Source organism: Hibiscus syriacus, unplaced genomic scaffold (genome assembly GCF_006381635.1).
Source record: "Hibiscus syriacus cultivar Baekdansim isolate YM2019G1 unplaced genomic scaffold, ASM638163v2 tig00003721_pilon, whole genome shotgun sequence".
Classification (NCBI taxonomy): Eukaryota; Viridiplantae; Streptophyta; class Magnoliopsida; order Malvales; family Malvaceae; genus Hibiscus; species Hibiscus syriacus.
Window position 1 is genome coordinate 1,551,535 of NW_024061981.1, and position 72,089 is coordinate 1,623,623.

General features: G+C 33.1%; 3 protein-coding genes across 3 annotated transcripts; 2 read left to right on the forward strand and 1 right to left on the reverse strand.

Annotated features, from left to right (window-relative positions):
* Nucleotides 1-15,263: 15,263 nt before the first annotated feature.
* Nucleotides 15,264-15,713, reverse strand: LOC120181616. The gene has a single exon (XM_039186708.1). The coding sequence runs from the start codon at nt 15,667-15,669 to the stop codon at nt 15,268-15,270; it is 402 nt and encodes a 133-aa protein (XP_039042639.1). The 5' UTR covers nt 15,670-15,713; the 3' UTR covers nt 15,264-15,267.
* A 15,839-nt stretch (nt 15,714-31,552) lies between these two features.
* On the forward strand, nt 31,553-36,814 carry LOC120181869 (pyruvate kinase 1, cytosolic-like). The gene is made up of 16 exons (XM_039186911.1): nt 31,553-31,660; nt 31,772-31,868; nt 31,957-32,054; nt 32,415-32,570; nt 32,876-32,953; nt 33,136-33,267; nt 33,385-33,465; nt 33,545-33,616; nt 33,709-33,798; nt 34,108-34,252; nt 34,514-34,602; nt 35,184-35,279; nt 35,426-35,493; nt 35,628-35,727; nt 36,283-36,342; nt 36,437-36,814. The coding sequence occupies exons 1-16, from the start codon at nt 31,592-31,594 to the stop codon at nt 36,587-36,589; spliced, it is 1,584 nt and encodes a 527-aa protein (XP_039042842.1). The 5' UTR covers nt 31,553-31,591; the 3' UTR covers nt 36,590-36,814.
* An 11,943-nt stretch (nt 36,815-48,757) lies between these two features.
* On the forward strand, nt 48,758-51,939 carry LOC120181880 (F-box protein PP2-A15). The gene is made up of 3 exons (XM_039186916.1): nt 48,758-49,199; nt 49,612-49,730; nt 51,240-51,939. Exons 1-3 carry the CDS (start codon nt 48,888-48,890, stop codon nt 51,700-51,702), a joined length of 894 nt encoding a protein of 297 aa, XP_039042847.1. The 5' UTR covers nt 48,758-48,887; the 3' UTR covers nt 51,703-51,939.
* The last annotated feature ends 20,150 nt before the right edge of the window (nt 51,940-72,089 follow it).

Sequence of the window (72,089 nt, forward strand, 5' to 3'; positions counted from 1 at the left end):
TAAGGAAGCATTTGGGACCGATTGCAGGTAGAAATAGATATTCAAGGAAAACGATAAATGTCGATACTTTTTTAATATTATAGGTAGAAAATGATATTATAGGTTGTATAAATGTGCCGACACATTTTGGTGTGGCCATTCAAATTCTTTTGAAGAAAACCGTTTTACCACAAGAGTAGTTATCTATATTTGTATATTGAAAAGTGTATGTAACAAAATAATTTGATTTGCGTAAACTGATATATGAAGGAAAAATGGAGTCAATGGGTTGGAAAATTGTTGGTGGAGCAGATGACTTTGAAATTGAGGCCGAGACTCGAAAGCAACCAAAGGGTGGATATATGTACTTCTAGTAAGTATCAATGTCTTTTTGTTATTATTGTTGAAATGGTAATTGGATTAAAGTATCGATAACTTTAAATTGATTACAAATTTTAAATGTTAACAGTATGGCCGAATGCAAAAGGATGAAGGGAGATGGCACACAGAGCGGTTCGGTATGTAAATGAAATTGACATTGAGTAGTATTAGTATTTAGTGTTAATGTATTGATTAAGAAACGTTTATGTTTAATATTAGGTGAAAAAAGATGTGAGGTCCAAATGGAATTCAATGAGTGATGCTGAAAAGGAACCTTACATCACACAGTCAAGGAATGATAGTAAAGAATACAAAGAACGGAGGAAAGCACATGAAAATAAGGTATTCATTAAACTTGTAAATACGTTGATACAAAATATATAAGAACTATAACATTATATATTGTTAAAAATGTAGGAAGTTTCGACAAGATGCAGCATTAAAAGGGTGAATTTATTAATTAAACACCTTAAGGAGAAGGGTCAGTTGAATGTGCTGGGAGAAATAGGTTTTGGATCGTTGATCGGAGTAAGGGATCGACCTATTCGGAGGGAATTGTGTCGATCCTTGATGGCACAATTTGACGTCAGTCAATGTATGGCTAAGTATGGTGATTATTCATTCCCTCTGGGGGTATCGACTGCTGCAGCCGTATTGGGGGTACAAAACAAAGGCAAAAGTGTTATAGAAGTCTGTAGGAGTAAGAACTGGAAAGCACTTGCCTCCAAATATGGTTTGAATCATAAGGTGACATATACTGAAGTTGAAGAGGATATCAAAAGTGGATCTTACTTGGGGGATGAGCTGAAGGCCCGAGTTCTATTGTACCTTGTCGGTATATTTCTTTGTCCAACGGGTGATACGTCAACGAACAAGGAATATATGAAGCTCATTTGCGATGAAGGCTTGAAGGGTGAATTCAATTGGGCTGAATATATCCATTCGAGATTGATTGAATCAATTATCACCTTTAAAAAGGGCAGCCAGAGATACCTCAAAGGGTGCATAGCAATCTTAGAGGTAAATGAGTTGAATCACTTTTTTGTGTTTTTATATAAAAATTCTAATTTTATTATAAATGCAGGTTGCACTGTTCGATTTTTGGTCGGGCTGTGAGGTGGCACGCATCCGTGCATGGGGGAAGGAAGAGGTGGTTAGAGTGATGGTGAAGTTGAAGTTGGATAGAGGGAAGAAGCAAGAAATGGTAATAAATGTAATTAAATAATATTAAGAATATAATCAATGTCTTAATATTGTAATTTAATTTTTTGAAGGTTATTGGCAAGGATGTAGAGGAGGCAGTGGAGGCAGAGGAGAAGAAAGGAGGGATGGTTGTATTGGGGGATGAAGGTGAGTGGGACGACGGTGAAGCAAAACAGAGTAACTTCGACATTTTGATGTCTGAATTGGCTGATATCAAAAAAATCCAATTTGAAATCATGCAAAGACAATCAAGAGTCGAAGAGAAACTTGATCAAGTCGTAGAGAAACTCGAGAGGCATAAGGGGGTAGTGGAAGGAAAAATAGATGGAGTGGTGAAAGAAGTAGAGGTGTTGAGGGGTGAAGTGGTGAAAGAAGTTTCGGTGTTAAGGGGTGATATTAAGATGGTGACGGGAGAAAAATTTGAGGGAGTGGTGAAGGAGGTTGTTGATTTGAGGAGTGAACTTACGGGGGTGAAGGGGGTGGTTGATAAATACTCGGATGAAGGAGCTCAATTGAAGGGTGAAATAAAAGATATGAAGAGCTATGTAGAAAAAAAAGTACGATGAACTGAAAAATATGAAGAAGAAAAGAGGGAGGAGGAAGAAGAAGAGATGGAAGAAATGAGGAGGAAGGAGAGGCCCAATGTGCTTTATACACCGGAGAGTGTCATAGCAGCAGTTTTGGATTCGGAATGTCCTGCACCCCAGAAGAAGAAGCAGAAGGTAAGTTTAATAAAAGAATACTTAATTTGATTTTTATTATGTTGTTGTGACAAAATTTGTATGCAAAATTGTAGGTTGAAAAAGCGGACATTCCAACCGGAATTGATGACATCGAAGCTGCAATTTGTGATTATTTATGGAATAGCGAGTTAGAATCGGGGTAAGTGAAATATATTGTTTTGTGAGTGATATTTAAATATTTCATGACAAGATATTAATCCTAATGATTCATACAGATATTCTGTAATATCAATGGGAAATCAATTCGCTACTGTATACGACGTTGCAACGTTGAAGCCTACAGAATGGGTTGGCGGTGTGGTAAGTAGAAAGTAGAAAATAAATAAAACTTATTGAATATGTTCTGATTGTGTAATTAATTTTGTTAGGTTATCGATTTGCTCGCCTGGACCATATGCTACGATTCTCAAAAGTCACACCGGAGGATTGGCTACCTTCCATACCTCTTAGTGGTGAGTTAAATTAATAATATTGAAAAGTAGTGTTATAGACGGTAATTAATAATGTTTGTTGCGTAATTACAGCAACAGGCGTTGGAAGCCAACAATAAAGAAAGTGTTGAGAATATTTCTACCTTCTGGGGTGTCATATTGGATAACTATGTGAAATTCACCGACTGTGAGAAGGTAAGACACCATACCAATTGCAAATGATGTTTTCGGATATAGAATGTTGAATTTTGTCAAATTGGGTGTGAAATTTGTTGCAGATAATGATCACAATAAACTACCATAATTCACACTGGTATCTGTTGGTGTTGGATATGGTAGATCATGTTGTAACATATATGATAGTATGTTTACAACTGAAGCAGCTAAACAGAGAGTGAAGGATGCTAAGAGATTGGTATGTATGTATGTATGAAAGGACATTATGTAAATTATAATGCATAATTTTTTTGGTGCATAACTTCTTCTATTTTAATGCAGATTAAAATATTAGATTCTTATAATAAGAAACGCATTTGGGTTGAGTCATGTGGATCTCTAGGAAAGTATCCCTTGAAAAACTTCAATTTGTGGAGCATAAGAAGAATAAGCAATTGAATGGGTATGAGATGTTATCACAAATAGAAAGCTTAATTTATGCAGTATTCATCATAATTGACATGTGTGGTTTTCAAATTTTGTAACAGATATGATTGCGGCATGTATGTGATGATGTGGATGGAATCGATCGGTTCTACAGGGGCAACTGGTGATTTTGTAAGTGGATAGAAAAATTGTTTGTGGTAAAATTGTTAAAAGTCGTAGATTGAATGCTGTAGTTGACAATACTTAACGTTCTGACAATTTGAATATAGGTTGTTGGAGACTGGGATCGATCGCGAGTATTAAATGATCTCGTAAGCCACAATCAAAATGAACGAAGACAGGAGATAACAAAAGCCGTAATATTACATAAGAATAACAAAAGGATGCAATGATGTAAATGTCGAGTTAATTTTGTATAAGATTTATAATTTGTATACGATTTATATTTTTTTATGTGAATATAATTATGAATGAGATGAGAAAAGTTAGCAGTATGTTGTTGTACATGTTTCTTATACACATTAAGGGTCATGTCGATACTAATATAGTTTGTGTCGATATTTTTTTTTCCAGAATGAATTAAAAACAAGGTGCATCAATAAAGTGTCGATCCATATAAAAAAGTGTCGATCCCAAAATCATCGAACCCAAAAGTATAATGTAATATGTAATTTTTAATCTAACTGGTACAATTATACCGGTTTTATGAGAGAATAAGTCTAAATAATGTGTCGACACTAATATAGTTTGTGTCGATATTTTTTTTCCAGAATGAATTAAAAACAAGGTGCATCAATAAAGTGTCGATCCATATATAAAAAGTGTCGATCCCAAAATCATCGAACCCAAAAGTATAATGTAATATGTAATTTTTAATCTAACCGGTACAATTATACCGGTTTTATAAGAGAATAAGTCTAAATAATGTGTCGACACTACTATAGTTTGTGTCGATATTTTTTTCCCAGAATGAATAAAAAACAAGGTGCACCCATAAAGTGTCGATCCATATATAAAAAGTGTCGATCCCAAAATCATCGAACCCAAAAGTATAATGTAATATGTAATTTTTCAATCTAACCGGTACAATTATACCGGTTTTATGAGAGAATAAGTCTAAATAATGTGTCGACACTAATATAGTTTGTGTCGATATTTTTTTTCCAGAATGAATTAAAAACAAGGTGCATCAATAAAGTGTCGATCCATATATAAAAGTGTCGATCCCAAAATCATCGAACCCAAAAGTATAATGTAATATGTAATTTTTCAATCTAACCGGTACAATTATACCGGTTTTATGAGAGAATAAGTCTAAATAATGTGTCGACACTAATATAGTTTGTGTCGATATTTTTTTCCCAGAATGAATTAAAAACAAGGTGCACCCATAAAGTGTCGATCCATATATAAAAAAGTGTCGATCCCAAAATCATCGAACCCAAAAGTATAATGTAATATGTAATTTTTTAATCTAACCGGTACAATTATACCGGTTTTATGAGAGAATAAGTCTAAATAATGTGTCGACACTAATATAGTTTGTGTCGATATTTTTTTTCCAGAATGAATTAAAAACAAGGTGCATCAATAAAGTGTCGATCCATATATAAAAAGTGTCGATCCCAAAATCATCGAACCCAAAAGTATAATGTAATATGTAATTTTTTAATCTAACCGGTACAATTATACCGTTTTATGAGAGAATAAGTCTAAATAATGTGTCGACACTAATATAGTTTGTGTCGATATTTTTTTCCAGAATGAATTAAAAACAAGGTGCATCAATAAGTGTCGATCCATATATAAAAAGTGTCGATCCCAAAATCATCGAACCCAAAAGTATAATGTAATATGTAATTTTTTAATCTAACCGGTACAATTATACCGGTTTTATAAGAGAATAAGTCTAAATAATGTGTCGACACTACTATAGTTTGTGTCGATATTTTTTTCCCAGAATGAATAAAAAACAAGGTGCACCCATAAAGTGTCGATCCATATATAAAAAGTGTCGATCCCAAAATCATCGAACCCAAAAGTATAATGTAATATGTAATTTTTCAATCTAACCGGTACAATTATACCGGTTTTATGAGAGAATATGTCTAAATAATGTGTCGACACTAATATAGTTTGTGTCGATATTTTTTTCCCAGAATGAATTAAAAACAAGGTGCACCCATAAAGTGTCGATCCATATATAAAACGTGTCGATCCCAAAATCATCGAACCCAAAAGTATAATGTAATATGTAATTTTTCAATCTAACCGGTACAATTATACCGGTTTTATGAGAGAATAAGTCTAAATAATGTGTCGACACTAATATAGTTTGTGTCGATATTTTTTTCCCAGAATGAATTAAAAACAAGGTGCACCCATAAAGTGTCGATCCATATAAAAAAGTGTCGATCCCAAAATCATCGAACCCAAAAGTATAATGTAATATGTAATTTTTTAATCTAACCGGTACAATTATACCGGTTTTATGAGAGAATAAGTCTAAATAATGTGTCGACACTAATATAGTTTGTGTCGATATTTTTTTCCAGAATGAATTAAAAACAAGGTGCATCAATAAAGTGTCGATCCATATATAAAAGTGTCGATCCCAAAATCATCGAACCCAAAAGTATAATGTAATATGTAATTTTTTAATCTAACCGGTACAATTATACCGGTTTTATGAGAGAATAAGTCTAAATAATGTGTCGACACTAATATAGTTTGTGTCGATATTTTTTTTCCAGAATGAATTAAAAACAAGGTGCATCAATAAAGTGTCGATCCATATATAAAAAGTGTCGATCCCAAAATCATCGAACCCAAAAGTATAATGTAATATGTAATTTTTTAATCTAACCGGTACAATTATACCGGTTTTATAAGAGAATAAGTCTAAATAATGTGTCGACACTACTATAGTTTGTGTCGATATTTTTTTCCCAAAATGAATAAAAACAAGGTGCACCCATAAGTGTCGATCCATATATAAAAAGTGTCGATCCCAAAATCATCGAACCCAAAAGTATAATGTAATATGTAATTTTTCAATCTAACCGGTACAATTATACCGGTTTTATGAGAGAATATGTCTAAATAATGTGTCGACACTAATATAGTTTGTGTCGATATTTTTTTCCCAGAATGAATTAAAAACAAGGTGCACCCATAAAGTGTCGATCCATATATAAAACGTGTCGATCCCAAAATCATCGAACCCAAAAGTATAATGTAATATGTAATTTTTCAATCTAACCGGTACAATAATACCGGTTTTATGAGAGAATATGTCTAAATAATGTGTCGACAATAATATATTTTGTCTCGATACTAATTTAAATATCAAGTGTTTTCCACCGTTATATAGTACTCTTAATCGAGAAACCCTAAACATAAATGCAAGCAGGCAGATCTTCCTCTCCTCTTTCTTCCTTCTACCGTTATCATAAGTGACGATCATATTCAGGTAAATTTATCGATATTTTATGGGTTTGATTGATTTCTATATTGGAGTTTTTATCCTGAATGTGTTTGTGTTCCATTGTAATAGGGGTAGCATCCAACCAAAATGGCTCCAAAACGTCAGCGTCAGAAGCGAGGTCTTTCTCAAAGCTCTTCTCAACCCAGTTCTTCTCAACCACCTCCTTCTGTAACAAACGATTCTTCTGAGGAAATCAGGTCCTTCGAAACTCTGAACTTTAGATCCGACATGGAGAAACAAAGATGGCAGACGAGTTTTAAAGTAAGGAAGATTCGTCCCGAACGTGTCATTGACCTGGGTTTCTTGTTTGATGATAAATATGCATTTAGTTTTAAATCCACATTTACATCTTGGGGTTGGCTTGAATTCCTTGGTGTAGAACCAAGATATTATCCCAACCTAGTTAGAGTCTTCTACAACAATGCTTCCTTACAGCACGAGCCTAATAAGACTAATATAATAGGAATTAATACACATGTCATGGGGAAGGATATATATCTCCAGAAACTATTGCGGAGGGTTTAGGTGTAGCGAATACAGGGGATTCAGATGAAAATGGTGTAGATTGGTCTACAATTAAACGGGTTACTAGAAATAGCCCAATTCACCTCGATGTAGAGTCGAGAGTGTTTCACAAAATGCTCACATGGTATATCCGGCCTAGTGGGGGAAAACATTCAACGCTTCGAGACAGCGATTATTGGTGGATAGCAAAGTATAAATCCAAAACGGCTCCAAACATTGCAAAACTCATATTTAATACAATTGTATATATGGTCACAAAGGGAGCAACAATTTCAACTACACTACCATATGGATGTGTCATCACCCATCTGTTGAAGAAGAAGGAAGTTGATTTTTCGCATGACGCCCCTGTTCGATTAACCCGCAAGATTGACATGGTATTATTAAAAAAGCGGGATATGATTTTGTTGAAAAACTCGGTTGGAAGCGTGTCAAGGAGGTCGGATTAGATCAAGAGAGGGAGGAAATGGACCCCGTTGGCCATGAAGAAGATCAACCAAGTGGAGACGCAATGATGGAAGAAGCAACAGTTGCAGAGGATGTCACAATTAAGACCGTGATGGAATACATGGTCAATTTTCGGGAGCATTTGATTCCCTTGTGAGTGGAATGCGATCCGATATTTCATCATTGCAACGTGAAGTCTCCATGTTGCGTAACGAATTACGTCAACGACATCAAACGAGTTAGGTAATTCATTATCTATGTTTCTTAACATTTACACGTTCTGAACTTTATTTTATTTTCTTTTAACAGATGTGGACAACCAATCGGTCGCAGAAGATGAAGCTGACGATGAAGATGACGATGATGATGATGATGACGATGAAGCTGGCGATGAAGATGATGACGATGATGATGATGATGAAGATGATGATCCAAACAAGTATCGTGTCTGCAACGCCGCCTTCAAGAAAACTTTTAATTTTTGATCTCAATGGTGTCCTTGCCTACATCCCAAGACTGCCGGCAGGTTTTAATTCTATTCTTTTGTATCCATTATTTTAACATATAAGCGTAGAACTTTAATCTCATTTTCTTCATGTTGTAGATGTTGTCCTCAGAAGAGGATTATTTGAATTTATGCAATTTTGTGTCGACAATTTTGTTGTTGCCCTTTGGTCTTCAAAGATGAGGTTAGAACATGTTTGAGGCAATTGAATTACTGTAGTCAAAATCGTTAATATACATTTGAATGTTAACATTCAAACTTGATTACAATCTCAGGCATAACGTCGACCGTGTACTTGAGAAACTACCTGTATTTTCCGAGCATTTTCTATTCGTGTGGGTAAGATGAATGTCATTACAGTTTGCTGACTTTTCCTTGTCTATGATTCCTACATATTTATGTTCGACTGTTTGTGAACAGGATCAAAAAAAATGCAAAACATACGATTCTGTTACCTATTGTAAAGATCTCAATGATGTTTGGAACGCGTGTCCAGATTTTAACGAGCTAAATACACTTTTGGTCGATGATTCAGCGGAAAAAATGATTTATAATCCGGTAGGTTGCATTTATGCAATATGTTTCTGATCAGTTGAACAGGTGTTCAGACATTGATTATTTTAACAACTTATGTGTTTATATAGAAATACAATTACATATGTCCACATACCTTTGACGCTGCTTCCCATTCGAACGACAAAGCTCTAGGTATGACACAAATTTATTCATGCTTATGCGAATTTAATTTATTGTTAGTAAAATTGCACCTCATTAGTTTGATAATTGAAATTATTTATGTATGTCCTCAGAAAAAGGCGGAAACATACGAGAGTATTTGGAAATTTGTTGAAGGCCTCTAATGTTCCGGACTTCGTTAGAAACAACCCTTTTTCATCGGATTAATTTTGTTTGTCGGTACATTATTTGAACATTCTTGTGTATTTAAATTTTGGTGTGATTATATTGTATGTATATTTTCATTAATTATTCCATATTTGCTTCTATGTGTACATATACATTTGAGTGAGTTTTAAGATATTAATTTAGTAATTATAGGCGTCTAATGATTAATTTTTTACGTTACGGTATATATTATTGTTAAATTAAAAATTCTTAATATTATTTTATAAAATATCAACACAATCAACTAATTTTTTGTGCAAATGAAATTATTAAATTAATATTGTAGGTGGAAAACATGAAACATACTTAAAAAATATTGAAACATAAATTACATATCTTTAAAAAAAGTTTCGATCCTTTTTATAAAAAGTATGGACACTTTCAACATATTATATAAAATAGATAATTTTGTAATATAACCGTATAAATATACCGGTCTTATGCGCGAATAGGTCTACAACCTATATCGACACTTTTTAATATTGTGTCGGTACTTTATGTCCATATTGGAAGAAAAATGTGTCGATACGATTTAAAAAAGTGTCGACATTTTACACATCGGAACCCATAATTATAATGTAATAGATAATTTTGTAATATAACCGGTATAAATATACCGGTCTTATGCGCGAATAGGTCTACAACCTATATCGACACTTTTTAATATTGTGTCGGTACTTTATGTCCATATTGGAAGAAAAATGTGTCGATACGATTTAAAAAAGTGTCGACATTTTACACATCGGAACCCATAATTATAATGTAATAGATAATTTTGTAATATAACCGGTATAAATATACCGGTCTTATGCGCGAATAGGTCTACAACCTATATCGACACTTTTTAATATTGTGTCGGTACTTTATGTCCATATTGGAAGAAAATGTGTCGATACGATTTAAAAAAGTGTCGACATTTTACACATCGGAACCCATAATTATAATGTAATAGATAATTTTGTAATATAACCGGTATAAATATACCGGTCTTATGCGCGAATAGGTCTACAACCTATATCGACACTTTTTAATATTGTGTCGGTACTTTATGTCCATATTGGAAGAAAAATGTGTCGATACAATTTAAAAAAGTGTCGACATTTTACACATCGTAACCCATAATTATAATGTAATAGATAATTTTGTAATATAACCGGTATAAATATACCGGTCTTATGCGCGAATAGGTCTACAACCTATATCGACACTTTTTAATATTGTGTCGGTACTTTATGTCCATATTGGAAGAAAATGTGTCGATACGATTTAAAAAAGTGTCGACATTTTACACATCGGAACCCATAATTATAATGTAATAGATAATTTTGTAATATAACCGGTATAAATATACCGGTTTTATGAGCGAATAGGTCTACAACCTATATCGACACTTTATAATATTGTGTCGGTACTTTATGTCCATACCATTTAAAAAAGTGTCGGTAATTTGAAGTAACGCGGTTTTTCTTCCTTCATTCAAAATATTTATATGTACATACAATAGGAGTGATGTTGATACTTACGATATATTATATGGAGATCGTTGTCATTCCATTCCGTCTTCGAAAAAATCAGTTGATGTAGGCTGTGTGCTTGTACTCAAACTAAGCTTGACTTGAGGACATGTTAGTTTGTTATGCCCCTCACCGTTGCAGTACCCACATCGCCTAATTTACTTCTCGACCTTGTTCTTCGGCACTTCTTTTCGCTTGCGTTGTTTTCGTTGAGGGTCACGAACATTGTTTACTACAATGCTCTGGTTGACTGAATGATTCAAACCAAACGAGTTTTCTAATTCTTCTATTAGTTTTTTCATCTCATCTCTTGCGGTTTTGAAAGACTCGTCTGTCTTTGATGCAATGTAGCATAACCTACTTGACGTTGAACGTAGAGCAGCGAACCTTGCCATTTGCATCACTTCTGGAGACACATTCAAATCAACATAGCTGGGTGCAGAAGCCTTCGCATCATTAGTCCACCTACTTTGAATCAAAGTCCCGGGCAAATATGTGTAGTCCAATTGCTTCAAAATGTGAAGTTGATGGCGACACGGAAGTCCAACGGTCTCGAATTTTTTGCAGGAGCAAATTAGAGTTTTCGTACGAGAATCAAAACTAATTTCAAATTTCCTATTTTTTTCTGCGTACTTTGACAAAATATAATGTTGACATTCATCTGATAAGGACTTAATCTCTGCCTCAATCCGGTACAATGTCTCCCGTGTAAGTTCATCTTGGAACACACGAAAAGATTCGCGGGTAAAAATCGCAGCGGCATGGCTTTCAAGGTCGACCAGTTTTGTGATCTGGAAGGGCTTCGTATGGGAACTTAAGTAATCCGCTTTCAACTCGTTCATACGCATTCTACTAATTCCATCTTCAATTGCACGAACAACATCTAAATATGTCTTCTTGTGTTTCAGTGCAATAGCTAGTGAAGCATTCATAGACTCGCACCTTTGTGTTGAGCGAATATTGGCAAAGAAATGACCGGTTAGATATGCTTGTGCCCATAAGTGTCGTGTATTTCCCTTCTCAATCACCCATGGATGCTTTTGGACGTTGAATTCTGAAACAATCGAACGCCATTGAATATCAAATTCCTTGGTTGTCCACCAGGAAGCCATGCATTTTGAGAATGCTGCTGTAAACTTTGGGTCACCAATGTTAGCTTGTGCATTGCGAGAAAGATGCCAAGAACATAATCTGCTTAGCATAAGGGATAACAGATTTGATAGCCCTCTGCATTGCCCTATCCCCATCGGTTACAACAGAAATAGGTGATTTATTCATCATGGCTTCTAAAAAATTCTGTAGCACCCACTCGAAAGATTGAGACGTTTCGTCAGCGATTATGGCAGTGGCAAACACAATTGTGTTATGGTGATGATTGACACCAACAATAGGCATAATTGGTCGACCATACAAATTATCTTTGTACGTTGTGTCGAACGCAATTACATCACCGAAGCATGTGTAATCCGATCTCGATGTAGAATCCGACCAAATAAGATTATACAATGCCCCCGATTCGTCTACCGAGTATGTCATAAAAAACCCGGGATCATCATGTTTCTTATAATCAAAGTAGGCAATAAGCGCATTCACATCCCCATCGACGATTTCCTTTGCTTTACCTCTTTGAAGTGCATTGTAGAGGTCTTTATGTGTAAATCCAACATTATGATAGCCCCCTGCCTGCTGCGTTAAATAGTTCATTACTTGTGACGTGCCAACACCGACCTCTTTCAATGTTGTTGCCTCATCGATATCAGCCTTACTTACAGCTCGATTAGAACGCATAAATGGTGTCATAGCAGATGTGCACAATGCATGATTATGTTTCTGATCAGACTTACTTATAACCCACTGATCGTTTGTATTTGTTGCTGTAACTACGACTCTAGCCTTACATCCTGTTCTTGTGACTGGCGTATGAGCACGTTGACGATCAACAGTATTGACTTTTGATACTCGAAACCCTTCTTTGGAACAACAAAATTCTTGTGTCTTCACATTCCCTTCCACGTCAAGCCGTGTTGTTCCCTTACGTGCACTAAACCCATGTTCCCGTGCGAATCCCTTGTAAAAGTGCCAAGCTTGATCACGTGAACAGAAGAGCTGACCAACCAATCTGTCAGATTCATCAACATTATGTACTTCATGGCATTCCTCGGTTGGCTTAACATTGTCTACATCAGTATTATCCATGGCAAAAATTTTGTTGTGCAAGTTCAGTGCTCCAGGAGTTGATGGATATGTAAACGAAGGTTCATTTTGAACATGTTTCTGTAGTTAAAGGGTGGGTACAACATTAAATTCGCAGTACATATTTAGGTATGTACAATAACTACAAGTATATTATCATTTTAAATTCGCAGTACACTGTTAAAAAAATTGAAACATAAATTACATAAGTTTTAAAAAAAGTATCGATCCTTTTTATAAAAAGTATGGACACTTTCAATATAATAGGTAAACATATGATGTAATAGGTAGCCCTTATATAATGTAATAGGTATCGTTTATATAATGTAATAGGTAATGGTTATATTGTAAAGTATCTATCCTTTTTATAAAAGTGTCCATACTTTTTTCACTGTGGAAAACATTAATTTAAGGTTATCTTTTGAGTGAGTTTTAAGATATTAATTTAGTAATTATAGGCGTCTAATGATTTATTTTTTACGTTACGGTATATTTATTATTAAATTAAAAATTCTAAATAATATTTTAAAATATAAAACAATCAAATAATTTTTGTGCAAATGAAATTATTAAATCAATATTGTAGGTGGAAAACATGAAACACTGTTAAAAAATTGAAACATAAATTACATAAGTTTTAAAAAAAGTATCGATCCTTTTTATAAAAAGTATGGACACTTTCAATATATAGGTAAACATATGATGTAATAGGTAGCCCTTATATAATGTAATAGGTATCGTTTATATAATGTAATAGGTAATGGTTATATTGTAAAGTGTCTATCCTTTTTATAAAAGTGTCCATACTTTTTTCACTGTGGAAAACATTAATTTAAGGTTATCTTTTGAGTGAGTTTTAAGATATTAATTTAGTAATTATAGGCGTCTAATGATTTATTTTTTACGTTACGGTATATATTATTATTAAATTAAAAATTCTAAATAATATTTTATAAAATATAAAAACAATCAAATAATTTTTTGTGCAAATGAAATTATTAAATCAATATTGTAGGTGGAAAACATGAAACACTGTTAAAAAAATTGAAACATAAATTACATAAGTTTTAAAAAAAGTATCGATCCTTTTTATAAAAAGTATGGACACTTTCAATATAATAGGTAAACATATGATGTAATAGGTAGCCCTTATATAATGTAATAGGTATCGTTTATATAATGTAATAGGTATCTATCTCGCATGTGAGTACTTTATTCCAACCATGTGACAAGTGTGACAACTCCATCAACTCACAACTCAGCTTTGAACTCAATCAATATTGTCTTTTAGCTTGATGGTTCATAAAGCATGTTACTTGAACAGTATGAAACAATTATGCAATTTTCATGTTCAATTTAACACTGCATTTCAAATTCATTTCATATGTAATTGGAGTTTGAATTTAAATTTCAATTTGAGTTTGAATTTCAATATATATTTCGGCTCCACTATAAATATTAGCCCAAGCCAATATGCATGTTATCATTGATTATTCCTAATTTCCATTGTTTTTTTTCCAACGTATAAACGCGAGGGAAATCCCGACCATTTTATTTTTTGGTCAACTTTAAAGCGTCAGAAACGTTTCGGGCGTATGATCTGGGTGGTATACAAGAAATGTAACAAATAGCAACTAAAATCATAAGTTGAGTACCACCCAAATCATAAACAAGGAAATACTTCCGATGCTCATCAAAATCCAAAGCTCATTTGGTGCCAAGCAAAAGGAAATCAAAATCCAAATCTCATATGATGCCAAGCAATAGGTAGTGGTTATATTGTAAAGTGTCTATCCTTTTTATAAAAGTGTCCATACTTTTTTCACTGTGGAAAACATTAATTTAAGGTTATCTTTTGAGTGAGTTTTAAGATATTAATTTAGTAATTATAGGCGTCTAATGATTTATTTTTACGTTACGGTATATTATTATTAAATTAAAAATTCTAAATAATATTTTATAAAATATCAAAACAATCAAATAATTTTTTGTGCAAATGAAATTATTAAATCAATATTGTAGGTGGAAAACATGAAACACTGTTAAAGTATCGATCCTTTTTATAAAAAGTATGGACACTTTCAATATAATATAATGTAATAGGTAAATTTGCAATGCTATCGGTATAAATATACTGGTTTACTTATAAAATAGGTAAATATAAGCGCTACCTATTACATTATATAAGCGCTACCTAGTATGTTATTGTACTTTATAATATTTCCGGTTAAATAATATAACATAACCGGTCTAAATTTTAACCGGTCACTTGTTTAACCGGTCACGCCGTATATTAGCCGTTTTTTAGGCGCCGCACCGCAGAACGACCCAAAGCACACATAATCATATCAAATCAAATTAAATAAACCTCGAGGTGAGGATCCACCTCAACTCTAGCAACCCCTTTTCGATCCTCAGCAGCCTTTGCAACGTCCACCTCTCCGACCACAAGCTCACCCGCGTCGCTCACAACCTTCTCTTCTTCCTCCTCGTCCACGTAGTTAGGGTTCTTGTCGTCTATGGCTGGTGGCACCGCCGTCAGCTCGTTCTTCGCCGCCCCATTTGGTCCTTCCCACGTGTACTTTCCTCCGTGACCCGACTTCGGAGGTGGCCGGCCGATCCCTATACCGTCAGCCGGATGCCTTTCCCTCCTTTGTATCCCTTTGTCCTCCAACTTCCTCTCCAAGTACTTACGGGTGTCTAGGTTCCGAGATGTCATTTCTGCCCTTCCCGCTTTCTTGTCTACTGGTTGCATTTCTTCCCTTTTCTTATCTGAAATATATATCTTGGTTTTTCTTATGTTTCTCCCGCGATACATGAGCTTGGATTGGAGTTGAGAATTTATATAGAGAAAGCGAAAGTGCTAGAAAGTGGATATTGTTCGAATACAGACAGACATTAGAATCAGATACTAGAAAGTACTTGAAAGAAGAATCGAGACGTGGTGCTGGAAGGTTCTTGTCTGCCACGTTGTTATTCTGGGTTTTTGCCACCTGGCGTTGCAAAGTTTCAAACTTTTGGCTCCAATATCTTCGAAGTTTTTGATAACGGGCTGAGATGGAATATGCCAAAAATAATTGCAGAAAACTTTGCTTCTCACTTGGATCAAATTGTTATAAGTAAGTTTATAAATGTTGTATTATGGGCTTTGACACATAATTATTCAATACCCAAACGATGAAAATATCATATTCATTTCTCTATTTATAGTTGTAAAATTGTGATATGAACATATCATATCATATTCATTCGAATTTGACTGGACTTTTTTTTTGGTCTACCACCGAAAATAACTTAAGAACTCTGTTTTTCTCTCTATCTTAGACCGATAAATTTAACTATCTTTCAAGTTTAAGACCGTAAATTCCAATAAAAAATTATAAGGGTCACATTTGCTTGAATTTGTTTCTTTTTCTAAGAAATGTATGGCCATGGAGTTCATTGAAACTGGACGGATCGATTTCCAATGCTTAAGGAAAAGCATATGCTCTTCAAAAAATGCTCACTTGAGATTAACTTGAAACAAACCACATAATGGAATGAAGCGATCCTCCAATGGCTTTAATTTATGCATCAAATATCCTCCTTGATATCCACCAACATAAACCCAAAACTATCCTCACTTTACCTTTCCATTTTTAGCTTCGGTTCCACCGATTTCAAGTTTTTTTTGTCTCTTCCTTTGTCTTTTTCACGCTTATAACTTTTGAGAAATTAAGAAATAAGGAAACAACTATAACTTCATTTTCATTTTCAAGTTTGCTGAGTTACATTGCTTTTATAGCACATAATTGCTGAGTCAAGAAGTATTTGAAAAGTTGTTAGATCTAACAGTCTTAACCGCTTTGAGATAACAACCTAACAACCCTAGGTTTAGCTCATCTACAACACAACACACCCTAGAGAACGTGTGTCTGCTTGAGTCTGTACCATGCACGCCATGCATACACTTAGTCTTCCAACATTCTCCCTGCTTCTTCTTCTTCTCTTTGCTTCAGCAAACACACACACTTTCTCACGAAACATTGTGAAAGCTTCTTTGGACAATGGCTTTGTGAGCCTATTTTCAAGTTGATGAGCAGCAGGAACATAGCTAACACATAACTGATTCCCAGCTATTTTCTCCATCACAAAATGAACATCTAAGTCCACATGTTTGGATTGAGCATGATGAACAGGATTTGCACTCAAAGATATTGCACTGTTATTATCACACCAGATTATGGGTTTTTCCTGTCTAACCACTACAAGATCAGTTAGCAGAGCATCAATCCAAGCAACTTCTGCAGCAACATCAGCTAGATTGTGATATTCTGCTTCCATGGTAGATCTTGAAACAACCTTCTGCTTCTTTGTACTCCATGACACCATATTACCACCAACTAGCACACAATGACCTGACATCGATCTTCGATCATCCACACAGCCACCCCAATCAACATCAGCAAATGCCACCACACGTAGTGCTTCCTTAGATGGTTTAAAAAATAATACATACTCCACTGTTCCAGCTAGGTATCGCAAGATACGTTTGGCAGCCAACAAGTGACTCTCGCGTGGCTTATGCATAAATTGAGCTACCCTGCTCACACTGTACATAATGTATGGTCTCGTGTGACAGATATACATCAACGCTCCAACCATGATTCTAAATTCACGAGCATTTTCAAGCAGTTCTCTGGTATCTCGTTGGAGCTTTTTAGAGAGAATCATAGGAGTGCTAATAAGTGTAGCTTTTGACAAGCCAGTCTTCTCTAACAACTCTAAAAAAAACTTCTTCTATGACAAGACTAAAGCTTTATCACTGTGTTGAACCTCAATTCCCAAAAAATAATACAAATCACCAAGGTCCTTCAATGAAAAATTACCATGAAGTGAATAAACCACTCGTTCATTTACAATAACTGACTGGCCAGTAACAACAATGTCATCTACATAGTCAAGTATATATGTAACTTCCCCATGAATAAGAGAAACAAACAGTGATGTATCAGCCTTTGATGCACAAAACCCCATTTGCACGAGGCTATCTTTCAGCTTGGTATGCCAATTCCTGGGCGCTTGACGCAACCCATATAGAGCTTTGTGAAGCTTATATACGAGCTTGGTGCCATCCTCAACAATTTTTTCAAAACCAGGTTGTTGTTGCATGAATACTTCCTCATTCAAATCACCATGTAGGAAGGCGTTGTTAACATCCACATATAGTAGTGGCCATTTGTTTATTACAGTAAGAGATAAAACAACATTCAAGGTTGGAAACTTAACCACTGGATAAAAGTTTCTTTGAAATCTTTTCCAGGCACTTGCAGAAAACCCTTGGCAACAAGATGAGCTTTGTAAAGGTGAACTGTGCCATCGGGATTATGCTTCAGCTTGAATAACCATTTGCAATCAACTGTTTTTCTCCTAACTGGCAATGGAACTAATTACCATGTCCCATTTTGTTGCAGAGCAACTAATTCATCCTGAACAGTAGCTGCCCAATGATTAGTCTGCATAGCCTGATGAATATCAGTAGGTATAGTAGAGTCTATTTCAGCAAGAAACATCATTGGTTTGAAAATGCCATGCTTACTTCTAGTAACAATGGGATGAGTATTAACTACAAGTAACTAACCATTATCACTAATGTCTTCAAGAAGAGTGTAACGTCCCAAAATTAGGGTTAGTGACTAAAATAGAAGTTTTAAAACTTTGAGGTCTGATTTTGAAATATTGAAAAGTTTAGGGACTAAATTGAGAATATTTTATGAAGAACTATTAAGTAAATATTTAATGAATTAAGGGTATAATGGTCATTTCATAAGAAATATTTTTATTTTTCCCTTTATAAGGACATAACCACGTGGAGATGTGGGGAAAAGGAAAAGAAAAATCGGGAGAGCTTCAACTAGTTTCTTCTTCTTCTTCCTGTGAGCTCATTTAAAAGATGAGTTTCTTACAAGTTGATTATTCCTTAATTTTATGATGGGTTTTGATTTTTGGGATAGTAAGAAAACTTAAGGAAGTTTAAAGATAAGTAAAAACTCAAAGATGAACAAGTTATGAGAGATTAAGTAAAATGAGTTTTTAAGTGAATTATTGAAAAAGAAGGAGTAGATGGATTTGGAAGTTAAATTTGACTTGTCATAAGTTGAAATAAGAAATTCAAAGTGTTAGAAATGAGTTTGGAACATATTGATTTATTGGCTTGATTGTTGAATTCAAGTATGTAGATGGAATATTGGATATTAGGATGAGTTAAAGTGATCTAAGTTGGTTATAATAAGTGTAGTTAAGCTTAAAGGACTAAATGAGGTTATGGTAGAAGAATTAAGTAAGTTTGGTAAGAATTTTGGGTAAGATAAATGAATTATAGGCAGGGGGTATCGGTACTGTTCATCAAGTACCGATACTTCAAAGAGAAAATGAGTTATAATTGGTGCTTGGGTATCGATACTGGTTGAATGAGTATCGATACCATAAGTCATAAATTCATATAATTGTTCATAGAGTATCGATACCAAAGGAGCAGTATCGATACTGAGGCTAACGATACCATCTAGCAAGTATCGGTACCATTTTGAAATAAGGATGATATAATCGAATTGAGGTATCGATACCGTGGAAGGGTATCGATACTACAAACATAAGGGTATCAGTACTATGCTTGTAGTACTGATATTACTTGAGCTGGAAATTCGAGATTAGTGATGTGATTAGATTGCAATAGTAAGAACCTTTGCGAGTAATTTGAATTATGATATTTATTGGATTGTATATTCGTGTAGATAACGATCGAGAGCAAAGTCCAGACAAGTCGACCAAGTAGTAGTCATCGAGAAAGAGATAAGAGATTGGTATTGACTAGTGAGGTCAGGTGAGTGCTTACTATTAGGTATATGAAGTTTTATAGAAATAAGACTTGAGATGAGTCTATTTCCATATTAAAGTGTATGAATTCATGAATACAAGCATGTGTTTGTTATGATTTGTATGTGTTCATGAGTATATGTGTTGACATGTTATTGTATGAGTTGTGTGATCGATGTTCTACATGAGATATTTGATCATATGAGAACAAAATATAAACCATATGATAATGAATTATGAGACTATGTGAATACATGTATATGAGACAAAGTATGTAATAATATGAGAATATGATAAAAGTGAGTTAATGAGAAATGATATGAGCTAGGTAAGCATGTGTAAAGGTTATATAAATAATAGGAACATGAGTTAGGCAAGTACATGGTTGTGTAATCATTTATGTACACTAGTATAATAGAATTATATGATTAAATGAGAAGTGAAATAAACTAAATAAGAGTGACCTATAGGAAAATATGATAATAGTATATCAATTAGGAGAATTGAACATAAGTGATTATACGAACATATAAGATAAGCTATATTGGGAAAATTCATGTGCTTAATAAAATTGTGACATATGGGTTAAATTATATATATATATATAGAGAGAGAGAGAGAGAGAGAGAGAGAGAGAGAGCCATATGAGAAGGTTATAGGAACTATATGGAATTGAATAAAATAAATAGATTGAATTAGCCTATAAATGAAATAATAGAAGTAATATATGTGCATAAGTATTACATAGGTTATGTGATTTATGTGAATATAAGAGAGTGAAAGATAAACTATAGTATATGATATAAGTTATTATATACATTTATGATATATTTTATTAAACCGGACATATGTGATTATGAAAAGAAGAATATAAACTATGTGAATACAAGTATATGTAATAGATATATAACTATGAGATAGGAGAATGTTATATGATCTACACAAGGAGAAGTTATGAGACTACATGTGAAATGAAATAAGTATATATATGTGTGTGATGAATTCGTTGATTATATGAACATGTGAATATATGTACAAGACATAAGAATAAGATATAAGCAATGTGACAAGAAGTATGGAATGACATGAGAAGTTTATATAAGTTATGCGAAAAGTTATCTACGTGGTTATATGTATATGATATGTGATACAAGTTATGTGACAAGTATAAATGATAATGTCCATGTTATGTGTCATGAGAGCTAGAGATATAGTTGGCATGCTAAGAGTCGAGGGTTACATAGGTCCTTCGGGGCATAGTAACACAGGTCCTTCAGGACATATACAGAGGTCATTCGGGACAAATTTCACATGCCACTCAGTGGACCCTTATACGAGTTGTGGTGACTTCATATGTGCACAACCTCTATGTACTCAAATATCTTTAGTTCTCACATGTGTACATGGGCTAATAAAGGGATAATAATAAATACCATCTATGTGATGTATATGCTTTGTGATATGAAATGTGTTGTTTGGTCAAATATATCATATGATAGTGAAGAATGTTAAGTATAAGAATAAATAACTAAAAGATATGAATGAATATAATATTGATGATGAAATGAGGTTATTGATGATATTGACAAGATATGTATATGTGTGCATTTGATTACATGTAATGTTATATTGTTTTGGGTGATAGAATTGTATGACATGTTCATGCATGATTAAGTAGTTAGAATTAGCTTTATAAGTTTAATGCCTCACTAAGTCATCGACTTAGTGTGTGAGTGTTTCACACGTAGGTTCCATGAAGCAAAAAGAGGGAGCAAAGTAATTATAGGCAAGGCAAGGTAGGTCAGCTTCTCCTTTCTAAAGATCATATCAGAAAAGTATATGAATAATATGTATTTTGTTATAAAGAAAGTAGTTGGCATGTAGATAAAATGTTTAAATTGTATAAACTCTGATAAGCTGTAAACTTTTTTTTATCTATATGGTATAAATTATGCATTTTGTTTTAATAAAAGTTAGAAATTTTATTCTTTTGTAAAAGTAAATGTTTTGAAAAGTCAATGTGACATCTCGGACTTGTATCCGGGTCGGATACGGGTTAGGGGTGTTACAAAGAGGTTAATATATTTTCATGAGCGTTAGCATCACTGGTGACTGGAGCACTACAGTGAAATAGAACATCAGTCGATTGATCAGGAAGCTCAACTTCAATACCCAATTCAAAACCACGACCAACTTCACCCACAATATCAACTAACTGAGATGATTTATTAGTAGAACCCTGCGACAGTGCCACCACTTGAGGAAACTCATTGCGTTGTTCAGTAATAATCTCAAGTTCTGCTAATCGTGGGGAGCATAAAACCCGATGATTTATACCATGTTTATCCACTGCAAAAGGAAAAACGAGTTTATCAAACTTGACATGACTGCTAATAAAAAACACTACCATTTGAGTCAAGACATTGAAACCCTCGATGATGAGAGCTATATCCCAAAAATATGCACACTTTAGATCGTGGCATCAACTTGTGAGGTTGAAATGCTCCAAGGTGTGGGAAACATCTACAGCCAAACACTTGCTTGGCTTTGTAGTCAGGTTTTTTTGCAAACAGTTTCTCAAAGAGAAACATCATCCAAGACTTTGGTTGGCAATATGTTCACAAGATACGTAGCTGTAGTAACTGCATAGAACCAAAACCAGATTGGAAGAGATGCTTGTGCCAACAACACTAGTGCTAACTCAATCAAATGTCGATGCTTACGCTCAACGGCCGCATTATGTGCATAAGTATGAGGACAAGTAACCCTATGCAAGACACATGCCTGAGCTAAGTCATTGGACCAATTTATGTATTCTCCACCCCAATCACTTTGTACTGCTTTGATTGGTAAAGAAAACTGAGTCTGAACCATTCTTTGTAACAACCGAAAAGCAATTATGGCTTGTGACTTGTCCTTCAACAAATAAACCCATGTATGTCTAGTGCAAGCATCCACAAAGGAAATGTAATAACGAAAACTAGTCGAGGGTTCAGGTGAAGGGCCCCAAAGATCAGTAAAGACAAGCTGAAAAGGTTTATCATAGACTGTAGTGGAATCAATAAAAGGCAATATGTGACTTTTACCTAAACAACAAGCAACACAAGTTTGATTTGCATTATTTGGAATGTTAACATCAATGGACTTACAAACCAATTTCAAGGTAGAAAAAGATGGATGTTCTAATCTTTTATGCCAGAGTTCAAGTGAATTACAAGAACCATTCACTGAAAAAACCTCTACATTATTACAAGTAGTTGGTTGACTGTCCAAAGTAAAAGTATAAAGACCCCCTTGCTGCTTTCCTCGAAGCAGAACTTTGCCCGTCACTTCATCATGAACACAACAACATCAGTATGAAACTCAAAAAAGATGTGATTATCCCTAGCGAGCTTCGACACCGAGAGAAGATGTTTAGTGATTTTAGGCACATGTAACAAATCGGTTAGTAACAAAGCTTGAGAAGATGAGCGAAAGACAAATTGACCAATCAACTTTACATTAAGTAAAGTTATATTCCCAACCAAGAGATTATATGGACCATTAAGATCAGTTTGGTGAGCAATATGAGAAGCATCAAGAGTGACATGATGCGTAGCACCCGAGTCAATAACCAGATCCAGTGGAGTCGGTGTGCACTTGTGCCTAAACCACATTGGCACTCATAGGAAAATTCTCAGGCTAAGAATCAAAACCAGCTAGTTATCTCTCCTCATCAATCAATATGAAGTAAATCCGATCAAGATGGAGTGTATATGGGCTAAACATGATCACAACCATAAATGATTGATACTCTCTCGGTAAACCCTTCAAAATACTAACAACGTGCTCCACTTGTGAAACTAGACTGCCATATGACGCAAGGGCATCACAAACCTCCTTAATACGAGTGAGATATACACACATATAATCATCACCTTTCCTCAATGATTGAAGCTTGTAGTGTATATTCATCACCTTTGTCGTGGATTTGTTGGCAAAGAATTGAATAAATGTGCTCCAAACAGCCGTCGTAGACACAACACCAACAAACTGAGGGAAGAGAGAAGCCCTAATCGTCGACAGAAGCTATGAGACAAGAGCACTATCTTATGCCATGAAATTTTAAAAGTCCTCGTTAACAACAGATGCACCATTAACATCAACAACAAATTCAAGTGGAATCGGCATCATACCATTGAGAAGTCGCTCCAAACGATGACTACGCATCGTAAGAAGAAGCTACTATTTCCAAAGAAGGAAGTTTGTCTCGTCCAAGATAACGTTGACCTTCTTATTTGTAAACATAAGGATTGACGATGAGGAACTTCCGACCACCGAGAGAACTACAAACCTTTCAAGGAAGACGCAACAAGAAAACAAAAACCCCAGGACCCTTAGCGAAAGATACCATATTGAGAAAGTAAGAAATAAATAAACAATTATAATTTTATTTTCATATTCAAGTTTGTTGAGTTATATTGCTTTTATAGCACACAATTGTTGAATCAAGAAGTATTTGAAAAGCTGTTAGATCTAACAGTCTTAACCGTGCTGAGCTAATAACCTAAAAACCCTATGTTTAGCTCACCCTAGAGAATGTGAGTCTGCTTGAGTCCGTACCATGCACGCCATGCACACACTTAGTTGAAAGCCATGTACACACTTAGTCTTCCAACAGTAACCATGCATTCTTCTTTGCTAAACTTCATTAGTCGCATCTTTTCTATGTGTGAAACCAAACCAAATTGTTCTTCTTCACTTAATTGTTGCTTCAAAGGGATGTAACCTTTCTTTTTTGCTTTTTTACACCTGTAAGTTTATATGCCTTTTAATTTGAGGTGTAACCTTTTTACTGCTATACTTATTGCATTGATGTTTTCTTTTTGCTGACAAATTGTTTTATGTTAAGGGACAAACTTATTGGTGATGAGCTTGTGATTTGGTGGTTTATGGTTGAATCCAAGGAAGAATAGTTCAGAGGTGGTTGGAATCTTGGCATTTGAAGTTACTAGTTTGATGTCAAAGGTAGTGAGTTTGTGGCATTTTTTGGATGATGGGGAGATCTCCAAGTTAAGGAAACAGATCACAAACTCAGTAGGAATCCGAATAATTGTATCCGATGACGAAAATAACCTTATGGATCTTGCACTGAATGAGATCATAGACAATTTCAGCACTCTGGAAACATCCTTAGCCAGGCTCGAGCGAACTTTTAGAATGATGCAGAGAAATGTTGAGTGTGACCGGGATAAATTACTTAAGTGTCGAAGGAAAGTAATGTTGCAGCGGTGAGAAGTAAAACAACTACGGGAGATGTCTCCATGGATTTAAACATATGATTATGTTGTCTGGATTCTGTTGAGATCACTTTTGACAATACTCGAGATGATAAAAAATGTCTTTCAAACTAATAAATCGGTGTCTTTATATGGAAATAATAGTCCCTATCTCTCGCTCAGGGCCAAAGATTCATTTTCGACTCTAATACCATGTTCATATCCTTTTAAAAGATGTGTGTCGATCGGAAGTAATTCTCCAAATTCTGACAACAGCAAGATGATCAACACTGGATCTTTAAGGTTTATCGGTGCTTACACCACAAAGATAGAGTCATTATTTAGTAACTATAAAATTTATTCTAAACTATATGTTTTCAATACCAAGCACTTGTTGGATGCGCCTCACATGATCGGCCTCAATTTAAGAGACGCTCTGTACAATATGTTACCTCAGAGTATGAGAAATGTTGTGCGTGCAAAACTGAAGTCTAGTGCAAAGACTCTGGCTTCATTCATCATCTCTACTTCCTTTGCTGCAGAGTGGAGATTGGTAATATTTCAGATATTGGTATGGTTGGCTCTTCTTGCTCACAACATGATTAGGTGGCAGTTTCGAGGAACAAATTATGGTTTCCCGATCTAATGTCCTCTTGGTACAAACGCTCCACTTTGTAAATCGAGCAAAAACAGAAGCAGCTATTATCGACATTCTTTTCGGTCTTAATTATGTCAGTAGGATTGAGAGAGTGTAACAATTCTCATGTAATTTAGATATTTTTTGTATTTTTATATCCATTTTTAATTTTACAACTTTTGAAATTTTGTAATTTCGAACACATAAATTTCTGTTATAATTTTATATTTTTGGTATAAAATTTTCTGTATGTTCCTAATTGAACTGACTGATATATGTCGTAATTGACAAATAAAATTCATTATTCTCAAATAAAATAAATAAAAATGAAATTAAATATAGTAAAGAAAAGAAGAGTCAATTCACAGGGACTAAGGAGCTTCTGATGTTGAATTGTTTCGATCATGTTGAAACAAAAAAAAGAAAAGAAAGGGGGTTGTGAAATTAAAAGAAAAGAAACCAGGATTTGAAAGAAAAGTAAAACAAGATAAATATTTTAAAAAATCAAATAAATGTAAATAGTCTCAAGTTTTGCTTTGCCTCAGTTTAATTCGATCATCAAAAGAGAATTTACTTTGGGATTCATGCCGATTACAGTCTATAAGGTCCAACCCTTGGAACTTATTTTTCTATATGGTAAACTGATATTCCCAAGTCAATATTTGAAATCCAGTCCTTGTTTGGACTAACTATGACGATCTCCGTTAGCACCAAATTAGTTTAAAGCGTTGGAAGTGATCGACTAATATTATGTTGTCTCATTGAGAATCGAATTCGATCTTAATTTCCCTCATAGGAAGTCGAATGTGTTATAAGCCAATCATCCATCTCAACTTCAAATCAAAACAACATCTAGACCAACAAACTCTTTTTGAAATGAAAGTGTTAAGATTTTTAAAGGAAATATCGATTGCCAATCTAAATTTGCAAAAAATTGATAATGTAATACGAAGATATTAAGTGTTTTTCAATTAGCTAAGCATGATAGAAATTGAATGAATACTTTAAAAGCGAAAAAAAACATTTATAAAAATAAAATGAAACTAAAAACAAATCTATTTCAAGTGTATTTCAAGCTTTACCTAAATGAGTATTTATAACTTTCTAAAACCCTAAAGATAACATAAAAATTCAAAGACAAATTACCCTAAACATTAAAAGATAAATCCCAAGTGTTTTTGAATTCAAAATTAAATTTAAATTTCTAAAGATTTCGTTCATACTCTCCTCTTATAATGTTGATTGGACTGCTTCTAGTAACTATTGTTGCTGACTGGATCTTCTGGAAGCTACCATGTCAGACTATGTCGTGCCCTAGATCGTTCCCATGTTTCTAACCACGATCAGATAATAAAAGATACAGAATGTGCCTATCTTATTGCTGGTTCTGGAAAATAGATTCCTGCACACAAATAAGTGAAACAGAACCAAATCAGTATAAATAAATCGACAATATGGGAAAATTAACAAGTAAATGTATACAATTTAAAACACTCATTAAATTTCCCCTCACTCTCATGCTTCTCCTCAAGCATGCTTCAATCAAACAAGTCCAAACTCCATTTATCTTTCTTCATCAAGTCTCACATCATAGAAAGACATGCAAGTCAAGTTCACAACAATCATCCAAGTTAAGATATCAATCAATTGGAAAGCACAAGTTGGATCAAGTTACACAAAATTATGGCATCCATTAATCTCAATGCAACCAAACTCAATACCTCTCAAAGATTCACTCAAATCACTCAATGTGTTTTGAATGTAAAAATGCTCAAAGTCGGAACCAAGCATGATATAATCATAAGCCTGTAAGAAAATCAAATCTTCACTACTAGTTAGAACAAGATGCAATAATCAAAGGGTTTTGAATATGTTGTAACAAGGCTTAGGTAAAGGTGAGGACAAAGTCCAGGAAATAAACAAAGTCAAGTAAAGTAAAATAATGCAAAAATATGAAACAAACATCAAACAACTTTTCTTTCTTTCTTTTCGTTTTGTTTTTTTTCTATTTTCTCTATTTTTTGAATACTTTTTTTTGCATCTGTTTTTTTAACTTTGTGTGTGTAGACCATTATCATACAACGATTAATTTGTTCTATTGTCCTGACAATAGTAGAAAGGAGGGATAGATAAAAATGTCCGAGTTTAAAAATGTAGTAAAAACAAAGAAAAGGAATAGGCTCAAACATAGTTAACTAATGAGAATAAAGGGGTAGGTAATTTGGGAATAAAAAGTGGGTAAATCCTAAGTGCCCTAATCACTTTAAAACATAAAGTTCATATGTAATCTCGACATCCATTTAAGTACATGTTCTAGAATATGATGTCTAGTTCGACACACTCAATCAAACAAGAATAAGAGTATGAACGTAAAGAATATGCTCACAAAAGCTCAAATCTAACCGAAGTGTATACATGCATTGAGTCAATCACATTTCAACTAACAAATTCATGAAATATCACACAAAAAATTCAACCAAATCGCTACGCATTCCGCTATCATGTATATCTATATTCAAACAATAGTGTGTTCTATAGCAAGCATTACATACCAAAACATTCGATAAAGATAAGAGTTTCAACATAAATTCCCACAAATTCAACCAAAGCATACTAGAGTTAAGGCATAAAGATAAGTAAGAGGAAATTCAACTAACACTCTACCTCCTCACTTAAAGCGTATTGTCCCAATACGTAAAGTTAAAATGCAAGAAAAAGAATAGAGATACTCTCCGTGTTTAATGTCGACCGTGATGGTGGAGAGATGCTCAATTGGATTCAATTGCTTAAAAGAGAAGCTGTCGAGGTATGAATCAATGCTAAAGTTTCCTATAAAGCCAGAGAGTAGTACATCAATAATTGGGTAATAAAACTAAGATCGTTATTTACCTCAAAAAGTTTTTTTGGCAATAGGCATTAGAAATGACTGAACAATAGATAACAATATCGAATTATTGATTTCTTGTTTGAACCATGGTAGTAACGGAGTACGATTTACCGGAGCAGCAACAAGCGGCAAATGGTGCGACGGTGAGCGACGAGTGGGTGATGAGTTTTGGGCGGCAATTGGTTTATTTAAAGGCTCGATTTGAAAAAGAAAGAAGGAAGAAGAATGGCTATCGAGCGGCTGGAAAAACAAAAAGGGGTTTTAAGATATTAGTCACGTGGGGTTTTGGTTAAAATAGAGAGAAAAAATTAATTAGAATGGGATAGGTTTAATTTTTAAAATCGTGTGGGGTCCCTGACTTCATAGAATTGACGTGGGAAAGGTGAAAATGGAAGGGGACGGTAAAATAAAATGGTGAAAGTGGGCAGCAAATTGAATTAAAAAGGGGTTTTACATTTTGCTAACATGCATCTTTAATGGTAAAAGGTTTTTCTAATTTGCGCCGCCAATAAAAGAAGGGTAGGAATGGGTTTAATGAAACGGTGCGCATGCGGTAGAGGATTGTTTTTTTTCTTCTGCTCGCCTGAATTGCTGCTTCCATAAATGAAATTGTGCACTGTTCGATCAAAAATATCATATCCGTTTCCCTTTAAGTTTAATCAAAAATATTTGAGGTACCTGGAAATTCAAGGAAAAATAAAATGAATATATAAAAATAAAATTAAAAGTAAAGAAAAATTAAGCAAATGAAAAGTAAAAAATGAGTTGTCTCCTATTAAAGCGCTTTATTTAACGTCGTTTAATTCGACGATCTGATTCAGACTACATGTTATATGAGAGACATTTTCAATTTATATGTTTTTTCTAACTAAGAATTTTTTTATAAGAAATTCTACGATCATAGAGTTATTTCATTTTGTCTTTGTAGATTCGAACATTATCATAAACATTTATTAAGATATTTTCAGTTTTAGAAGCTTGTTCGAAATAGTGGTCGGTAACACGTCGTCATTTCCAAAAAAATAAGTTCTTCAAATGTTTCGACAATGGTTTCAACTTTATTTTTAGCGCCTGCAAAATAGAAGATAATGTTAGGTATGACTCATAAATATACCGGTAAAGTGGACAGAGGATAGAGCGGAGTGAGCGAAGCGAACATCATCTGTCCTTACAAAGAAAGTCTCGTAGTGGGGGTTACGATTATGTGGATTGAGGGTGCGGGACTATGGCCCCGCGGTATGGGACATTGTTATTTTTGTAAATATGTACCAGGGTTTATCATCGCTCGCTAAGCGCCGCCGCCATTTCCTCCCAATCCTTGCCTCTCAGATTCCCTCTGTTCAGTTTCGTCAACTTCTCCATATACACCTCCAACAAACATCCAATCGCGGCGTCGCTCCATTCTTCTCTTTCTTTCCGATACTCCGTCGTCGATTGCCTCTATCATTTCAGCGCGCCATCATTTATCTCCTCTCGGTCTTTTCTCTTCTCGATCCGTAAATCTGACGACATAGAGTTATCGCAGAAGCTGGCGCTGCGGAAGGATAAACCGGAATCATTATCGGCGTCATCGTTGTCAGGTTGAGGCGCGTGGATGGGTTGTGGTGATGGAGGACGTGATGGTGGTTTGGGCTACTTTGGTGGTCGTCGAGGAGAGATAAATCGTCGTCAATGGAAGACGCCATAAGGGACGTTAGGATTAGGGTTAGTTTTTGGAGGAAAGTGGAACGGAACACGTTAGGGTAGGAAGGAGAGGCGTTGAGGAGAGTGTGGGAGGGTGGTGTGACGGATAGAGACGGTTCCATTAAGTAGGGAATGAAAGTTGGGAAATGAATTTGGCACGTGTGTCGGACCCGCTTGGGTGATAGTCGGCATCTGGCCCAAAACAACATTTTATTGAAAAACTTTGGAAAAATTGTAAAATATTCTACGGGAGATATAAACTAAGGTCTTTGCGATGGAAATTAAGCATCGAACTACTAAATCCACTTAAGACCTTGTTAACATTCTTCATGTGGAAAAGGACTGGTCCTAACCCATAGCTTAAATTTAACGGAGTACCATTCAAATTGGAGTGTATAAAACAATTCCTTGAGTTCGATTTTGTTTAGAGCTGATTCTTATCACTATTTATAATATAACGTTTAAATCATTTAAAAAGAATTACTTATTACTTGGACTGACAGAGAAACATTCTTCATGTGGTCAGGGTGTTGAATCTAGTTGGAATGGGAATTTCTTTTTGTTATAAACAGCCCATCCTTCACCATTCACTCTCATTTGCCCAAACACTGTAACGAAAAGAAAAGCCAAGCCCATAGGATTTGCCATTGTACTTTCCTTGTGCGGACCTACCTTTCTACCATTGTCTGCTCCCCTAAACCACGTGCCTGCCACTCTTTCGTTAAAACCCTTTCGTTAAAAATCACGCGCTATGGGCTCCACTCCAACCGACCCTGTTCGCCAAGAAACTGTACGCCCCATGCTTTAGTAAATACTGTAAATTACATATCCAGTCACTTACCTGTTTTCGACATTCCATTTTGATTATTTTTCTTTAAAATTATATATAGTTACATGTTTTGATTTTTTTTGCCACTCTTTGTTAAAAATAAATAGAATTGTTGATGTGATTTTCTCAATATTGATATAACATTATTTTATGATGATATGTTAATATCACTATTAAAATTTTAACGATGAACGATCAAAATAAAATCAAAATGTAACGTTAGATATGACTAAAATAAAATTGTGATAATAAGTGATTGACTAAATAGGTAGATGATCCAAGTAAATATTTAATAATAATAATAATTGAAAATATTAACCAATGCGCTGCTGGAAGGAACCAGGTTTCCTTCCATTAAAAGGAGGTTCTTTTTTTACTCGGGGCAAGAGTTTTTTCTTCGGTTCAAGGTTTTGCGAAGCCAATACTGAAATAAATATATAAACCCTTCCTTCTCTTTAAGCCAAAACTCTAGAAGGGAAAAGTATTTTCTTTTTGTTTTCGTCGGCACCAAAAAAAAAAGAAAAAAGAATGCAGTCGAGTCATTTGCTTCTTGAAGAGCCAATAAGGATGGTTTCAATCCTGGAGCCATCTAAGGCTGTAAGTTTCCCTTTTGTTTTTCAAGTTAACCTGTTTAGGGTTTTCGGTTTTCCAGGGAATATGATCGGATCCTGGTAGATTTGGAAACTGATTCGTTCGTATTCTTTACAGAGTTTTTTCCCGGCAATGACCAAGATAGTGGGAACTTTAGGCCCAAGGTCTCGATCTGTTGATGTTATTTCTGCTTGTCTTAAAGCTGGAATGTCTGGTACTGTATTTTCGAACTCACTTCTTTGTAGTTACTACTGTGTTACTGGAAGCAATATTTATTTATTCGTTTGTTTTTTTTTCTGCAGTGGCTAGGTTCGATTTCTCGTGGCATGATCCGGAGTATCATCAGGAAACTTTAGAAAATTTAAAGGCCGCTGTTAAGCTAACTAAAAAGCTTTGTGCCGTAGGTTATTTATATTTGGATTGATTTTTGTTCGTTTTTTAACTTATGTTTGTTTCCTTGAAAATTTGATCTGTCTGAATGTATTCTCCGTGCTCAGAAAAACACAATACTTTGTAGTGTTTTTCTTTTAAAAGGTGTTTTTTGATGTTATATTAACCCATTTTTTGTCTTACTTTTGAAGTAAATTCTTACTTGAGATGAAGGAAGTTGCTTTTTTTTTCTCTTCTTGAATTTTGAGTGTGGCAAACAATGGGTAGTTGTTTGTTTGTTACTGTTGCAAAGATTGTTCTTAGATTGCTTTGATGGGGATGGTGACATTTAAGACCATAAAGTGATTTGTATTTTGTTTTTGCCTTTCAGGTTATGTTGGATACAGTGGGCCCTGAGTTGCAGGTTGTTAATAAAAACGAGAAAGTGATTTCACTTGAGGCTGATGCTACTGTTATTTTGACACCAGATGAAGGACAAGAAGCATCTTCAAACATACTGCCAATCAATTTTGATGGGCTTTCAAAGGTTAAATGCAAATCCCCTTACCCCACATTGCATTTTGTGTATCCAATTCGGTGGTTGGCTCCAAGAAGTATTTACGAGCCCTGTTTTCTTGCCCTTTGGTTCTGAAGTCTAAAAGCATAATGTGTTCATAGATTCTTGATTAGAAGTTGGGCCGCTTATATTGGCTAGTGTAATGCTAATAGGTTCTTGATATTGATAATCTAGTTTCATTTATTTTAGATTTAGCTCAAAAAAATTTAAATTTGTGGTGTTGTCCTTTCGTCTATGCAAACATTCTGAGAAGCCTGGCAATCTGGTTTTTGCAGGCAGTGAAGAAGGGAGACACTATTTTTATTGGTCAGTACCTGTTTACTGGGAGTGAAACCACATCAGTATGGCTAGAGGTAAGGAAACATGAACTAATAATATGACTATACGAATATTATCTTTCTGTTTGCAGTTATTTTACGCTCTTTTGCTGTTATTGTACGATCTATTAGTTGTTTGGTGGTTTAGGGAATTTGAAGATTACAATTAGAATTCCTGTACATTGTCAATTGCCTGAATCGTGAATGAAATTGTGCAGGTTAGTGAGGTACAAGGAAATGATGTGGTTTGTGTGATAAAGAATACTGCAACGTTAACTGGTGCGTTGTTTACTCTGCATGCCTCTCAAATTCGTATTGTGTTGCCTACACTCTCTGATAAAGACAAGGAGGTAAGATGCCCTTGATATTATTTACATATCACAAGTAATGGAGAAAGAAGTTAGTCTTATAGCAAGTTGTGGGTTGTTGCATGAGCCCCTTTTCTGATATGGTGATACCCACTTCAGGTTATAAGCTCTTGGGGAGTTCAAAACAAAATCGACTTCCTTTCTCTATCTTACACACGCCATGCAGAAGATGTTCGTCACGTAAGTATAACTTTTTCATATCCTTTGGGTATTTTGAATGTTTTGCAGTTCTCTGATTGCTCTTGTATGCTCTTTGTAGGCTCGTGAGTTTCTTTCAAAGCTAGGTGACCTCTCTCAAACACAAATTTTTGCTAAGATTGAGAACATAGAGGTGCATTTCATGTGTTTACTGAGAGCAAGGGATATATAGGTTTTGGTTACAGAATTTGTGAATAAGAATGTGACATTATTTTAAAATTTTAGGGCCTAAACCATTTTGATGAGATCCTGCAAGAAGCAGATGGTATCATCCTTTCTCGTGGAAATTTGGGCATTGATCTCCCACCTGAGAAGGTCTGTTTCTTAAATTGAACTATCAATGATTTCCCACTCTTATATAAAGTATGCAAGTCATCTATATAAATAGCAGAAATCCAATCTGCAAAGGGGATATGATGTGTTAGTTTTTCTGCAAAAATGTTTGTCATTGAATAGAATGTATAGTCTGTTCTATCATGTATAACTTAAGTTCATAAATGCTTATTAGCGGCCTTGAATTCTTGGTCCTAGCTTTAAATGTGTAATTTGCTTTGATATGTGAGTATGTGCCTTTATGGATATTTCTTTAAGCTTCTGGCTAATGGGCCTCTTTTTTCCTTGCAGGTGTTCTTATTTCAAAAGGCTGCCCTTTATAAGTGTAACATGGCCGGAAAGCCTGCAGTGGTCACTCGTGTTGTGGACAGTATGACTGACAACTTAAGGCCAACTCGTGCTGAGGCAACTGATGTTGCCAACGCTGTTCTTGATGGTATATTACTTACCATGCTTGGTTGTTGGCATTTGCTGTTTTAGACTTTTTTGGTTGGTATATTTTTCAGAGTATTTATGATTGCTTGCTATATGTGATGGTCTTTTATGTACAAAAATTCTCTTATATTTTGTTTGTTGAATTTCGAATTGACGAATTGTTTCCATCGAGGCATATATCTGTTTCTCTTATTTAATGGTAAGCCCGCTCCCTGTACAAGTTGCAATGTTGTTTTTAAGTGACTCATTTTCTTTGCTGCAGGAAGTGATGCTATTCTTCTTGGTGCTGAGACCCTTCGTGGATTGTACCCTGTTGAAACCATTTCTACTGTTGGCAGAATTTGTGCAGAGGTAAATTCTCTTTATATACCGTAAATGTGCACGGTTGAATCTTTTGTCATGAGGAGCTCCCACTTAGGAGATCAGTGTCCTTGGTGCCCTTCTAGAGACTCTATATAGACTTGATATGATTTTGACACACGAGAGCCACTAATGAGACTGTTTTTCACTTACTGCTACCTCATTTGGGCTTATAGAACCTTCTTTCTTTGCATGAGAGTATTCCTTATCTGTTCTGAACTTGTTTGGTTTTTCTTGCCTTTTCAACTAAGAAAGACCCAAAATGACATCATTTTCTAAACATTCTACAATTTAACTTCTTATCTTAGTAAACAAAATCCTCTGCACTGGATGTAACTTTTATGCAAAAATGCGTTATTTATGTGTTAACTATTCTTTTGGATTTGGAGGCTTTATTTTTGTTGTTGCTAATTGCATCAAGTATCCATTAACTTGCCATGCATGTCAATGAAATGGATCTCTTATTGTTCATGAAATATTTAATTTAAAAAGTAATAATATGAATATTTCTTACTGTTCCACTTTCTAAGCATTTTCGATCTGAGGTCTCATTTTTATTATAAATTTAACAGGCAGAGAAGGTATTCAACCAAGACTTGTATTTCAAGAAAACAGTCAAATATGTTGGAGAGCCAATGACCCACTTGGAATCCATTGCTTCCTCTGCGGTAGTTATTCTTCCTATTTATGCTGTTATGAATTATGATTGCATGATTTTATCTTTGTAATGTAGTGGCCTTTACCAACTCTAATTATTGGCAAATCAAGTATGCATCTGCATGTGTGTTTCTGATCCCTTTAATTTCCTGTTTAGGTTCGAGCAGCAATTAAGGTAAAGGCGTCTGTTATTATATGTTTCACATCCTCAGGTAGAGCTGCAAGGTATAGCATTTTTATACAATCAATTGAATTGCATTCGAGTGGTTCTTTTATTTTCTTTTCTCACCTGTCAAGATTTACAGTCCTTGATTTATTTATGCGGTTTCTGAATGTATTTCCTTTGCATGTTGTACCAGATTGATTGCAAAGTACAGGCCAATAATGCCAGTTCTCTCAGTTGTCATCCCTCGACTTAAGACAAACCAACTGAAGTGGACCTTCACCGGGGCCTTCGAGGTATGTCATTTACCCTGAACCCTGAATGTTCAAGAAATTGCTTAAAATTCAATTTCTTGCCTTATAGTCGCTCAACATGCCCCAGAAGTGAACGCACTCCTTGATTGTGCTAGTGTTAGCAAGGTGCCAATAGATTCCCTTGTTCTAGTCCCAACTATGAGCACTTTGACTGGTTGGTTTAACTTTACCTGTTGTTGATGGAATGTCATCTTAAAGTTCATTCTTTCACTTAAATTTATTTATTGATGATTTACTCCTACACTAAAATTAAAAAACCCTCTCGTTCTAAAAGCAATTTAAATTACCATGAAACCATTGGTACAGCGTCCAGTTTTTCAGATGCAGTTAATAATGCCTTGCAGTAATCATCTGAAAGAAGACTTTGTGGTATAATCCTGTTGCTGAAGTATTAGAAGTTGGAATATTTCTTAACTTTTAATTTATATAGATAGCTGATTTGTGATGTTTACAGTATGTTGATGGAATGCTTATTTCATATCTTAAGCATGTATTGATCCTAAAAATGTTATATTATTTTTCGGCAAATCCTTACAGGCAAGGCAATCCCTCATAGTCCGAGGTCTTTTTCCCATGCTGGCTGATCCACGACACGCTGTAAGTATCCCTGCTTTTATATGTTAGTAACTGCAGTCTACAACCCTGAAAGAAACTTTATACAAACCTGTGTTGTTTCTGTTTTTTTTTTCAGGCGGAGTCTACAAGTGCAACTAATGAGTCAGTTTTGAAGGTTGCTCTCGACTATGGGAAGGCTTCAGGAATTATAAAGTCACATGATCGAGTCGTTGTCTGCCAGAAGGTCGGAGATGCTTCCGTTGTGAAGATTATCGAGCTCGGAGATTAAAAAAAAATCAGTTATTGTCTACACTTTTCTTATTGTGGGATCTTTTCCGGTGCTGAATTTTGAAAATGGCGAATGGTCAGCACCTGCAAGTTATTATTCTCCAGGTTTTTGGTATTGAAGTTGTATTAAGAAGACTATAAAAGCGGACTTTTACAATAGCCTACCCGAAATGGCATGAACATGATCCCATATTAGTTCCAAATGATTTAAAGGAGTTGATTTCTTTTATATATACGTATATTTAAACTTTTGGTCGTTATTTTGCATCATTTCTTTTATATGTACATATATTTGAACTTTTGGTCGTGATATTCCGCATGATGCGAAAGGAAGGTAGAACATTGTTGCTTTGATATTGTTTCGAGACCAGCTTGGGTTCTCTTTGTTGATGTACAATAGGTAAGATTCCGTTGATGTAAAATAGTTAAGATGGTTTATAATGGTACATCCGGTGAGAAAATAATTAAATTGATGATTTGCGGTTTCTTCCTTGTAGGTTTGGGATGAGAGCAGATGCCTAGATGGTAAGTTGTGGTTTGAAGTTTAGGGATGGTGTAGGTTCTTTCCCCTTAAGAGGAAAAAGAGTTAGCCGAAATCTATCTTAGAGGTGGTTTAATTATATCTATCTCCCATGCTTGTCTTGTAGTAGAGTTTGGGGGTGAGCATTGTATCGGGTCAAGTAAAAAAACTTTGAGTTGGCAAGTCTTATTTTATAATTCAATTTTAATTTGAATTTTTTTCGATTTGAGTTGAGTTATTTTAGTTTCTATATTAATTTTATTATAATTATTCATAGTATTATGGAAAGAATTTGTTCCTATTTTTTGACTTTCTCTAACCATATGATATATATATCTTTTCACAATATAATGTTTTTTAATATATCATTTCAATCTAAAATTATAAAATATATTTATAATATTATATTTTAAAGAAAGAATTTTGAGGGTAAAATATTGATGAGAATATAAAGGAGTCAAAGAATTGACAGGGAGAAAGAATTTGCAAACAATTGTAGTAAAAAGATCAAATTGAGTAAAATGTAAAGTTAAGGGACTAAATACAAAGAGAGTACATTTTTAATAAAAAAAAGTAAGAATTGAAGTTACATAGGTATTCTATTGTGGTATACGAGTATGTGGTTTAAATTTGGTAAAAACATACTTAAAATAAAGAATGAATTGAAGAAATTAAAAATTATGAAAAAATTAAGGGACTAAATTGAAAAATATAAAATTTGTTATAAAAAAAGAATTGAAAGTACATATGTATTATGTGATGTTTAGGAGCATGTGGTTTAAATTTGGTAAAAATGAACTTAAAATGAATGAGAAATTGAATTAATAATGAAATCACAGACTTAATCGTAAAACTATCAAAAATACTTAGTCAAATTTTTGGTTCTTCGAGTAATTCAAAATTTTAAAATTTCAACTTGACTCAAACCCAAAAACCGAATTGATAATTTGAGTTGACTCGAATAACTGGAAATTGATTTTTCGAGTCGTATCAAGTTTTGTTCACCCCTAATTAAGTTGGATATATTGTAATACCCTTAACCCACATTCATTTCTGAATACAAGTTAATGATGTCACATGTTTCCGTTTAACCTCTACTGTTTAAAAGAGGGGAAACTTTGTTTATTTTAAAATCTCCTAATTTAACATTTATTATCAAACTATTTAACTGCTTAAAATCATGAATTATATTTTAATTTTCAATTTACACTTGATCTTGTTCAATATTTAGGTAGTTTAATATTATTTCATATCATAATTTAAAACTGCCTAATTTAAAATTTAACCAATTTATTTTTATAATATAAAATTTTACTACACTCATATATAACCACTTAGTATTTTATCATATTTTCACCTTTCCTTATTACATTTCTTATACTTTATTATTTCCCATTTGAGCATGATTTATGTATTTTTCTTTTTCTAACACTATATATAAAATATCTATAATCAGACTTATTTTAAAACAAATTTCTTTTGGTTGTTGTCTACAAACACACGACCACCCGTTGACAATAACTTTTATTATATTATCATCATTACATATATATACATATCATTCATATATCAATTCAAACCAATATAACTCGTCTGTAAACCATTCAATATAATTTATACTATTTTACTTGTGTCGTTTCTTTTCCTATCCTTACTTTTTTTTCCTGTACTAATCCTTTTACTATACTAATCTTTTTCTTGTATCGTTCCTTTCACCGTATTGTTTCTTTTTCTGTTATGATTCCTTTATAATTTCTTTTATTATATTAATTCGCTTACTATACTGTATCTTTTACTATTCTATATCTTTTACTTTTGTTTTATGGCCCAATGTATAATCATGAGAATACATGGCACGTGAGTCTATGCTTGAGTGTTCTATGCTATGTGCATTGTAAACTGTATGTAACTGTGTGGCACATTTGTGCCCTGTGTGTAGCAAAGCTGCATGTAATATGTGATTAGATGACACATTTAGCGCCTGTAATTGCACTACAGATGCAATGTACTATATTATATGCAGCATTGCACTGTAAGTGCACTGTTAATGTACATGTACTAGAACACAACAACACTATACCTATGATCATGAATACATAAATGAATCTGATAACTATGTTGTACATGAATGTACCTCTGTATGTTCGATCAATAACACTTCACCTCGCATACCACTATCTCTCAAGTCTTATACAATGGGCTTTTATTTGAATTCTTATATCATTCTTTCTATAAAAATATTTATAGAAAGATTATCAAATTCGTTTACTGTTTTAATCATGTGTTCATACTTTAATTAATATAATAAATTCATAATCGTATAAATATTCTAAAAATACCATTAATGTATATTCAATATTAATTTCTTTTACCAAATCGAAAACTAACTTTAACTCTATCAAATTAATCTTCTTACTCCCTTAAATAATTTATTTCTCACAACAATTCACCTAACCTTCCAACATTTCACATTTAGCCACCAATAAAATTTTCTTTCAATTATAATTTCAAAATATCCAAATCAATTCATCAATATTCAATTTGAATCCATATAAATTATTTTCAATCTAATGCATTAACTTATATATAATTATCATTTTACCACCAACTTTCCTAAAACTTACGAACTGTACTTCTATCTTATACAACTTTCCATATTGATATAAATTCAATCTGTCCTCTTAATTATAATTTTCAAAATACAAATTTTCTAACATTTACATATTAATTCTTCAATTTCTCAAGTAATGTAAAAAAGGTCCTTTTCAACTTAACCATAATTAAATTTAACTTTCAAATCCCTCTAATAAACATTTATTATTACTATTCACTTCAACCTCTCATATCATCTTACACTAAATTTCTATTTTAATCCCATAATTTCTCCACCTTTTCAATTTGATCATTTGGCTTATACATATTTCTAAATCAGTCTCAAATTATACTTTAATATCATAGTCACCATTCTATTATTTACTGGTCAAGTACTTTAATTATTCATATTTATTCTGTAACCTTTAAACTTACCATTTAAGAATTTTATATTTTTGTTCCCAAACTTTAACAAACTAACAAATTAGTCTAAAATCAACATTTCAATATTAAATCAATATTTTAATATTCGATTCCAATATATTATTTAAAATATTTTTAATAACTATACAATTGTCATTTAAGTCTTCAATCTCTTTCCATTTTGCAATTTAACTCTTAGACCATTACAACTTTCCAAATTCAATTCTAAATCCATTATACCATAATTTTAATCATACGATAAATTCTTTTTTAAAATTTCATCTCAACTTTTCTATTTTATTCAATATATTCCTTTTTTCTATCTAATCCTAAATTTAAGCATCATAAAATAAATTCAAACATTCCAATAACATGTTTAATTTCTAATTATTAACTTATACCAATTTCCATTTCATACCATAACTTATACAAAGTTGTAATTTAGTCCTTGATTTTAACAATCTTGCATATTTAACTTCAATTCAAGCTTTCATTAACATAACCAAAGTTTCCAGCATTAAATTAAAACATATCACCTCAAAAATTACAAAATTTTCACTTAAGTCCTTATCTTTTCTGTGTTTATGATTTAATCCCCAAACTTTACTAATTTTCCAAAGTAATCCAATTTCATATTTTAACATTAGTCCATCATTCTAAAAATATAATTTCTAGCATATTAATTTAACTATTAAATAATTACACTTTAATCCTCATATTTTACAAAGTATGTGAATTAGTCCTATTATTTTCATAATTTTAATATTTAATCCCAACAAACATCCTAATGTCAAATTCATTATTCCAACATTCAGTTTCAACTTAACACATTAACTATTCAACAATTTCATATGAATCCCCATATTTCTCAATTTATGTAATTAAGTTCCTATACTTTCAAAAAATTTCAAATTGGTCCTAATCATATTTTAAGCAAGTAGAATCATTCACATTATTTCTAGACCATTTATAATTTTTCCACAATTTTTCTTTGTCTTCTTCCCTTGGGCCTAATTATTAAAGTGTATTAAGCTTGATTTTCAACTTGATACAAGCATGATTTCATCTTCCTAACAACATTTCCATGTAATTTCAATCATTTCCATAACAAAAACTAATCAAAATTTTCATTTCTTCATGAATCTTAACCATAACCAAATAGTATATAAAAATTTCTAAGTAATTTTGATCATTATTTAAACTTGAAAACAACTGTATAATATTAATAACAGAAACATATATCCATAAATAATCAAAATCCAACTTATTCATCATCCACTCTAGCAAAAAAATCATTGATTCAGGCATGTAAATCATGTAATATTCATATCAAATGGTAGAGAATTTGATATATATTATTTTTCTATTTCACAACTTATTTCAAAAATCAAAGTAAAAGGGACTAAAATGAAGAAAACATACCTTCTTATTTTTATCTATGGTGCACGAAACTTATAGGGAGAAGAAGGATTTTTCTACAAAAAATATCTATGTACACTTATTAAATTCTAATTAAAATAAATTTATTTTAGTCCAAAAGTCATTTCAACCCTTAATGAATCTTGATATTTACCATTTTCCATGCTTTCATCACCATCATTACATCATCATATAAATATCAACATTTATTTGATTAATTTTTATCATTTTCCCTTGCATTTTTCCAAAATTTTAATTTATTGAATTAATTTCTACTATTCAGCTTTAACATGGAAAATCCACTTAATCCCACTATTCCATGTTAAATTCTACTGATTAAAATTATAAATATAATATTTCAAACCCTATAATACCATTCTTCAAATTTTTGTAAACTTTCGATTAGATCCTATTATCCGAATACTTTACCGAATTTTATCGCTTACTAGCTTTTTACACAAATTTCAGATCAAAATGTGAATTGCATAAAAATCTATTCTTAAACATGAACTATTTATTTATAGAATAATTTTTTGGGGAAAGTTACCTCTTTAGATCTTGAAATTTTTCTAAGTTTCTAATCTTTCAAAAATTACGTTTTAGTTACTAATCAAAATTTTGGAGTATTACATATATAATTATGAAGATTGTGCTTAAATTATTATGAGTTTAAAATGTTTATTTTTTGACCTAATATGTGGATATATTATATTATATAAGTTATTTATTATTGGGTATAACATGTGATTTTGAGGTAGAAATTTTCTAAAATAGAGTGAAACGAAGAGTATAACGTTTATTCTTATTTTAGTCATATATGTTGATAGGACCAGGAGTCAATGAGCCCAGATAATGACCAGCAAAGACCTTTAAACCCTCTAAAGTTGATAGGAAAAGACTTGTAACTGTGACAATGACAAATGAAAAATTACAATATTCATATCAACCAGACGAGCCTAGTATTCTCAAATCCAAATCGAAGGATGTAATGAGAAACCAACAGAACCAGAAGTTGGATGTGCATATTAGGGATAACAGTGGAATGAAAATGTCTCAAGGGGTATATGTCGAGGAAAGAAAAGGACAAAATTGATCATTTGGAAGCTCAGGATCCATGATACCGATACCTAGGGTGGAACTACCTACATTTGCGGGCACAAACCCGAGAGGATGGGTTTAAAAATGCCTAATTTTTTCCACTTCTATTGACTTCCTACCGAAGAAAGAGTTGAGTTGACAGCGATGCACTTAGTAGGCAAAACTGAAACGTGGTTTGATGGCTGTATGCAATAACATTGGGTCCATTGGCATGAGTTTGAGGCTGACGTCTGTCACAAATTTAATGACAGAACTTTTCCAGATATTATGAAAGAATTTAGTAAATTATTATAGAAGGGTTCTGTTGAGGAATATTAAGATAAGTTTGAAAAGCTGAAGCCGTATGCACAACTACAAAATCCTATCTTACAAGAGAAATTCTTTGTGTCTTTAGATCCCAAAAATGTAGTTAAACCTTGCATAGAGGCTAAACTATATGAAATTTCAATTGAGTTTGAAAGCAAGAGACACATAAAATTTTAAACCCCTCCCTATCCCTCCCAAACCAACTTTACCAAACCGCTCCTCCTCAAACAAGCCAGAAAACTATTCCAATTTGTTAGCTTTATCAATCAACCGAAAGCCGCGAAGAGAGGGTAAATTTGACTTTTAAGGAATTTATGGAAGCAATCAAAAAAATAAAACTTTTTGCTCAATGATTTAGAGTGATTCGACTTTCTAAATCAAAGTCTACATCCATTATCTTAACACCCACACTAAGGATGTCTCAAATCCACTAGATTTGCTTACATTCAAAGACAAGGTGTAACCTTACAAGCACTTCAAGGTTTATACCCTAAAACCTTAAATACACACTCTCCCAAAGAGTAAATATAAATTTAACAAACAAAAGAAAACCTCACAAAGGTAAATTCGTTTGCAACAATCAAGCACTTACCCATTTCACACTTAAGGAAAATAAACAATGAAGCTCATAAGTATGTTTACAACAAAGAATTTGACAACTAAAACACAAAACAAAACTTTGATGTTGCAAAAATTCTAGCTGTTTGAAGTTGCTGGAGATCATTATAGTTTACCTACAACAAAAAACAACATTTAATGCAAAAGGGATCAATCATTTGATGAAAGGGATCAATTCTTTTTCAATAATTCGACCGTTGCCAGAAAGGGATTGATCCTTTAAGGGAAGGGATTGATCCTTTAAGGGAAGGGATTGATCCTTTTCATTGAGGGATCGATATCATTTATTCTCAATTATAAATAATTAGATATTATCGTTTTTGTTCTTAAAATGATTTGGTGTTGTTATTTTGAATTAATAATGAACTTTAGAATGAAATTGTAATAGTTCTTTATTTCGATTGGAGTAAGAACGACTGTTTTAAGGTATCAGAGGTCAATTCCTCTCGATAGGAAATAATTAAATATTATTATGTTTTGTCCTAAAATTCAAAGAATATTATAAGTGCGGGATCTTAAATTAAATTAAATTTGAATTCGTAAATTTTATTGCAAAGACAACTAATTAATCGACTAGGTACCGATTTAGGCCGTTGTTGGTGTGCTAATCTTTTTCCACACGTAACCGACTCCCGAACTTAAATTTTGGTAACGCATACCGAAAATTTATTGTTTTAAATAAGATTAATATTTTTATTAAAATGACAAATATTTGTTGAGTGCCCAATCTCACCCTAATCGAAGGTTTGTAGCGACTACTCAAGTCAGGTTTTTTCATTAATCGATCATCAAAATCATTCAAAACGAGACCCCTTTCAAAAACCGTTTCGACATTAGGTTGAACCATAATTGAAGGTTTTATTTAACATAGTAAACCGTCTTTAACATAGTAAACCGCACTCGCAAGTCTTAATGAATAATAACGATTACCTTTTGGTATCGTTTACTGTTCAATGTTTGAAAATAGAAAGACACAGAGACATAAATATCTTTATGGAACACAAACAAATACTTGTTTTTTTTTTTGCCTTTGTCAACCTTGACGACAGGCTTGACCACAAACTTAGCTTTTCAGCTGTCGAAGGACAAAAAGACGAATATTTCCCATACAATAGAAAAATTAAAACTGTTGATATTATAATAAATTTAAGGCCTACTTCCATAGGGTTGGTATTGGAATTGATATTAGTGGCGTCGATTGTGTAGATTAATATTTATATCATTTCAATCTTGTGTTGAAACGCGTTAACAATCGTGCTACCATGGATTACTATGTTCCTGACTTCATGCAAAAATTCTTCAATTGGGTATTCAATAAAGACGGTGCTCTAGTAAAATACTTCAACACGCCATTAAACGAGAAGATTAGTTCGATTGTGAGAGAGTCGAAGTAACTTAAATGGATGGCCCCACCTCGAACATGTATCTTAAACACGAATGGAGCTCGCAAAGCAAGCACCAGCCTCGCTGCTATAGGAGGTTTAATTTGTGATAAGTATGGTTAATGGATGCACCACTTTACGATGAAAGTTGGAGACAGAAATCACTTGTTAGCAGAACTATATTTGGAGAGTTCGCCATTGCTAATTATAGTCAAGAAGCTGGGAATACCACACTTAATTGTAGAACTCGATGCTAAGTGGGTGGTTGATGCGATAAATGATAACATGGTTGATGATCACCCAACATACGTTTTGATTAAGGATTATGTAACATTCATTAATGAGGGTTGCATCAAAGAAGTGCACTGTACCTTCCGTGTAGGAAATAAGTGTGCCGATCATCTGATGAACCTAGCTGAGGATCAACACGACGCCCTAGTAATTTTAGATGAACCTCTGAATAGTCTCCTTCCCTACTAAGTATGGATGATAGGGGAATAGGAACCTTTGGGGTTGTAGTTTTACCATTTTCTTTTGTTATTATATCAATAAATGATTATGTATGTTAGAATCCGTCAAGTGATCTTAGTAGTAAAAGGAAATGTCGTTCTCCCTAAAAGTGTTGAGTTCGAGCAGTTGCCATTGTAGGATGTGTGTCCATTGTCAATAGGTTAAAAAAATTCTGAATAGATATTACCTAGTAATCATCTCAGACTATTAAAAAATAAATAGAAATATTATGCATTTAGAAGCTGAAAAATAATTACAATGATATCAACGTAAAATAAGACACACTAAAAAAAAATAAGATTTAACTTATTTTGATTGTATCCATCTCCATGAATAAGAAGAACAATAATTCACTATAAAGAAAAGATCACTAAAAGCATAAATACATGATTATACCACGTATCTCAAAGCTCGATATATTTACCAAAACTCGATATATATACCAAAACCTGATGTATCTCAAAACAATCTTCCAACATTCTTACAAAAACTATCTCTATAACCTAAACTCCAACAATCATATAGACTACAATGAATTAAAACTCCAAAATAATTCTTTCATAATTTTAAAAGTTAAGACATACTCTCTCTTTATAGAGCTAAATATTTGGTCATCGAGAATGATTATTCCATAAGAATTATTAAATATATAAACTTAATCGCCAAGTAAGCTTCAGTCAGCAAATGAAAATAAAAATGTAACTTAATTTCTAATTAAAATTTGAGTTAATATCTACAAGAAATATATTATAAACATAAATTTTCTTTTCTTTGTTAACAATTCAAAGGAGATTGGTTAAATTGTGATTTGTTTAGAAATGTACTCATAATTAATTTTTAAAAGAACCGAATGTACTCAGAATTTAATTTTTGAAATTTGTTTTATATGACTGAGTGAATATGAAAAACGTCGAATAGAGAACATCTTATTCTAAAGCCCCAAGTAAATGAAACCATCACAAATATAGAATGTTTAATGTATAGTAGTTTAATTTGTTGATTGAGTTTAGTTTGGTTGTGATTGTTATTGGTGCAATACATATGAGCACGTGAGATCGAATATACGTAAGTGCTTAATATCTTCTTATTTATGGACAAAAATATATAAAAATGATCTATGTATTATTACCTTAAATTGTAGTTTTAAAAAATGTTAGTAGTTTTATTTAATTACGTACTTAAGAAATTGAACTTTTTTCTCTTCTAGTTTTCTCTGGTTGCTATGTTGTTCATCCTTTTTTTTACTTTTATTTTTTTGATTGATAACGGTACTAATTTTAATGTTGGTTGTTAACTGTCAGTATTTTTTTATTTTCTTATATCACATCTTTATTTGTTTTTTTATTTTCAATAAATTTGTTTGTATGATGTGTTTTTATTTGCCTTTATGATATGTTTTCTTCTACCTTTTGACATGTTTTTCGGTAGTTTGATCATTGCTTTCACTTATCTTTTTCTAAGGGTTGATTTGGCATCGTCAAGATTTGATCAAGATGACGCTTATTTGTTAAATTATTGATCTTCCTTGCTTTGGACCCTCGGATTAAATTTGGATACTCGTTATGCGTTCATGAACTTTTCACATCGTTCGAGTCTGATTTACGATTTGTCGGTGATCTTTCAGTAGTTTGACTCCTTTTTATGGTTCATTTCCTGATACGATAAAATCTATTTGTATATATATTTGTTTGAGTTTCTTGGTTAGGTTTTAATATTTCCTTCTATAGTTCTTATGTGATCTTAAGTTACTAATTTTATTTTAATGATTATAAAAAATTGTCCTAGTAATATGCTTAATTTACAATTATGATTATAATTTTTTATTGTAATTTGAGATATTTTTTATTTTGAATAAAATTAGTGGTTTCCGTAAAAAAATACAAACTTAATAAATCTACAAAGATACTTAAGATATCTAAAAAGATGTCTTAGAAATCACATACTCTATTAGATTTACGTTTTAGGGTAAATTACAAAAATATAGACACTAAGGTTTAAGAATACTTTTATTTTACTAACTAAATTTTTAAAAATTATAATATAATCACTTATTTTTTAGTTCATTTTTATATGATCACTATCATCGTTGTCGTTAAAAAATATTGATGTGACTTGTTAGAGTCAAAATTTTCCCCTTAAAACCCTAATTTTTTAAAATTAATGGCAATCACCGACCTCTTTATACATGTGCCACCACCGTCTGAAGTTCTTCTGATCAATCATCACAAGTAAACACAATATTCATTATAACCAAGTGATTCACTATCATTTCATCGAAATCTCAAATGCAACAAATTTTAGAGTTGTTGATAATTGTCATTAGTAAGAGAAATTTAGGATTTTTTAGGGAATAAGGTGACTCTAATGTGCCATGTCAATATTTCTTAACGAGAGATGACAACAATAACAATAATAAAAGCAAATTAAAAGTCCAATGATTGTATTGCAACTTTTAAAAATTTGATGACCAAAATATAAGTACCCCTAACGTTTGATGACTATTTTTATAGTTCACTCTAAAATTTATTTTTTTATTCAATTAAAAGTTTTATTGGTTTATTAAATAAGTCAATAATGTATGAGAAAAGGGAAAAGTACACAAATGGTCATCTGACTATAAAGTATTATTTTATTAGGTTCTCGATAATTAAAAGTTATAAAATGGTCATATGACTATAAAATATTATTTTATTAAGTCCCTTGACTATTAAAAGTTACAAAACAATCACACAATTATTCATTATGTTACAGATTCATCTTTTCTGAAGAAAAAAATAATGGTTGTCTAAGCTGGACATTAGCATGATGACTAAGATATAATAATCGTTTGAGATTTCGAGAACATATTTTATCATATCACAGCCAACAGATTAACATCCGAATCAGAATATCGTCAGTTTTTAACAAAAAGGCGAGTTTGGAACATAATGAATAGTTGGATGACCATTTTATAATTTTTAATAGTCAAACGGCTCAACAAAGTAACACTCTATAATTAAAGGACCATTTATAAATTTTAATAATAAAAAAATTTAGTAAAATAATACCTTATAATCGAGAGATCTTTTGTCTACTTGACCCTTAAGAAAAATGAAATAATCAAACAGATGTATTAAAATAAAAACAGAAAATAGAAATATTCGCCTATCGGATTATTCAATAATAAATTGAGATGGTAAAAATTCAAAGACAAAAGTAATAGAATAAAATTTTAATTAATCGAGAGATGAACAGTGTAAATCCCAAATATAAAAGATGCCCACAAGTTTTTCCCTCAAGCCAAGAACAACCACTCCTCCCTCTTCATTCTTCACTTTTCCCACCAACTTAATTTAACCGAAACGAAGAAGAAAGCACTTCGGAAGCTTCATTTTTATTATTTATATAACAAAACCAAAATTAGAAGAAGAAAGGAAGGATAAAAGGTTTCGATGGGTGCGTCTCTATCCAACTTAACGGAAGGAACCAATGGGACGGCCACGCGTCCCGGATTAGGGGATATACCGGAGAGTTGCGTGGCCTGCGTGTTTACTTACTTGACGCCGCCGGAGATTTGCAATCTGGCCGGGTTGAATCGAGCTTTTAGAGGGGCTGCGTCTTCCGACTCTGTTTGGGAAATGAAATTACCTACCAATTATCAAGATCTGCTGGATTTAGTGCCCCCCGAAAGGTACCAGAATCTGTCCAAAAAAGATATTTTTGCCCTTCTCTCTCGCCCCATTCCTTTTGATGATGGAAATAAGGTGGGTTGTGGCTAAAAGTTGTTCTTTCCTTCTTTGGTTAATTTTATTATTGCTTTAAATATTTGTTTCTAGGTCTTTGAGTTTTAGTTGTGTATTTGTTTGGGAAGAATTGAACATGAACGTCTGTGTATTTGATTATTGCTTTAAAGTTTCTATAAACTTTTGGATTTTTTTTCTCTTTTAAGAATTGGTTTTGGCGTTTCGAGCTAAGTTTAGCATTTTTATATAATAGTTTTCTGAAGAAAAAAAAGTAACTACTTTTGTTTATGTGAATGGGATGTTATCGTGAGCATTAGGGAGGAGGATCTTGCAGGTGTTTTTATTTTAAAGTTTTTCCTTTTTCTCTTGCTTTAGTACTTTATTTTGAGTTTAATAATGACCAGGCATGAATAAGCGAAGATTAATGATGTAGGAAGTATGGCTGGACAAAGTGACCGGGAGGGTATGTCTGGCAATATCTGCAAAAGGGATGGCAATAACCGGAATTGATGATCGGAGATATTGGAATTGGGTTTCAACTGAAGAATCTAGGTTAGATACTTATTAAGTTTCAATACTAAGTTACCAGTAAAATTTATTGATTTTGACATTGACTTAATCGGGATTGACATACTTGCATCATGAAATGTTTCTAGTATGGTTTTTTAACCACCTTGTCAGAATTCTGTTTTGATAACTTGAAGAAGAAAAAATGGAAGTAATTATGCTGAATTTGCTTCTACATGGAGCATATAGATGGATTACGATACATATTTGTTGGAATGTGATATCTGACAAATTGTATTATTGCAGTCTCATTTTACTTAATCTTGTATGGCGATTATGTTTGTCATCATTGGCACATTGCTATTCTCAAGGGATATTTTATGGGCTGAATTTTGGAAGAGGTTTATAAGGAAAGATACAATGCTAATATGTTATACGTTCGATTTCTATCTCCCTTTATATGCTGTTTGTAAGGTTGCTTCTGTGTTAGAACTAATTTTCCCATTAGGTCAGGATCATTACGAGACATCTTAGATGCTTTGATAGTGATCCAACTCTTTCCGTAACTCTTGTAAAATAATCTAATATTCAATCACAGTCCAAATCCCTTGTTTGGTGGCTGAAATTCCGGTTTTAATCTCTTAAATGTGCGCAGCATCGTTAACCTTCGAATATGTTTGTTGAATGGCCTCCCAAATCTCCTTAGCAGTCCCGAGAAACATACACATATCACTTATCTCTGGCAGCATTGAGTTCCATTACCAGGACATGACCATGGAATATAGTTCATCCCATGCCGCGAATCGAGAAAATTCTTGTCGAGGAGCTGTTCCTACTAGGTGACTTAATTTGCCTTTCCCCTTGAGAAGGTTTTGGACCAGCTGTGACCACTTTAAGTAGTTTTTCCCGTTCAGGTGATAGGAAGGGCGGGTATTCTGCAAATCACCCGTTTGAACAGCAGCATTCTCAGTGGCAGTGGTAGTTGTGATAGGACTGGTAATTTCAGATGGTACTTCTGACATGTCTTATTAATGAAGAAAGTAGGAGTAGAGGTTTATCAGGATCTAATCACATCTGCTAACATGACATAAAACAGGAGAAACTGGAAGGAAAAAAAAAACAGAAAGAAAAATAAATAAATGAAGTTCTTATTTTCTAATATTCCGTAATAGTTTACATATGTCCCCTATTTATTGCTTAGTAATTAACTCCTATAAAATACTCTAGGACTTCTAATCTTAAAAGACTCCTAAAACAGTAAACATACTTAGGACTCTAATACAATTTGAAAGATACTATTGATTCTGTTCTACCTATGAAAACCTTATAGTGCTTAATTCTGAAAATATTATTGAACTTTTTTCTTTTTCTATGATGAGTGTAAACATGAAAAAATTTCATTGCTGCAGAGATCTTCAGATTTTTAGGCCATTCTAGAAATTATTTTTCAGTTGCATTGACCAGTAGTTAAGATGGCCTTACCACCTGTTTCTCCCCTCCAGCTTTTGTTCTTAATAAATTTTAAAAATATTCTCTATGTTATTGTTCTTCCAGATTCCATATTGTGGCGTATTTGCAGCAAATATGGTGGTTTGAAGTAGATGGAGTAGTAAAGTTTCCCCTTCCAGCTGATATCTATACTCTCTCATTCAGGCTTCACCTTGGAAGATTTTCCAAAAGGTTGGGGAGACGGGTGTCTAGTTTTGAGCACACCCATGGTTGGGACATAAAGCCTGTAAAATTTGAGTTGTGTACTTGTGATGGCCAACTAGCATCATGTGAGCACTATCTAGACGATACTGAACAAGACTCTGAAAATGGAAACCATAAGAGGGGATACTGGATAGACTACAAGGTAGGAGAATTTATGGTCAGTGGATCAGAACCAACAACTGAAGTCAGATTTTCTGTGAAGCAGATAGATTGCACACATTCTAAAGGAGGGCTTTGTGTAGATTCTGTATTTATTATTCCCACCGACCTAAAAGAGCGTAAAAGAAGAGGGACTTTGAAATAGCCAGAAACGTATTGGAGATTGTTGTCATCATCATCCCTGGAAATCCCTTTCAGGGTTTCACATACAGCTTATACTTCTAAAGGCATTTATTGTTTTAAAGGATTTCGTCTTAATTGGTTTTCGGAGTAGGTATGTGTCTCTATGATTACGTAAGTTTCACTACGATGTATTTGATCCAGTTTTGTTTCCTTTTTTACACCGTTGCACATAAAATTAAGGGATTATGCTTGTTTATCATCTTGTTTTCACCAAAAGCTCTGTTAAAATTTTTGTAATTAGTTTTTATGCAAATGAGGTAGTCTAATTTCTTTCTTATATCCTTATCAACACAATGTTGGTGCCTTCATCGTTTCTTTATCCTTGAAAGCTTCAAGGTGGTAGGCGAAACGTAGTTTGCTCTATTCTGATCTCTATGAATTTTTACTGTTGCAATATTTGTTAAATTGTTTTCAACAGTTATACCATAATGAATGTTGGTATAAATTATGAAATAGGTGGCTTGTGGTTATTTAAGTGTTGGATAGTATACAGATGCACTGATTTCATCTAGTTTTAGTTACAATAGTGATTCTGAAATTGTGACTTCAACTGTGCCCGTAGGTCTACTGTGCCTGTACTCTTAGGAAATATAAAGTCTAACGAGGTTACTTTGGTAGGTTAAACCTTGGTTTATTTATGTTGACATCATTTGCATACCCTGCTTTTTCCTTGACAAGTTGGCCAACCATTTGCATATGGTATTAGAAAATTGACTGAAGAAACTGAAATTCCGGAACTTGGACAATCTGATGGTTTGGACTGGCTTGTTTTTGTAAGTGTGGTCCAGCTTTGATATTTGAATATGTTGTGTCATAATTAGTTGGTTCTGAAGTTATAACTGTGAAGATACATTGTTAGTGGAAACCATGAACTTAGCCCGATTGTCCTCTTTTACCAAAAGTCAGTCCCTAGAGTCGTATTACAGCCAGCTGTGAGCAACATGAAAGGCGTTCATACCGGACGGACCATCCGGAAACAAGTTTTGAGTGTTAGGTTTGTTTGTTTGAATGGCATAGATGTTGAGGCAGCAGGTTTTGATGTTCGACTTATGGTTGAACTTGTCCTTTGATATTGGTATGCATCCATAACGATCGTTTAATATTTGAGAGAGAGGCGTTGGTTGGATCTATTACCATTATTATCTTCAAGTTTAGGGAGAAAACAAGCGGAAGAGAAGGGAGCTTGGTGGTTGGTTTGTCATGTGGAATATAGACATTTGTGCAGAATACTACGTTGTCGTTTAATGGTTCAGGGAGCATTTAAGGGTGGTTAGGCCAGTAAACGAACCGAACGCACATGAACGGAGGTATGTTCATGTTCGTTCATTTAATAAATAAACGAACATAAACGAACAAAATGTTTTTTGTTCATGTTCGTTTATTAAGGAATATAACGTGTTCATGTTCGTTCATTTAATAAACGAAAACGAACATAAACGAAAACGAACATAAACGAACACGAACATAAACGAACACGAACATAAGCGAACACAAACATAAACGAACATAAACGTTGGAGACCCTACCTAGGGGTGTAAACAAGCCGAGTCGAGTTCGAGTATTGTTTAGCTCAACTCGAACTCGAAAACTTTCAAAGTCAGCTTGACTCGACTCGAAAACTCGCGAGCTTAAAATTATTAAGCTCGACTCGAACTCGAAATATAATATTGAAACTCAACTCGAACTCGAAAAGGCTCGAACTCAAAAAAAAATTAAGAGTTCGATTATTGGGTTCTTGAGTTCAAAGTAAGCTGACTTGAGTTGCTGGTTGATCACTATTTACTTGTAAATTCAAATACTCCATTATATATGAAAGAAAAGAAGATTATTTGAGTAGAAGAAACGGTGCTTAATACTTAACATTCCTTCCGGAATACATCACCTTTGGACTTGGTTTCGAAAGCAACCAGTTTCTGGGACTCCTCTTTGCTCATCAGATAACCAGCTGGTGGCGCAGTCACATAGGATTATGGCACAGTGGATGTTGACGGCGCTGGGTATGCAGTTTATGGATCGTTCAAAAAGAACTAAACCATGTTAATATTGTTGGGTTTTCCAAATAAAATTGGGTTAATTATGGAGTTGGTCATCAGAATATCAGATTAATTAATATTTTTAAGATACAAATTGGTCACCAAAATTGATTTAAGAAGATTGGGTTAAACATAAATGAATGAACATAAACGAACATAACCGAACGTTCACGAACGTAAATGAATGAACATAAACGAACATAACCGAACGTTCGCAAACGTAAATGAACGAACGATACATATGTTCATGTTCGTTCATTTAATTAAACGAACACAAAATCTTGTTCATGTTCATTTAATAAATAAACGCACATAAACGAACTTCATGTCGTACGGTTCACGAACGATTCGTTGAACGTTCAGTTCATTTACAGGCCTAAGGGTGATTCACATATGAGATAAAAATGGTTTGATTAAATAAGGACAAGAAGTGGTGTTGCAATTTTGGGTAACACGAGGCTGAGAGGACACCAGTTTGGTTAGGTTAGCCAACCTAATTGGCATTCAGGACCACTGATTGTTTATAGGTTGTTGAGGAGGCAAAAATTGTTTTATACTAAAAGAATAAGAATCTATTTAGTCTAAAATTAGGAAAGATGAAAGTGTTATTTAAATAATATTTAAATTAAAATGGATCTAAAATATCATTGTATAAAACATTTTGGGAGTGCTAACAACCCCTCATAATCATTATGTAGCTTTTAGGGACGGATAGTGAGGGTTCTAAGATTCTCCGACCCTACTACAACTATAATTCTTCTGGGGTATGATGAGGAGTTTGCCCAATCACCCAATTCAGTTTCTGTTAAGGAATTGTTTGGCCTTTGTTGCATAAGAGGTATTTTCAGTGTATTTTAACATGAAATATATACATTGTTTTTTAAGGCTTAATTAGAAAAGAGGGTAAATTATATAGCTTTTCTCAAATAGGTATCTAAATTTTTTTTATTCACCCAAGTCATTACAAACATTATCATTTTAAGTGTCTGAGCCATACCGTTAAAAAAATTGTTAAGAGATATGTGTCACATTTTGGTAATTTTGAGAATTTTGTAAAAAAAAACTTAATTTTTTTATATTTAAAAAAAATCATAATTTCTCTTAAATTATAAAAAAAATATCAATCCCTAAAAATTATAAATCCCTAATCCTAATCCACCAACGTCATCCTTGTCAACCACCATCACCGATGCCGTCCTTGTCATTTCCCTAATCATACATCATCATCTTTGTTGTCAATTGATCGTCAGGATCACGTTGGGTCGCAATTTACAACATCGTGGTGCATCGATATGTTGTCGATTGGCTCCTGTTCTGGTTGCTTTTCATGGGGTTATTGGTTTTCGGGTGCATGTGAAGTAAGTTGGAGGTTCGACAATATCGGTGTGAGCTTAAGAAAATTAGAGTTTTAAAAGTTTTTAGAAACTTTTTGTTTTTTTATATTTTTTAAATAAAAATTTTAAAATTATCAAAACGTGAAACATTTTATTTAACGACCGTTACGACCAAAACACTTAAAGTGGTAACATTTGTATACTTGAATGAATTAAAAAAAAAGTTTGGATACTTATTTAAAAAATGATATAATTTGAACTCTTATTTTTTAATTAAACCTTTTTTAAACTGTTAGATTTCTTTAGTGTTTTCCCCGTAAATTACCTATTTCATCGTTCATCAATTTTTATGTTTTTATTATAATCATTTTTTCTAAAATTATATTTAATGTTATTTTTGTTTTAGTTACAAGTAGTTAGATTTAGCTGTTGATTCAAAAATAATAATAATAATTAATAAATAAATAAATAGTGGCCTTTGACCAAATTAATTAATTTTAACCCATTAAGATAAAATCTATTTTTATCATCTCCAAACTAAGCCTCTTTTTCAATCCAACTTTAATGACGATCAAAGACGGAATTAAGAATTTATTATAATAAAAATTAAAATATTTATTATTTTTTATAAATATAATTTTTTAATTGAAGAATCTAATAAATTCTTCTTTATTTATAGCCAAATGTTCCGCCCATGTCGACTATTACCACAGTTTGGGTCAAGTTATTATATAGTTGGAACCCTCACACCTATCCATGACACACTCCATCACTCACTACTATGTTTAATGGTGCCAGAAAATCCTTATAACTATAATTTCATAATGACACTGCTTTTGGTTTTCTATAATTTCAGAGCATGTCTAATCAATAGTTGTGTTTTTCTTTAGCTCTCATGTTCTAATACTTGATTTGGTCAATTTTCTTAATTTTTTATTTTTTGTGTGCATACATATGTATGTATGTATGTATGTATGTATGTATGTATGTATGTATGTATGTATGTTCTTGTTTTGAGAGTTGTTGGTATTTTAATTTTAAATCTTATATGAATTCCTACATTAAGTCTTTGGGTAATATTTATTCTATTAGATCAAGGCCTTCTACATTATTGTATTTCATAAAGTTTTAGTAGGATTTTTTAAGAAGAAAAAGTTGTAAGTTATAGTTTGATCATCTTAGTTGTAGAATTAAGATTATTACTGGTAAGCTTATATTTAAATATTTGTTAACTTAGTTATAAATAAAAATATTGATAGTCTTAGTTATTTAACTACAAGTATGTTATTGTATCAATGGTTGATAAAGTGAATTGTAAATGGAATTAGATAAGACGATGATATGAATAATGTAGTAGTTTGACCGAAGTTGTAGTAAAAGTTGATAGGGGAAGTGGGCTAATGAGAAGTTGAAAGGGATAAAAGTGAGTTTTTTTTAAGATGAAAGACTATGTTAACATACGTTATAAGATTTAACGATTGAGTGATTAAAATATCCACACACACAAACAAAAAAAGTAAAGTGGCCAAAATGGAAGTTAGATGAGCAACTGGACAGTTTGTCACTAACTTCATCAGGGGCTAATATTTAGGTGACTAAAATAAATAATTTAATGAATGGTGATTATTAAATTAAGATGATATTCTACCAAAATGAGAACACTCTAAAAGTAGGATGACCATTGTTGTGTGATTTAAGTTCTTCACAATTGGTGTAAGTATACACATCGCAAGTTATAGTATAGAATAGATATCGTCTCCACAGAGATTGGTGTAACTCTGTGTTCTAACTTCTTGCACTGTAAAAAGGAATAAATTGGTAATAGTAGGAGTTTGAATAATAAGTAAAATAAATGAGCAAGTAAATAAAAGTAGATTATGATCGAATAAGAGAGCAGGTCAGGTTATCGGGAAACGCGATGTGATGACTGTTTGGATAATCTGGGTAAATTATTACCGAGGCAACTCGATTGCCATGACAACCGAAAATTATTCCTTTGTCGTACCAATTGGGTTTCCTCCTTCAAAGCTCGGTGAAGCATTATTCAATGTCTTCTTGTTATCCCTAACCAGAAGAACTGGTTAATTGTGCATGCCTTGGTGATACATCCATGCGTTAAAAATGGGTGAACAACAATTGATCTTGCGTTCCTTTTAGCCATTGAAATCTGAATCTTATCCGTAAGATGGATTAACCTTCACCAACGTTTCATTTAAATGAAGAGCATGCTCATTCGTTTCATATAAATGAAGAGCATGCTCATTCGTTTCTTGAATCTAACTATGCCAATATAGATAAATGGATAATTCTTGAGATCATCTCCCAATTCACTTGAAATCAAATTAAGAACCAAGAATGAACAAACTTTGAAATTAAATTGCAATCAAAGAACCTAAACAAATCCAAACGTTTTCACAACCACAAAAACCCAATAACCCAAACCAATTTAGTTTAGTTATGGTTGGGTGCAAAAGAAATACAAAATAAAAAATCCCTAACATGAATCATGAAGAAACAATGAAGAAAATGTGTGCTCAACTTTTCTATCTAGTCGGTCACCCCTTTTGCAGATTGTGATTTCTTTTTTATTTTTAGGAGATGATTAGGTTAAATTGGTTGTTGTTGAGGATGAGCTTTAATTGGAATAAAAGAGTTATTAATTATCTTTTATCTTTATCCTCAAACTTCCTTGCAATTTAGACTCCTTCTTCTCTTTAAATTATGCGTGGAAATCCAAACTTTTAGGATTTATACCTTTTTTTTCGTGCTTATCTTAAGTGAGGTGGATTTATCTAGTCATCATTATCTTGCACAAAATAACACACACCAACAACATCTTTTCTGCAAAAAGCGGTAAAAATATAAGATCGACTCAGTGGTGAAGGAAAATTATGGAATCATGCATGAATAACTAATAATGCTGATAAAAAGAGCATGAATATAGCAATAATTATGGGGAAAGGGTAGAAAATATATTACTTTTATACATTTAACACATCCCCAAACTCAAACTATTGCTTATCCTCAAGCAATGTAAAACTACCAATTACCTGCCAAGACCTTGACCATAAAAAACATGCTTCGTTCTTGAATTCAATCCTCAGAACCATGGCACAAAGTATTATGACCTTTTGATTTCTCGGATAGTACATGAATTACTTGGAATCAAACTATGATGCTCGTGATAATTTGTAAGTGTAGTTGTTTACAAGTTAACTAATAAGATTCCATGTGAACAATAAGTTTTATCAAATTAATTACTGGAGCTTTTATTATTATTTTTTTACTATAATCAATTTTGGGCACCTCTAGCAAAGCTAGCAAATTTAGTTGACTAGATCCAATTTTGAGCACCTCTAACAATTCTTGAATATGTAACAACTAGAGCTAGTTTTGAGCATATCTAGCAATTCTTTAATGTATAACAACTAGAGCCAGTTTCAGGTACCTCTATTAAGAAATTATTTTCTTAATTTTCTTTTCAATTTACCCACTTTTTAAGCAACCTAAGTTCACTAAGTCTCCCTTAATCAAAAAGTCACAAGCATGTCAAATTATATTTAGCATCGTAGTAAAATCCTAAGTATTGTCCGTGTAAAACCTAAAATTAAAGGTTCTACCAATTAAGTGCAGTGGCAAAGTTCATCATGGATATTAACAAGTCTAAGCAGTTTAATCCATTAAAAGTCATGGAAAGTAATATATGTAGATATATGCAACTATATTGGATGACTAATACAACTAATTATAAAACAACCCCCAAAATCGAGAAAAGCATTTAGGTCAATGCAATACAAAACGAATGTGTTAGTCAGAAAGGGCGTCACCTTGACTAATAAGTATCCTTCGAGCAGGTTATTTGATTCGCTTGTTGTCTCGCATTGGTTGGGAGCGTGTTACTGGTGGTTGGAAACATTTAGAGGACATCGGGTGGGTCATGTTTTAAAATTTTGTAGCCATGGGTTCTTTTTGAGGTTGCAAAGTGAAAAGAAAACAATGGAAATTAAAGAAAAACTTATAGTTCAAAGAAGATGAAATAGTACATGCTCCAAACAAGAGTGGATAGGAAAGCAATGGAGTAAAGGTGGAGTGAAAATACGATGAAGTAATCCCTCAAAATCAGCCCCATTAGTCTATTCAAAGGATAAACTCCATCTTTTAGTCCAACTCTTTCTCTTTTTGAACTCATATCATAAAATTCAAACAAAACAAAACTATAAATATTAAATAAGGATAAAAATGAAATTAAACAGATAAATACTAGAATAAAAAAGGATGTAGATGAAACTTAAAAATAAAAAAAATTAAAAAAAAACTAAATAAATAAAAATAAAAATATCAAAGGAGAGCACATTTATGCATCTTCGAGGATAACCACTTCCTTGTCGCGCTCAACATGGATGCATGTGTAGTGCTTTAATCATTGTCCATTAACTTTAAACTCATGTTCGTCGATGGTGGACTTGATAATTACGACACAATGGGAGAAATGTTTCACTACCTCAAACGGTCCAAACCATCTCAATTTCAATTTTTCCAGAAAAAATTTAACCGATGATTGAAGAGAAGTTCTAATTGCCCTGGGAATGGTTCCAATTCTAAAATGGAAGGTTGCTTAATAGAAGATTTTACCCGATCGACTTACTATCCAATTCACTTCATCTTGTTCTCTATCATCCAGTTCTTCAATTTCCTCTAGTTCGATAATAAAATTATCGTGGCAATTTTTTTGTACTTCAAAATCAAATTTGGTGGTGACGTGAATGACTTAGCATTCTTATGGATGATCGACATGCTTTAAGGTTTGAAAAACATTTAGTTTGACTTATTGGTCATTCACTCTCATAGTATGTTATCCCTTTTCAACATCAATTAAGGTTCTTCTCGTTGCTAGGAATGGTATTCCAACGAAATAGGTGTGAACTCATCTACTTCACAATCTAGAACAATGAAGTCAACATGTAAAATAAATTTATCGATTCTTACCAGTATATCTTCAATTTATCCCTTGGTTTCACGTAGGATCTGTCGATAAATTGTAGCATAATTGTTGTAGGTCTTGCCTTCCCGATACCCAATCTTTGGAAAACATATTTAGGCATAAGATTTATGCTCGTTCCAAGGTTGCATAACTTCTTCCCCATATAGTGATTACAAATTACACATGGTATTGTGAAATTGTCGGGATCTTTTAATTTGGGTGGCATTCAATTGTGCAACATGGCCACGCATCCCTCCATCACAACAACTGTTTCAAACTCTCCTAGCCTCATTCTTTTAGAAACAATGTCCTTAAGGAACTTAGCATAATTCTGTATTTTCTTGATAGCCTCAACCAACGACAAGTTGATATGGACTTTCTTCAAGATGTTCAAGAATTTCTTGAATTGGTATTTTTGTTTCTGCCTTTTCAGCCTCTGAAGGGATGGTGGTGGAATTTTGATCTTTTTATTATTCTCGTGTATTTGGAATTTGATCGATGAATTTACTGTGGTATCTGGAATTGATGAGGCATGTGGACTTGCTGGGGCAACCACTGATTCATCAATAGCAATTGGGGTATTGCTATTGGATGTATTTTTCTAGATTGGGGTATGTTCTTGTTGAGTTTTCCATGTGGGTTGTACAGGGGTTTCCGTAAGCTTCTATTCTCTTTGAGTGGTAATTACCTTACACTGTTCATGACCTAATCCCTTCACGACCTTAGTATCTCTAGGCAAATCGCCTAGTGGTCTCGTATTCAAAAAATGGTGAATTGTCCCACCTATGTCTCCAAGGATTTTAGAGCTGCATCTTGGTTCTGCAGTCTCATCTGAGTGTTGTTAATAAAAGCATCAATTCTTTTCATGATGTTACTACTCATGATCATGTAATATTTAGTTTTTAACATAAAATAATGGAGAGAATTTTCCAAAGGAGTAGAAGGTGTTGATTGTTATTGCTGCGGAAACTGTTTCCTTGGTATGTTTTGCTATAATCCTGATGCAAATGAATTATGATTGTCCTGATTTAGAGCGTTGTTCGGGTTGCTCCATGAAAAAATTTGGGTGTTTCCTCCAGGCTAGAGTATATGTGTTTGACATCGTATTGTTGTTCCAATTGTAGTTTCCCACATAAAAGCTAGATTTTGGATTCTATGGACAGTCAAAAGAATCATGGGTACCAATACATAAATCACGAAATGAATTTACTACCTTGATCTCCTGTGTACTGCTAGGTCGTTGTACATTCTTAACCAAGTTTGTTAAGGAATCCAGCTGCGTAGAAATAATATATGATGAATCAAGCTCGTTTATCATAGCATTACATATAACTCCTCTTCTTCTAGTAGTTAGGAACTTATAATCATTCTTGGAAAGACGGTTTAAGATCTCTATCACTTCCTCCAATGATTTGTCAAGGAGTATGCCATTTTTCGAAGCGTCTAGCATCATCCTAGTTGGTGTATTTACTGAGTTGTAGAACATCGTCACTTGTGTCCATACGGGGAATGTAACACCCCAACCTGTATCCGACCCGGATACGAATCCGAGGTGTCACATTGACCTTTTAAAACATGTACTTGTATAAAATAATGAGTAATTTAAAACTTTTATAACATATAAATGACTAATTTACATAAAAAACATTTTCATTATTACAAAACCAATCAGAACATATAACTATTCGAAACATTTATAAAACTGTTCATAGCTTAAACAATAGATTCTTTTGAAAACATGCCAACTAGAACTTTATATACTAAAATAGATATTATTCACATCTTTTCTGATCTGACCTTTAGTAAGGAGAACTGACCTGTCTTGCTCCACATTGCTCTTTACTCTTCTCGAAACCTAAGTGTAAATCACTTACACGCTAAGTCAAAGACTTAGTGAGGCATATAAACATATAAGGTAAACGGTAACTAATAATCATACCATAACAATTACTACTATCATTTCATACCACTCATACTTTTACATGTAACAAATATATGCATACATATATGTCATTATCATTCATATCTCTTATATCATGTTCCTATGATCTCTTATGCCCATATCATATAACATATATCATAACCAATTGCACATATACATATCATGTCATGTAAACCATATATATATACTATCATAAAACACGTACACCCAAGCAACTATATTATCATCTTCATTTCTTTCTTATTTTATCACTATCATTGATTCCTTTCATCATATGGTCTTATAAGTTACCATTTGTACAATCAATATCACACATGAAATTCCACAAGGAAACAAACATATTATCATATCACTTTATTAATATTATCTATTTAATAGCCCATGACACACATGTGAGAACTAAAGATATGCGAGTACATAGAGGTTGTGCACTAATGCTGTCACCACAGCTCATATAATTGCACCGAAGTGCCACGTAGAATTGCACCGGAGGGCCGCGTAAAATTGCACTGTAGTGCCATATAATAATGTCCATAAAGACCACATACCATTCCTTAAGAATCATATACATATACTAGGGATCAAGTATGTGTCTCACCAGACTTCACACATGTTCCAAAGAATACATATATGTCCCAAAGGACCACATATCATTCCTTAAGAATCATATACATATGCCAAGGATCAAGTATGTGTCTCACCAGACTTCACACATGTTCCAAAGAATACATATATGTCCCGAAGGACCACATATCATTCCTTAAGAATCATATACATATGCCAAGGATCAAGTATGTGTCTCACCAGACTTCACACATGTTCCAAAGAATATATATATGTCCCGAAGGACCACATAGACCCTCGACTCTTGGCATGCCAACTATACCCCTAGCTCTCATGACACATAACATGGGCATTATCTTTTATATCCTTTTACATATTCATGTAACCATATCATATATTCATATAAGCTCATGGTTTCATTCACATATACATGTAATCACGTAGTTCATGTCAATTCTCATATGAGTTCATATTCATATAAACATAGCATTCACCCTCATGTATCACATATACTTTCTCTTTCATATGGCTCATAACATTTCTCCTGTGTTCATATGACATGTAACTCATTGTCATCTTATCATGTTATCACATAAACATATCATCTTACAATACATACAAAATACATCAATACTTATATTCACATATACCTATCATTTCATTATCCTTATTATTATTCTTATCAATACCATTAATCCCTTTTACTTACCATATTCATATCAATAACACATATACTCATGCACACATATAAATCATAACAAATACATACTTCTATGAATTCATATTTTTCACTATTGGAAATAGACTTATCACAAGTCTTATTTTCCCTTGAACCTCATATACTAGAGAATGTGCACTCACCTTAGCTTTGCTTTGATTCGATTCTAATCCTTCAATTGATCCGGAACGGGATCACATTCTATATCTACATCATCATACATAGATCTATATTAGTATTATAACTAATATACTCTAATGGTTCACTCTTTAGACTAAGAGAAAAGGCAATTTCATCTTTTAATGAAGGTATGCATCGATGCACTACTGATGCATCGGTGCATAAAATGCATTCGATGTTTGTTTATTACTGGGAAGCATCGATGCACTACTTATGCATCGATGCACGAATTGCATTCGATGTATTTATTTTAAAAGAGTGCATCGATGCACTTCCTGTGCATCGATACACCTTCAAACGATTTCTGGGTTTTAACCTTGATGCATCGATGCACTATGAATGTGCATCGATGCACTATGAATGTGCATCGATGCACTATGCCCAGAACCTCTTTTTGAACCCGAAAATTCATTCTTTTTGGATTAAATTCTTCATATTTCAACCCCTTTCATATTCCTAACTTTCATATACATACTTAAACTCATTAATATTCATTTATCTCATCTTTAACCTCTAAATTCCATCTTTCATATGGAAATTCAAGAATCATACTCAATTTCTAACATGTTCCAAATTCCATTCAATTGCTTCTAACTTCTTAATTAGACCATTGACAAGTCAAATCCAACTTTAGAACTTCAAAAACCTTTCTATAACAAAAGTTCATTTATAAACCCTTAATAGAAATTCCTTTCTAATTCTCTCTCTTTGGTGTTTTAAACTTATATAAGCTTTCCTTAAGCTTATATAACCCTCAAGGACTCAAATCCAACTTAAAACTTTCAAGAAATCAAAAGCTAAATCAAACTTACCTTTGCTCTTGGCTTCCACGTAAAGAAGAAGAAGAAAGGAGAAGAACACTCTGGAGAATTCTCTCCCTTTTCACGTGTATTTATCCTTACCAATCCCATTTTAATTCATTTCTTGGTCAATTGACATTTTTGCCCTTTATTTCCTTTAATAGTTACTAAATAACCTTCATCATATGTATCCAATAATCATTGAACTATTTCATTCTTCTACTTTAGTCATCAAATTCTGAAACTTTACAATTTGGTCACTAACCCATAATTTGGGATGTTACAAATCTCCCCTCCTTTTAAAAAAATTCGTCCTCGAATTTTCACTGCACATCCTGAGAAGAACATATCTTCTAACGTTCTCATGCTGCTTTCTGAACTTAATCTTTTGTATCATCTTTAATAACTTGGTTCTTATCTTTTCAATTATTCGACTACCTTTTTACTTTATATCTCCTATGATGTCACTTATCAGATAGACAATAACATTAATTCTTATTACTCAAACTCATAAATCAATCAAATTCCTTGTCAATCTTCAATTGTTTTTCAAGAATCACCAAACTTTTATTTCATCCTTACTTGACTGACTCCAAAACTTCCTTAATACATATAAATCTTTATTCATTTCTCTGACTACATCCACTTGACCAAGAAACATAACCTTAAATCTTCATCATAACTGATTAAACATACACTTTGCATAACTAAACAATTTCTCATATTACCTGATATACCTTTCTTACTTCTGGTTAAACTTATAATCTATATCTCAACATAACCTTTATCACATATGATTCTTTAAACTTCATCCTTTCATTTCCTTCATAAATCAAAATCTTCTTATACACCAATCATATCTTTCTTTCATGTTCACATACTCTTTTCCTATCACTTAAACTCATCTCTGATTACCAATCTTTATTATATCTTTATAACTTTACTAATCACTTCACTTATACAGAACCTCATTCTTATCGTATCTTGCTTGTATTTTCTTCCATCAAAATTTTCTTTAAAACACATAAATATTTATCTCCTTGCCTATATCATATCTATATGATCAAAATACACAACCACATCCAGATTCGTATCTCATTTGATTAACTTACTTTATGTTTCCTTCAAATCTGATAATTCTAACATCCATGCCATTACAACTAATTAATAACAACCTTTCAATCTAGGGCGTAAGCCCTGATCAAATTAATCATACACATCATTTCAGTTAAAATCAACCCAGTGTAATTCACTTATTGAACCCATACTCTCATTCATATACAGTATTATGCCTTGTCTCCTTTATTACCTTTCATTTCAATGATTAAAATACATAACCATATCTTAATCCACACCATACATAATTAGCTTACCCTGAAATCATCTTCTAATCCTTTAACTTTAATACACTATTATCTTATAACTTTGTTAGTCAACATCGATTCTTCCAATCTAAAACATAAACCTTCATCGAACCATTCATATACATTCTTTGCAGTCGGAATTATTTCAACAATAGTTTACTCAACTAATCAAATAAACATTCAATCTCATACACCATGTCACTTCCATTATTCAAGCTTAACATTCTAACTTCCTTTATTTATAAACTGATAATTGATGTACCCATACTTAAACTCTTCTTATCAATCCTTAGTTTTACTCAAACATTTGAATCCTTCTTCCTTCACTCTATCACTTTACTATAATCACAGTATACAACTGTATCCAGATTCACTTCATATTTGGTTATCATAACCTACCATATCTTGAAATCTTGTAATTTCAATACATTCCGTCCCATAATCTTGTTAGCCCACGTTAACTCTTTCCATCTTAAATACAAAAATAGTATCTACCTCACTTGATACATTTAAAATACTTCTTATCCTTCACATTATTTAATTTCTAGCAAAACACTTAATCCATTCCTTGGTCTTTATACATTTATCCTTTTATAATCCGCATTGTCTTATACATAACTAAACCATATCATGTTCTTCATACTCTCATGCTCTTTTATATCACATATATTTATACTTAACTATCTCTCTTTATCACATTTTCATTACTTTGATAGTCAACTTTACTTGCACAAAACCTTATTCTTTACCATTCTTATACTTATGTTTTCTCCACTTGTTTCAAAAAAAATCACCAGATTTCAATACTCATCTAATCCATTTAAAATACTTTTTCTGCTTCGATTTACATAACTTCTGAAAGAGCTTTTAACCCAATTCACAAGGGTTGTCTTTAACCCTGACTTATCCTCAATTAACTCTTTGTTTAATCTTTCAAGATCAAACCTACTGTTGGAGTCTGTCGAACTCTCATCTGATTTGATTCTCTGACGGAGAATACAACTAATTCATGTCTGGTTTAAAGTTGAACCAGAATCTCTACCTTTCTTTGATGGTGCTAAAATTCTATGAAGCACTAATTCTCTTAATCATCTGAGATTTTATTTCTCCAAACTTTTCGTTCTGAGCTTTTTCTCTTTAAAGCTTTAACACAATTAACCATTTCTTGAAACGATAACAAATTCAAAACCAGTAACACTCTTTTAATTTAAGGCGCAAGTCCTAACAACAAATCATATGTATCATTTTCAGTCAGAATTAACTCAGCAGTAATTCTGCTTAGCTTAATAAACTTATAATCATACTCATACAAGGTGTAATTCCCTTGTTTCAAGCTCGTGTATTCCAGTTTCATCTGTCTTATAAACTGGTCATCAATGCACTTATTCTTGAACTCTTATACAATTCTAATAACATCATTTAATCTTTTAACGTTCTTATGGTGACAATTGTCCACCATACTCTAACTTACCAAAGTAGTAACAAAACTACTCAATTCAACATCTCCACTTTGAAGAAATGAAAACCTTCTATCATATTATTCAACCAAAGGTCTATAACAATAGAACATTCCTCAAATCCACCCTTGAACTTGGGTGCTCGCAACTTTATCAACTAATTTGATACATTCATTCTATGAGTTAAAGAAGTATAAATTGAAAACACATCAGAACATTCTTCAACATGAAGAATAATTTTCCAAATTTTATACAGGCACTTCCTGAGGTATTCGCTCTTCCCCCTGCCTGGCCAGGTCAGGTGAATGATATTACCTTCAGGTTTATTACCTTTCACTTCTTTCGAAGTTCTTATTATCATACTTCTATTATCACATAATAATCTATTTTTATTAGCAAGACAGCATACTCCTTACACTATCAGATCAGAATTTTTCACTTTGAGTTGGCATGTATATTTTTTAAAATACTTCTGACTTCGATTTAAACATAGAATCGGCTAAACCGTAGCTCTGATACCATTAAATGTAACACCCCAACCCGTATCCGACCCGGATACGAATCCGAGGTGTCACATTGACCTTTTAAAACATGTACTTGTATAAAATAGTGAGTAATTTAAAACTTTTATAACATATAAATGACTAATTTACATAAAAAACATTTTCATTATTACAAAACCAATCAGAACATATAACTATTCGAAACATTTATAAAACTGTTCATAGCTTAAACAATAGATTCTTTTGAAAACATGCCAACTAAAACTTTATATACTAAAATACATATTATTCACATCTTTTCTGATCTGACCTTTAGTAAGGAGAACTGACCTGTCTCGCTCCACATTGCTCTTTACTCTTCTCGAAACCTACGTGTAAATCACTTACACGCTAAGTCAAAGACTTAGTGAGGCATATAAACATATAAGGTAAACGGTAACTAATAATCATACCATAACAATTACTACTATCATTTCATACCACTCATACTTTTACATGTAACAAATATATGCATACATATATGTCATTATCATTCATATCTCTTATCTCATGTTCCTATGATCTCTTATGTCCATATCATATAACATATATCATAACCAATTGCACATATACATATCATGTCATGTAAACCATATATATATACTATCATAAAACACGTACACCCAAGCAACTATATTATCATCTTCATTTCTTTCTTATTTTATCACTATCATTGATTCCTTTCATCATATGGTCTTATAAGTTACCATTTGTACAATCAATATCACACATGAAATTCCACAAGGAAACAAACATATTATCATATCACTTTATTAATATTATCTATTTAATAGCCCATGACACACATGTGAGAACTAAAGATATGCGAGTACATAGAGGTTGTGCACTAATGCTGTCACCACAGCTCATATAATTGCACCGAAGTGCCACGTAGAATTGCACCGAAGTGCCGCGTAGAATTGCACCGTAGTGCCATATAATAATGTCCATAAGGACCACATATCATTCCTTAAGAATCATATACATATACTAGGGATCAAGTATATGTCTCACCATACTTCACACATGTTCCAAAGAATACATATATGTCCCGAAGGACCACATATCATTCCTTAAGAATCATATACATATGCCAAGGATCAAGTATGTGTCTCACCAGACTTCACACATGTTCCAAAGAATACATATATGTCCCGAAGGACCACATATCATTCCTTAAGAATCATATACATATGCCAAGGATCAAGTATGTGTCTCACCAGACTTCACACATGTTCCAAAGAATAAATATATGTCCCGAAGGACCACATAGACCCTCGACTCTTGGCATGCCAACTATACCCCTAGCTCTCATGAAACATAACATGGGCATTATCTTTTATATCCTTTTACATATTCATGTAACCATATCATATATTCATATAAGCTCATGGTTTCATTCACATATACATGTAATCACGTAGTTCATGTCAATTCTCATATGAGTTCATATTCATATAAACATAGCATTCACCCTCATGTATCACATATACTTTCTCTTTTATATGGCTCATAACATTTCTCATGTGTTCATATGACATGTAACTCATTGTCATCTTATCATGTTATCACATAAACATATCATCTTACAATACATACAAAACATATCAATACCTATATTTACATATACCTATCATTTCATTATCCTTATTATTATTCTTATCATTACCATTAATCCCTTTTACTTACCATATTCATATCAATAACACATATACTCATGCACACATATAAATCATAACAAATACATACTTCTATGAATTCATGTTTTTCACTATTGGAAATAGACTTATCACAAGTCTTATTTTCCATTAAACCTCATATACTAGAGAATGTGCACTCACCTTAGCTTTGCTTTGATTCGATTATAATCCTTCAATTGATCCGGAACGGGATCACATTCTATATCTACATCATCATACATAGATCTATATTAGTATTATAACTAATATACTCTAATGGTTCACTCTTTAGACTAAGAGAAAAGGCAATTTCATCTTTTAATGAAGGTATGCATCGATGCACTACTGATGCATCGGTGCATAAAATGCATTCGATGTTTGTTTATTACTGGGATGCATCGATGCACTACTTATGCATCGATGCACGAATTGCATTCGATGTATTTATTTTAAAAGAGTGCATCGATGCACTTCCTGTGCATCGATACACCTTCAAACGATTTCTGGGTTTTAACCTTAATGCATCGATGCACTATGAATGTGCATCGATGCACTATGCCCAGAACCTCTTTTTGAACCCGAAAATTCATTCTTTTTGGATTAAATTCTTCATATTTCAACCCCTTTCATATTCCTAACTTTCATATACATACTTAAACTCATTAATATTCATTTATCTCATCTTTAACCTCTAAATTCCATCTTTCATATGGAAATTCAAGAATCATACTCAATTTCTAACATGTTCCAAATTCCATTCAATTGCTTCTAACTTCTTAATTAGACCTTTGACAAGTCAAATCCAACTTTAGAACTTCAAAAACCTTTCTATAACAAAAGTTCATTTATAAACCCTTAATAGAAATTCCTTTCTAATTCTCTCTCTTTGGTGTTTTAAACTTATATAAGCTTTCCTTAAGCTTATATAACCCTCAAAGACTCAAATCCAACTTAAAACTTTCAAGAAATCAAAAGCTAAATCAAACTTACCTTTGCTTTTGGCTTCAACGTAAAGAAGAAGAAGAAAGGAGAAGAGCACTCTGGAGAATTCTCTCCCTTTCCACGTGTATTTATCCTTATTAATCCCATTTTAATTCATTTCTTGGTCAATTGACCTTTTTGCCCTTTATTTCCTTTAATAATTACTAAATAACATTCATCATATGTATCCAATAATCATTGAACTATTTCATTCTTCTACTTTAGTCATCAAATTCTGGAACTTTACAATTTGGTCACTAACCCATAATTTGGGATGTTACAGGGAATCCATGCATAGGACATCTTTGTAAAAGCTCCATGTATCGCTCCCAAGCTTTGTACATGGATTCATCATCTTCTAGTTAGAAAGAAGTAGTATCATTACGCAATTATCAGTCATAGTTGTAAAACTAAATCTAGAAAGGAAATTGATAAGATGCATATTATACATATATTCTATGATATTTTCCTCATACTTGAATAACTAAAATTGCGTAAATCATGGATTTTGATTATATTTCGTATTTTGTGGATTAGGTTAAAGATTTGGATAAAACAAGTTTAAAATCTAATGATTAGCATGATCTTCACAAAATCCCAAATTAAAGATGAAAAATCGAAATTCAAGAGGTTGGCAAGACCAGAGGAGGTTTTCGCATAAGGTGTGGGCACGACATATTCATCCTAAGCGGTCGCAGAAGAAGTTTGTAGTTAAGGTGTGGGCACGTCTTACTAGTTCGTACAACCTTAAATTAGGGATGCAAATTTATAAGGGAAAAGGAGTTTAATGATGACTGAAAGACTCTATTGAATTATTCTTATCTTTAGAGAAGGATTAGGGTATTCAGAAACCTCTATTTTGTTGGGATTGACTTTGGGGAAACTTCCTTATCTAGAATATGACAATCCTTATAAAAGGGGAGTTAGGGTTTTCATAGTTTTAAGAAGATTTTCTCTAGGATTATTTACAGATTTCATCTTTAAGAGAAAGGAGAAAAACATTTTCAAACAAGATAGTCTCAAATATGAAAGGTTGCAACCCGATAAGAAAATGGGGCATGGTCGATTCTGAGGACAAGACCGACAGACAAAATGAGGCTCTATCCAAGAGATAAAACAGAACTAATTCATGTTGCATGCATCTTAGACATACTTAAGAGCATCACATTCATCATTTTTTTCATACATAATTTTTGCATCTTTTAGAGTCAATTTTCAACTTCAAGGCGAAAGATACTCGACTCAAAGACACCTTCAAAACAATCGATGGTGGTTGCTTAACTCAATGGCAAGGAACTATGCCTCAACCAACTTGACCTATTGGAAGATCTTATAATCAACTTTAGATGGGTTCGAGATCCAATCCAGAATGAGTCCAGTTCAGCTTAACTCAACGACGAGTGGCTACTTTCCAGTTAACGTTTTCAAGCCAGATTTCAACTCCATGACGAATGATATCCGGCTGACAGAATTTACCACTTGGCTTTTCCGTGAAGGGGGTCATCTGAAGAATTATGATCAGCCTAGACCCGCGAAGAGGGGCCATCATTCATTTAGAGGAAATTTACAGTACAACATAAGTCGAGAAAAGCTGTCTATCAACAAACAACTTTTCAGTTTCATTCGAAGCCAATTTCAACTTCGCAACGAAGGATATTGGACTCGAAACAATGCAACTTACACAAGATTGGATTTCAACTTCACAACAAAGGATATCCAATTCAAAGCTCAACTTCACAGCGAATGAGCCATCCACGATTTAAACTTCATGAAA

Coding starts and splice junctions, on each gene's coding strand:
- LOC120181616 (XM_039186708.1), bottom strand. CDS start 15,669: ATGCAACCAGTAGACAAGAAAGCGGGAAGGGCAGAAATGACATCTCGG.
- LOC120181869 (XM_039186911.1), top strand. CDS start 31,592: ATGCAGTCGAGTCATTTGCTTCTTGAAGAGCCAATAAGGATGGTTTCA. Junction 31,869..31,956: donor TCTTAAAGCTGGAATGTCTG/GTACTGTATTTT, acceptor TTTTTTCTGCAG/TGGCTAGGTTCGATTTCTCG. Junction 32,571..32,875: donor ATTTTGATGGGCTTTCAAAG/GTTAAATGCAAA, acceptor TGGTTTTTGCAG/GCAGTGAAGAAGGGAGACAC.
- LOC120181880 (XM_039186916.1), top strand. CDS start 48,888: ATGGGTGCGTCTCTATCCAACTTAACGGAAGGAACCAATGGGACGGCC. Junction 49,200..49,611: donor CTTTTGATGATGGAAATAAG/GTGGGTTGTGGC, acceptor TTAATGATGTAG/GAAGTATGGCTGGACAAAGT. Junction 49,731..51,239: donor GTTTCAACTGAAGAATCTAG/GTTAGATACTTA, acceptor TTGTTCTTCCAG/ATTCCATATTGTGGCGTATT.